Source organism: Pinus tabuliformis, chromosome 4_1, assembly GCF_031772625.1.
Source record: "Pinus tabuliformis cultivar Carrire ecotype Pingquan chromosome 4_1, CPIR1, whole genome shotgun sequence".
NCBI classification, from domain to species: Eukaryota; Viridiplantae; Streptophyta; class Pinopsida; order Pinales; family Pinaceae; genus Pinus; species Pinus tabuliformis.
In genome coordinates, this window is record NC_142303.1 from 333,276,946 (window position 1) to 333,349,034 (window position 72,089).

General features: G+C 37.9%; 1 protein-coding gene across 1 annotated transcript; it reads left to right on the forward strand.

Moving 5' to 3' along the window:
• The first annotated feature begins 2,823 nt into the window (after window positions 1-2,823).
• On the forward strand, window positions 2,824-31,244 carry LOC149175636 (polyadenylate-binding protein, cytoplasmic and nuclear-like). The gene is given in 5 exon segments (XM_089421187.1): window positions 2,824-3,625; window positions 29,696-29,846; window positions 30,063-30,503; window positions 30,505-30,888; window positions 30,890-31,244. Coding segments are annotated over 5 exon segments (2,133 nt in total).
• The last annotated feature ends 40,845 nt before the right edge of the window (window positions 31,245-72,089 follow it).

Sequence of the window (72,089 nt, forward strand, 5' to 3'; positions counted from 1 at the left end):
CAAGTGTTTTCTTGATGTGGTTAGACAACACTTCCTATTGTTTCCTTGGTGTTAATCTTAGTGAATATTCCATCTCTGGTCGAATCAAGGAATAACCTTATTTGGGTTGATTTCTAATCAAAGAATAATGACATTTGATTAGGACAGTAACAATTTTTCTAATTTGTAGATAGATAAATAGTCATTCTCAAGTTTCTAACAAGTATTTAAGTACTTTAAGCAATGAGTTCATGATATTTTCCCTTTTGATCATGAGCCACAATGGAACTTGTTCTTTTACCTCTAACGTGCCCCACAAACATTGTATGTAGGTATTCAACCATAATTTTCTATGTTGTCATATAGTTCTCCAAAATGCTACGCTTATTGAAACTCAAGCCACAACTTTTGTCATCAAACTTATATAATCTAATTCTTATTAGTCATGTATTAGTCTTGGGTTCATGGATTTTTGTATGCACCTCATTGTTGTAGAATGTTCATATCCACAATATTGGGTTTGGCTATGTTTTATTTCGTGAATGGGAGTTATGCTAGGGAATGCAGTTAGGGAAGGAATTTTGAAACTATGGATATGCAATATTTTTTGTAGCATTTGTGGAGATGTGTTGTACATAAAGCATTTTTTGTGCATAAGGATATTGGTTGAAGGGGAATGATGTGTGGTGTAAACAAAGTATTTTTTTGATGTGGTTGGAGAACACTTCCCATTCTTTCCTTGGTGTTAATATTATTGAATATTGCATCTCTGGTTGAATTAAGGAAGGACCTTATTTGGGTTTATTTATCAGAAAACAATAATGGCATTTGATTAGTACAGTAACATGTTTTCTAACTTGTAGATAGGGAAATCATCATTCTCAATTTTCTAACTAGTATTTAAGTACTTTAAGCAATCAGTTCATGACCTTTTCCCTTTTGATCATGGGTCATAATGGAACTTATTCTTTTACCTTTAACATGCCCCAGACTACTTGTATCCTCTCTCCTTCAAATATCAAATACGTGATCTTCGTGGTGACGGGAAAACTTCAACATACATGTTTCTCTACTTAAACCTCTCCCCTCATACAATATTAATGGAAAAGAACATCATACAATCCCTAGGGACATCCCCTTGAGACTAGAAAAGCACTAGTTAAAAAAGAGATACATCCAAAGAGGATTTACTTGTCTGGAGTTGGTCCACAATTCTATTGGTGCAGATTAACAAGCATAGACGCAAAAGAAAATAGAAAATTCATCACAAATGGTGATAGGACAATTCATGTTGATTCTTTAAGAAATAAGATAGAAGGGAAAAAAAATATCTAACTTGTAAATTGATACAATATCAAAATAAATATACCAATGAATAAGCCAATGATGATACCGAAAGAGGGAGAAGGAGGAGATGTTCTACTTTAACCACATTCAATATGGAGTTGACTGGCTACAATGACTCATATTTAGCAGGTTGCATTGATGACAGGTGAGCTTCCTCTCGCTCCTCTAATGAGCCAACTAATGCCCATGAACCATGTAATGTCTTCAAACATGGACTAGTCCTAAAACGTAAATCGCCCACAATGGGCCATTACTGTTTTTTCGTTTTTGGCCAATCGAACGTCCATTTCAATTAGAAATTCACATTTGAAAATGAGGGATCTAAAATCAAGATTGCCTTTTTATCAGAATAGTCAAGAGCAGGTCGACTGACTTTCTAAATCTTGGTTACAACCAAATAAAAGGAACTCACCATTCAAAAACTATAGAATGGCATGTACAATTAACACTAAGAAATGAATTTACATCTCAAGTTCAAAACATGGTGGTTGTTTTTGCTGCTATAAAACCCTCTATAGATGAAGAAATCACTGACATACCTAACTATACCTAATCCAACTGAAAATTCAGGGAAAATGAATGGTTTATTTTTATCAACGGACCTAGAGTAGGGTTACCAGGTATCATGGTCACAGTCGTGGTCGTGGTCATGGGATTCTTCATCGTCGTTACTGAAGACATAAGAGGTGGATGATGAGGAGGAGAGGTATGGTAGATATTTGAATGTCGAAGGAATGGTGTTAAGGTTAGAGATAACAGAGTCTAAGTCACAGTCATCATCCAAGTGTAGGGAGTCCTAAATGCGACACTTGAGAGAACCGAACATCATGTTGGGTTCATGCATCAACAAATGAAGAAAATTGGTTGAGGTTCCACCACTATCATCATCAATTAGGAAATTTTCCACCTTGCCATCACTATCACAGGTGAAGTCCGACAGAATGGCACACATAGTAGTTCGTTCGTTGAGCCTATGGATAGGCATAAATGGAAACAACTTCCCAATTTCCCAGAAGTTAGGAATTAACTTGAATATTGACATATTTATGTGACACATGGCGGGCCCTTTTGCGACAGGAAAAGATATGACATCCACATCTCGTCTACAGTGGCTAACAATTTCTTAGGAAAATTGTCCACCAGAGGCTTCAGATCCATTCCAGCCACAACTGCAGATACAAAGTCCTTTTTTTCATGCACATACACAACATCAAACACTAGAAGAGAATGGTGTGAAACTAGAGCTCTGCCACATTCACTGCATGTGATGAGATGGTTTACCCCTTCCTGGTTGTAGGCCACATGAACTTCCTTGACCATAGTCGCTGCATATGCTTCCAAACTATAAGCAACAAACATATCAGATCAAGAACACTTGGTACCTTCATAATCAATACCAAGCCCTCCTCCAATGTCACTAATATTCATATTGGTTCCCAACTTAACAAAATCACAATATATATACATCACTTTGCTCACACCATCATTAAGAACTAAATGCATGGATCTAAGACATACTATGTTCTCAAAGATTTGATGATACTCGAAAATCAGACGCCGCTTTTCATAATGAAAACAATTTTGGAGTTGGAGTTGGGTTTTGAAGCCAAGGCAGAGGAGAGGCTCTCCAACCTGTTGTGTCTAATGGTTCAAGAACTATTACCTTTCAATTTCAAGTTTCCAGAGACTGGAAATATTTGTATCAACAAAAGGTGGCACATGTTGGAGGTGTTGTACTATTGTATTGTCCCTTGTTCTGACAATAAAGTTCCAATTCAATTTGATGAAGGAAAGGATGCTCCTTATCCAGCGGACATGTCAGCCATTACTCCAACTCTAATTGAGGAAAAATATGATTCACTTGATCTAGCGGATAGTTTAACCATTAAAGAAGCCTTCAGTATGCCCTATCAAACTCTTTCTTCTATGAACATTGGCACTGCTGAATTTCTCACGTTGTTACTTCAGCGAGCGTTGAACTGGAAGCCTTCACAATTTTTGATGAAGTTTCCCTTTCTTCTTATACTGAGTATGTTTAAAAGGCTTGAAAGAGATGCAGTGGGAACTGAGGAAGAATCATCTATTAAGATCATAAAACCCTCTCCACATGAATTGAATATTCCTTCTGTGGCTGATTTACATTTGGCGGGAGTGAAATTCTCTCCTACTGATGGCGATATCAGCACAATAAAATATGATGAGAAAACGACCATACTTTACCTCCCCAGAGTAAATTTAGACAGTAACACAGAGGTTATCCTGAGAAATATGGTGGCATTCAAAGCTTCTGTTGCGCCTGGTGCCTTGAGTTGTTGTAGACAGTCGTAACAATAACAAACTTAATATAATTGCCTATGATGATCCGACGATGAAAATATTTTTAGTTGTCTAAAACATCAAATCAATAGTGCAAGATAGTACAGTGTGAAACATAAGGGAGTTCATTTTAGACAGAAACACCTTATGGCATAAAAATTGCCTTGCAATTTCACATCACAAAAAGTACATCCTAATTGTTAAACTATGAATTCACAAAGTGTGAGACATCAATTGCAATGTCTTGACATCTGACATGATATAAATTAACAAACTCTTTAATATATTAAATTATATCTTTTATTAAATGATATAAACTAACAAACTCTTTAATCTATGTTATTTCACATCCAATGGAGCAACGTACTTCCACGTCGTTCATAAGCTAGTTGTTATTAGGGGCTATGGATTCTACGAGAAAGAGAGCCTTGTATTGAAGGGAAAAACTTTGGAAGACCTGAAGTTGACACTGACATTACAACAATATTCTGAAAGTATAATGAGTAGCAGGTCAAGACACGATGCAGTGTGTGGTTTCCAGGATTCCAAGTAGCCTTGTTTATAACTAGGGGACTGGGTTTGTATGCATTCCATATTCATTGTAAGGGGCAATATTCAATTATTTATATGATAAATTTAGTGTTGATGGATAAGTTTTGTCCATGAATGCGGGGTTTTTGAATATTGGAACACTTCAGGTCTCGGTGTTTCTCATTTTTGGCCCTCTCCTGCACTTTGGTATTTTGGTACATCTAGAATATTGTCCTAGCTAGGGTTATCCACACTTCCTATCCCACATGAGACCATATCATGGTCTACTGGAGGTTTTCCCCCTCATCCTCGCCGAACATGTTTAACATCCTTACATCTGAATATTTTCATGTTGTCATAATTTTCCTCATAGATATCTAAATCCTTTATTGTATCATTTGTAACCAATTGAAAACATTTTTCCAGATACCATATGCCTCTGTGGATTGAAATCCTTAAGATTGTCTTCCCTACATCACAACAAGACCATGGATCGTGTCTAGATACCACTAATTAATCAACACTCTAGCAGAAGTGGATAGACACTTTCACCATTTCCAAACCTTGCAAAAATTTTGGTTTCAGATGTTGTAATCGATGGTGGACGTTCTTGGGATGTTGTTTTTGTTGTTGTTGTTGCACGGGATGATACTTCCTCTTTATTTCATAGATGCACTTTGGGTCCTTCTTTCATAGAATGTAACTAGAGATGAAAGGGTGGCGCACGTTTTCTGGTGGACCATACCAGAATTGAACTCATTTCTCTCTATTTTTTATCATTTCAAATTTTTTGGCATTGCTTTTCTGGGAGGTTGTTGGATGATTTTTTCAAGGCAATATAATTCTGCCACCCTAAGGTAATTACTCCCTGGTGACCCTTTGTCATATCATCCATATTTTCGAACATTCCAGTTGATGAGGGGTTGGTATTATGGGACTTTTCCTTCTATCTACATTAACTTACCAAATTGGGAAATGGATCGGCAGTAGAGTGGCTACGGATATATGTGTCATGGGTGCTACGTGTTGACCATTTTTTCACTTGATGGGACTTGGACCCTTGTGGAATCCTTCCCGAGGTATTTTTTAAACTTGTACTTTTCATCTCTATCAACCATATGTCCCAGCTGGGGATTTCATCTACCTCCTTGTCATACCTACCTCTCACACCTGTACCTTTCTACCTACTCTACCCCTTCACGTTGGATCAGTCACCCTACCCCATTGATTCCACCTAGGGGACTACGGACCTATCATATATTTGCATATCGGACAACTCAGAACATGAGGCATTCATTAGAGCCACTTTGGAGGTTGAATTAGCACATCCAACTGGCCCTTCTCCAACATTATAGATAGCTAAGCGAAATTCCCATCTCGCTCCCCATTTGGTCACCCATATGTCAACAGAGAGACATGCAGCATCATTACTACCGAATACGAAGAATAATCTAATACAGTTGGCTAAGGGGGACCTTCCAATTGCCTCACGTCCTAATATGAGACATCAACACCATGGGATCAGAACATCTCCTCAGACACAATTTCTAAGCTTTGGGTATGATTTCCTCTTGGACCAGGTGATCAGCCTACAGAAAAGAGAACTTGTGGGGCGCTGTTACTACTCGGGTTTACAGGAAGAAGAGATGCGTACATCGATTTCAACACAGTGGAAAGCGCTCCTTGGTTACACTCTTACAGTCAGAAAACTTGTGAACTCTTAGTTCATCGTCCACTTCTTACACTAGGAGGACTTGGAAAAAATCCTCAAATTGTCGTGTGTTCGAGAACGTGGTGTTTTGTCACTTCAACCCTGGTATGTTAGTTTTAACCCTCTTAGGGACACCCCTCACAATAATCTGATTTGGGTGAAGCTTCCTGGACTTCCCATTGAATTATGGACCAAAAGGGTGTTTATAGACATTGGAAATGAAATTGGTAAATTCATATATGTGGATCCAAAGTGCTTAGGGGCTAGGGACAAAATGGTAGTTTAGATTTTGATAGATTGTGGCTTCACTGGGGACCTTCCTACACATATAGATCTGGTTTAGGACAAAATCCATATACATTAGAGACTGGATTTTTGGTGTATACCATTTCGATGTTTAGCTTTCCACCATATAGGTCATCTTATGGCACAATTCTCTCAAAGATATTAGAAAAAAGGCATTGTGGGTGGTGGGGCTCGGGTTTATGACGGCGTTGGACAGTGCCTTATAGAACATCGTGGATGAGGTATTGATGTACAAAGTCGAATATTTCTCACAGATCGACAACAGTTTTCAGGTACCTCTCTGTTGACGGTGTTGGACCCACCAATATGTCAAGGAGATCTCCCCGGTAATAAGTCCCAACTAGACCTCAAATTGTTTGGAGTAGGATTCCCAACAGTGCATAGTAAAGTAGCACCTTCGCTGCGGTAGTGCACAAAGGTAAGTAATATAGCTTTGGCTGGAAGCAAGTGTGTGACCTTGCAGTGAGTCAAGTGAGATTCATGGGGGTTATTCCACACAGAGGGGAAAAGGAAGTGTGTCCCTTAGAAGCCTGTAATAGTACGCAACCTGAAAGGAACACACGAGCAGAAAGACATCACAAGCTAGAAAGTAGAATAGTCCAAAAACCAAAGTGATGGGTTAATCTAACAACACATCTTCAACAAGATTCGTACAATCATATACAAAATAGTTCATACACAAATGCATAAGTTAAATAGCATACATTGCTAAAGCAATGAGAATAGTCCAACTACAATAACAACATATGCATGAAAACATGTTGGCTCAGTTATATTATTATTAAGTGAAAGTTCCATCCATACCTAGACCATTGACAACCACTATCCCCAATAGTGGACCATTACAGTCAACACCACCTACTCCTCCAAAGAAGTATACTTGCTCTACGTTGTGGAGAATCCAAGGCTCATCACAATACTCTCCAAGCCTTCTCTAAGCAATGCGTTGACAAAATATTGGCTTCCAGAACCCTATTCTATGAGTAATGAGGTTCTATTTATAACGAAGGGTGGGGTGACCCTTGACATTCCTCTTTCTGACTCTTCCCTCATGACCCTTCAACTTCTTTACACAACTCATTACATTACATAGTGATTGTTCATGTTCCACTAGTGACACTTGGAATTTCACTTACAACATATTTACAAATAATATACATTTTGTACATGTACCCATGTGAGACAAAATAGGGTAGAGACAACCTAAAATGACAAAAATCTATGACTCTGAAGGTTGGGGAAAGACCAACTCAACAACCTCGACTTGATGCTTCTATTCATGTATTGATGCCAAGCTTGGTACTGCATGATGATGTCCCCAAACTGCTTGGTGGTGTCTTTCTAATAGTGGACTCTTTCCTCCATAGCATCTGGGTATATGGTCTTGGAACTTGTGCCCAACTCATCTTGAAGCATGTGTAACATGGTGTTGACCATAACCGGACCACCAATGTACTTTGAATGTTTTTTGCGCTGATATCCAAGTCATCCATGGTGTCCTCTTTCCTTAGCTGCTCCATGTACCTATCGACCTCCAACTGGACTTGGTTCTTGTGCTTAACTTTGGTGAGGGAACCTGCATCTGTTCACTCTCATCCTCAGTTCTTGGTTGTTCTGGCTTATCAACCTGTATTGGCATTTTTTTCTCTATTATTGCACCTTGACTTTTTTCTTATTCATGTTTTTTCTTCTCAACTATTTTTCTTTCTTAGACTCTTGTTCTTCTTGCTGAGATCTCAGTTCTGCTACCTGCAAGCTCAAATTTTCTCTCTGCCTTCGCTCTGTTGTCTGTGTCCTTTTCTTCCTTTTTCTTCTGCTATCAAAGTTGCCTACATGAAGATTGATCTGCTTTCACTCTGCAGCTTTGTTCTCCCTTTATTATGTCAGCAATTTTCTCCTTCCCTGATCCTGTACTGGATGCTACTTTCGACCATTGTTGTTGGTCTTGTTGCCATGTTAGTGTTGATTCCTTTTCTATAAACAGTTGGGAATCTACATATATTAGCAAGTAAATTGGCCCTTGCTCAACTGCTTCCTGAGTATTTCTTTCAGTGGTCACTCTTGAAACAAATCTCTTTGGTGCCATGGTACAATGACTGCTGGAGAGAAGTGCTTCATGAGTGTGGTACCTGTGGGACAGAAAGGACACTCATGGCAAGAAAACATTAGCTCTTACAAATCTAACTTTACAACATGATCAAGCAGCAACCAAAGCATCTAATGAGAGCAATTGACTGTGGGAACTGCACACTACACAGTCCCAGTAATCAGTGTGTAAGCTTGATGAATGGAACTATGCAATGCACAGTTCAGTATAGGACAGGGCATGGCAGAGACTGTGCATTATGAAGTTTCAATGACCAAGGTGGGAGGCTGGCTCCTGGAACTGCATAGTGCATAGTTCGATCCAACCCACGATAGGCTCTGCGCATTTCTAGAAGCCATGGCAGTGGCCTTGAGCTCCCAAATTGCGCATTCCATGTAGTGAGATGTGAGATCCAGGTAAGAGGAGCCAAGACCTGTTCATAGGGAGTGTGCAAACAAGAAAATCTGAATGATGATGTAAGCATGAGTACATATCTGACTAAGTGTATATGTATGCATGTAAAACAAGTGCAAAAATCAATTAAACAGAAGGAACATAGAGCATTTGAAGGGAGTCGCCGCAACGGCAACCCTTCGTGCAAAAACGGGAAAACTCATGCGACACTTGAGAAAGCAATATATAACTTGAAACAACTCTTCTACAAGCCAAGACAAGTTAAAATTCTAGTGGTCATTAAACAAAGTGAGTGAAACAACACTCTCACAAGCTAAACAAAAAAAAGCGACAGAAAAAGCAACAAAAGGCGATAAAAGAAAAACTCACCCCTAAAAGCGATGACAATGATCTGATGGCTCCTTCATCTCCTAAGGAAGCTAGAGCTTGATGCTCGAATGTATAAGTGACATCTAGAGGTGCCCATTACATAAAGTTGAGAAATATGGAATTCATGACGCGTATGCTTGAGATCAATGAGAACATCGACACTTGGCATAAACTTCTAAAGATGGAAATGTGTCACCTTCGTGAAACTAATAATACATCCCTACTTCATAGGGATGCTTTTCCTCTTAGCTTCTTTCTTTTCGAGAAAACTACCATGCACTGCCTGGAAATATTGTGCATTTCTAGGAAGTACTGGGCAACTCTCTGGTTCATGTACTGAGAAGTTTTTGAGCACAGAAGGTTCTACACAATTTCTAGGCTGAGTGGCTTTGGGATGCCTCTCAAGCTCTACATAACTTCCTAGCTAAAGGAAAGTTGTAAGTTGGCTCTATGCAATTCTGGAGCTGAGTGTCTTAGGTTGTCTCTCATGCTCTACACAGTTTCCCATTTGAAGGCAAGCTGCTAGCTGGGTCTGCGCAATTTTGGAGCTGACGCTCACTGCTGGCTTGAACTGCGCATTTCCTAAGAGCAAGGTTGGTTCCACTCTAGGATTGCACAAATCAGCAAGGCTGGCTTAGAACCAAATTACAACCAAGTCAAGAGATCGGCTTGTGGGTTAGATAGTAAACCAAGTAAGCAAATACAATCCATAAAGCAAAAGATAAATATCAATGAAAACACAAGTACCTTAGTCAATGCGAGATGAGCTGTTGTGATTTAGGAGGGAGGCTCCAAAAATAAGCATAGGAAAAATTTTAGAGAGTGGTTGTCGCCAGTAAAACACTCTCCTTGCACAATCCCCTCATCTCCTAGTTTGATGTCTAAGGAACATCCATCATCCATTTCCCACAATGCTAGACCGTCCTCCCCTCGCACCCCCCCCCCCCCCCAACTTTTTGATTCAACAGACTTAGAAACTATGAATTTGGTTACCTCACCTCCACCGCATGCACATCCCCACATACCCCATCACACTTCCCCTCCTTTGATTCTCAGGAATTTTCCTCCTCCTCTCTCTGCCTCCTTGATGACCCCCATCAATTTGGCTCCTCTACCACATCCTAACCTACTGAAGACTCTTGAGAATCCCTCATGTCCTACAACCTCCCCTCCCCACGGATCCCCACCATCCCCCCAGTCCCTTGTATCATCCCCCATGAACTCGGTGGAAAACGACATAGAATTTCTGCTTGTGAACCCGACATTTGACCTGAAAGCCCTTTCTATACAATGGGAATGTCCTCATACCTCACTGACCATTAGCCCCAAATCGATTCTTAATATCACTGTTAGAAGTTGAGAAAAGAGGGGTAGCAGACATTTTCTAGGGTGGTCCAAATTTAAATCCATCTCTTTCAATGATTCCTCCTCCCTCATTGATATCCCTATTGGTACCTCCTATGCACCTCGAGACCTTAGAGCAATGTTGCCCAACCTCCATGCAACATGACCCTCTACCTTTCCCTCAATATGCGGGGTCTGGGGAACTCACTGGATGACTTAGGGGACTAGATGGTAGACTCTGCATTTTAAATGTAATTTCTCCATATAGGGATCAAGCAACTTTCTAGGACAAATTGGAGTCATCAGATATACTAAAATTTTCATCTCTCATTCTGGCTTGGGGTGGGGTTTTGTTCGAAGGATGGATCCACTTGCGGACAAACTTAAATCGATTTTCAACGATAATGTTCTGATTGACATTCGACCTCATAAAACTGTGCCCACCTAGTACAATGGTAGAGCATGTACACAACATATTTCCAAGAGAATTTATCGATACTTGGTCCATGAAGATATGATTGAGATAATGGGTTTCCAAGAATCTGAGGTCCTAAAATCATTTATATCTTATCACCTGCCCATCACACTTCTATAGAGAAGAGAAGAGACACGACTCGACATGACTTTCAAGTTCAATTGCATTTGGAATTAGGATCCATATTTTAATACCCTGATTTTGGATTTATGGAGACAATATAGGATAGCAGAATATTTCCCCATGTTGGCCATACATGGGAAGCTACATGCCTTAAAATCAGAAATAACAAAATGGGAGCGCAAGAAGAAAATGAACATGATAAAGGATTTAGCTGACATCAAAAAGGAGTTGGAAAAAATTGGTAGGATCTTGGATGTTGGGAATCATTCCCCAAAACTCATAAATAGCATTAAGGAGATGGAGGAAAAGAAGCAAATGATCCTACATATTCAGGAGGTCACACGGCGATTAAAAAGTAGGGAAATATGGCTAAAAGAGGGGGATAGGGAATACTAAATTTTTTCACATGTACGTAAATTATAAGAGGAATGTTAACACCATCTGGAGTACAAAAGATTCAAGTGGTAACATGGTGCATACCTTCTCATAGATTTAGAAGGTGACAATTACTTTTTTTGAAGAGGCATACAAGGCATAGGGGGGATCACGTCCTGAGGACCAGATATGGGAGTCAAAATCCTATCATACCATGTTTGACCAGGCAAAGAATGAGGAATTATACAAGATGGAAAATATGGAGGAGGTACACTTGGTCCTAAAAATATTTGTGAAATATAAATGCCCTGGACGAGATGGATGGATGGTCGAATTCTTCTTGAATTTTCTTGACCTAATTGGCCCAGAATTGGTGCAGATGGTTGAACAATCTAGGATTGGAGGACATATTACGGGAACTATCAACCACACGTTCATAGCTCTTATTCCAAAACATAGTGAAGTGGGATCCTTCACAGAATACAGACCTATATCACTCTGTAATCTGGTTTACAAATTTATTTCTAAGATCATTGCACTTAGAATAAAGTCTACCATGTCCACCTACATTACTCTGGAGCAATATGGTTTTTTACAGGACAGACTGATCCATGATGCGGTTGCCACAACGCAGGAATGCCTACATTCAATTCACACTAATAAATTGGAAGTTATTATCATGAAGGTCGACCTAAAAAAACATATGACTGTGTATACTGGACTTTCCTCTACATCATTCTACATAGGATTGGATTGGAAATGCAAAATATTGAATGAATTATGGCATGTGTTTCATCTGTTCAATACGCAGTCATTATAAATGGTTATCCCACAAATTTTTTGGTGTTGGAAGAGGTCTCTGCCAGGGATGCTCACTATCACCTTTGTTTTTTATTCTAATCATGGATGGCCTCAGCCATAAAATCAAAGTTGTCTGTTTAGAGGACATTTTCCATAGACGCATGGTGGGTCACTACATTCGGGTCTCACACAGTTTTTTCGTGGACAACATTTTGTTATTTGCTATGCTATCCAAGATGAAGTGGGTTACACTCCAACACGTCTTCTATAGGTTTCGCAGTGCATTGGGTCTCATTACTAATACAGATAATTCCTTGTTATTATTTGCGGAGGGGCAACATGAGGACATAAGATATATTGCAGCTCTTTCTGGAGTGGAAACACAACCAATCTGCTCTGGTTTAAAATACTTGGGGTTCAACATTAAGCCAAATGATTATAAAGTCAATGATTGGATGTGGATCACTAACATATTTCACAAAAAGATCACTATGTGGGAACATCAGTGTCTCACTCTCGGTGGCAGAGTCACTCTCACACAGTCGGTCCTACAACAATTTGCAGTATATTGGGCATATCTCTTCTGTCTACCTACCACGATTATAAGGAAAATAAATGGTATTATGGAAAATTTTATATGGGCTGGCTCTGGTAAAATTTTCAAATTCCACCTCATTAAATTAGATAAGCTCACAATACCAAAGAGATTAGGAGGATGGGGAATATTGGAACTAAAGTTCTTTGGTTGGGCTCTCCTAACTAAATATTTATGGAGCGGTTTCTTTGGTAAGTTCTTGTGGGGAGAAATCATTAGATCGAAATACTTAAGTGGCATAAAGGTCAGACACTGGATGAAGGATGACCTAATTGGGAAATCGAAAGGATCCACCATCTGGAAAAAATGTAACAAGATTAAGATTCGGCTCATTAAGCGAGCATGTTGGACCTTTGGCTCAGGGAAGGAGATCATTATTGGTATATATCGTATCTTGGGCGCCAATATTGATTTACATTACTCTAAAAACTTAACTCTCCACTGATTATTTAATCATAATTTTTTTTTTAAATATCCTGTGAACTCTTAAACTCATTACTATATGAAATTTCAGTTGTACCTCAATGAATTTGTACTAGTCCTCTTACATGGAATGATGTACAACATAGGTTTAGGAAGATACTTCATCCACAAAACCCATCATTAATCACAAAACAAGTAGAGGATGAGCCTCCCTCCCATATTGAAGTTAAAAATGATTATGAATAAAAAGAGGGCTCTACACATGCTGAAAATCCCGGAGTAACAAAAGTAACAATATTAACCTATCTCTCTACTCACTAAGAATCTCTAATCCGAAATTAGTCAAATTTTGTCCCTGCTTGAGCCCCTATTTCCATGTGTAATTCCCTAGGAAATATGCTTATATTATTTAGCAATTTCCCCCTATTTTCTTGTGCAATTCCTCTATGTTAATCACCTGACCAATACAATAATTATACACTCAATCTAGTATATAATTAATTGTACACTTCCTTGCAAACTCCACCACAGATGGGAAACTCGTATTCTTTGCATGCATGAGCTAATTATTAGTTTATTGATCAATTAACTAGATGATCTCTTAGTTGGAATGATGTCCCACTAGTAATTGACCACCAACTAACTCTACTAACAATTATAACTAGTTTAACTGATTACAACTGAAATTAACTCAACCTAGGATCCTAAAATATAGGAATCACTACATACAATTGAACTTCATGCATCTAACTCGAATTAAATGACTTAATTGAGTGAAAAGTGCCATGTCACTTTAGTTAGCTACTCCAAGCTATCTACTGATGTGGATTTTCGAATTTCCTCAATTTGACTAAGGCAAAATCAAATTAGGAATTTCTTGTTGCATTTTTAAACACTCCCACACAACAAGAAATGGATTATTAACCACCCCTATCATGCACCTGTGGAATGTAATTCATGCAACGCTTCTCACTCTTACTGCTACTATTGCAACATCTGCAACTGAGAAGCATTAAAAAAACATTGTATCAATCTGTAACTGTCTACTAGGAAAAAAATGTCGTTGTTGAATCTCCTACATAGCCTCCAGCTCTATTGTCAACACTCCTATGAACTCCTCAGTTTCTGAATGACACTGATCCACCTGCTACTAAATTCTTTGGACCTTTGTAGCAAGGTAATGATCCATGAGGAGAATTCCTCAATGGACCCTGCCCAAATTTCTGCAATTCTGGGAATAGGGATTCACATCGCCCCACCTCACACCTGGAGGTACAGTTGCATGCATGGAAAAATATGATCTACTCATACTACTTCTACTACTATATTGTTGCTTCCACACTCTACTGCAACTACTGCAATAATTAGTCTGATCTCCCCAGATCCTGAAGTACTAGCTTCTATAGGGCTACTCCCTCTGAAACTAGACTCCCTTTGAGTATCGATCTCCCTGTGGGAAATATAATTGCTCCTCAATATACCAATATCAATGATCACAACTACTTTTTGTGTCACTAAACATTGGCTCATTGAATTGCCCACTAGAAACCTTCTAGCTCCATTAAGAAGTATGCACATAGGGTCTTCTAGATCTGCCTTGAACTAGGGATACATAACTATGCCTCCTAAAGCTCCACAACTACTTTCATGCGCACTATACTTGAGGTCTTCAATTTGTTGCATACTGCATACAAACGTCACTATTCACAACTATGTATGTGAATAGTAATCAATGGTCTAGATCTACCCTATCTATATGACATATCAACTGCTATTGTCACTCTTCATAGGGCTTTCAGATCTGCCCACATAGAGTCACTCCTTCACTAATCTACGACTTCTACAACGAGCCCTATTATCTCTGATTTGTCAAACACCAAAATAGTGAACTAGGGCAGCAAAACCATCCCGCTTGACTGATCTTCACTGCTTGAAAAGTCAATCCTTAGGGTATCAAAATACAACCCACTTGTTGTGACAAGTTTGTCACTTGTACAAAACACTTAGGGAAACTAGACAACCACTAACATGAATCCAACACATATTACATAGGTTGAATACTTATTCTAATGTGAAGCCTGGCTCTGATACCATGTAGAAATTATGGTGTAGAATTCTAACTTCTCATGAAATTATAAACTAAATCACAAGAAACTGAGTGTACCATCATTCAAAGGCTTGTCATCATCATGTCAAGTTCCACTGGGTCATTTTACACCGTGTTCATGCTTCAGTTGTGCCTAGGCAAGGTTCATTTCCCTCTCCTAGGGTTTTGAAGCTAATTTCTCTTGGATGGTCAAATCATCGGAAAAACTTGTATCCTGATGTTCATACATCTTTCCCTATCCATAATGTACTTTATTAAACACTTCCCATCACCAAAATCCCCCAAATTCCTCATTTTCGCACAAACCCTAGTTTCTTGCTACAACTTGGCAATTTTCTAGGCTAGGCTTGTGTTTTTCCTTTTTGGACTCCTTCCCCTCACTCAATTTCTAAGATTCCACTTTCCCCTACTTTCTAACATCCCTTTCCACTTCCCAACATTTTCTCAAGAATTTAGAAGCCCCCTATCCCCTTCATTTCGCTCCATTTCGACAAATCCCTTGTCCCACACATCGAGATAGGTTTCACTCAAATGATGTTTCTGAGCAATCAAAGATGAATTTGGGAAAACTGAGAGAGCTTTTTCCACAACAGACCAAGGAAGAAAAACCTCCTTCACTTTTTACACAGGTGCCATGGTTTTAGAGAAATGTCAAAAATACAATCGCCTCGGGAGAATTGATGAACCTCTGAAGTGACCTTGGGAAAATCAAGTTTTTGCCTAGCTTGGTTGGTCAAATGACTTTCTTGATGACTCAAATGATAACTAGACACAAATATATTTCCAATGAGCTATCATGAGCTCAATTTGGAGTTGATGAAGGCATTCAAAAGTTGACTGTAACAACACTCTGCCTTTAGGCAGCCTCATTTGGCACATTTTGACCAGTCTTGGGAGATTTAATTTTTGACAAGGAAAATGAATTCCAAATTGAAAAATTCTAGTTAGGTTGGAAATTAGACTCAAATACCTTTCCAACGAGCTATCCTTCACCCAATTTTGACACCGGGAAGGCCTCCAAAAGTCACCTGGAAATGGGCGTGACGCACATACAGAGCGCAACACACTGGGAGAAATTTTCCAGTGTAAATTTACACTGGCGCGGCGCACAGGGCTAAAAGGCCTGTATTTCATTGAAATTTTCCTCAAAATTTCTATGTAGGGTCTAAATCATGGCTTGCTCATCAAATTTTATGGATGATATGGTGGTTCTTGGCTATGTTCAATTGCCACAAAACTCATAAGACCAACCACTCAAAAAACATCAAAACCATGGTGGCTAGGGTTGCATAATAGAGGTATTGAGGCCAAGGTTCTGTTTTCCTACCATTTCTCCCTCTCCTACCATTTTTCCCTATCCTCCCTTTCTCATTTTTCCTATTATCCCTACCCTAAAATACTACCAAACCCTATCCCCTACCCCTCCTCTTATTTGTCAACATAACACCCCAAAACCCTACCTTGTCAAAACCCCAAAACCCTACCCTATCAAATACCCAAACCCCCTACTAATCTCTAAACAAACTTCTCCCCATAACCCCTATTCCCATCACATTAATCCCCTCCTAATACCCCCTTTTTCATTGTTCCCCTTGGTGGCAGATATCACAATAACACCTAGTTTCACACCATCACCAAAAGGGCAGCCCAAGTACAGTACACACAACAGTCATGGCATCACAACATTCATCAGAGTATGAGATGGAGACACAAAGTGACTCATCCTTAGAAGAGCAGGCTCCCAGGAGACATCACAAGAGTGGCAAACATGTTAGGGATGAGATTGCTACTATGCCAGTATACATCACCTATCAGAAAGGCAGTAGACCTTTGTTTGCAGTAGCAAAGCGAGTGTTATCTCCACCCGGGGTGGAAGGGGCCTTGCTTCCGACATCGGCATCACATGAGTAGGACAGAGGTAAGGAGCCAGTGCAGGAGTAAGAGTCATCAGGTGAACGAGAGACCAAATTTGTTCTCCTCAATGATGATGAGACAGATACAGAACCAACAAATATAGACCTTACAGAGATCATCCAGGAGCAGCAATCAGTGATTGAGGCCTTATCCCTTGACTTGGAGAGGGCCAAGTGGAACATGAAGTACCTGGAGTAGAGAAACAAGCAGCTTGAGGACCAGCAGGCGATTATGGAGCTGCAAAACATTCGTGAGCATCGCCAAGCTACTCAAAGGAGAAGAGTTGAGCTCACATCATTGGAGCAAGAAATCAATGAGGATCGGGAGGCCAACCTCGAGAGGGTCAACATGCACTTGGAGAGGCTGCTGGACAAGGCCGATCAAGACCTTGCCTTGCTGAGACACATGGCTTATCATTACAGGACATGAAATATGAGTGCAAAGGCCCGGATAAGGAGTTTGAAGGCGAAATTGAGGAAAGCAACAAGAAAAGCAAAAGAGGCAAAAGAGCAAGATCAGCTTTGAATCTTGGCTGAGGCTTCCTTGGCACATCATAGCACTCCATAGAGAACCTTCAGCCCAAATTTCAAGGAATTTGGGGAATTTTTGGTCACATGACAAATTTTTGGGCAAAACACAGGTTTTTTCTCCTAGTGGCGCGGCGCTAAAAATCTAGAGCTCCAAATGAGGAATGGTTTGCATTTTTGGATTCAGCATGGAAAATCACGACTACTGGTGCCCGGACAAGAAATTTGGGCAAGATATGAGTCTCGTAGAGGTCAATAACACCCAAAAAATGGCCTCTCTGCCCCTTTTTTGACACACAGGAAGCAGTCTTGGGAGAATGAGGATTTGGAGGGGCAAATGAGCACAAAATTAAAAAATTACAGTTGGGTTAGAAAGTAGACAGGACAGGCTTTCCAACAAGCCCACTTGGGCACATTTTGGACACTTGCAAGTGCCCCAAAACAGGCCCCAAAGTAGCGCGGCACACGGAGGAAAAATTGCCAAATTTGCTTCCGTTTTGCGAAATTTCGATTCGCGACTTCTCCAAGTGGGCCCACTCATCTACACTTTGGTTTTTTGGCACCAAAGGTGGCATTTAAAGCATTTTCTTTCTAGATGGACTTCTATCCAAGTGGCGAAGGAAGGCAAACGGTCACCCAAGCCAAATGTCATGTTTGTAGCGCTGCACCTGTAGCTGATGGTTGGCTATTCATCTCCATTTTGTAATGATTCGAGTAACTCCCCAACCCTTCGGCGTTCTATCTCTTCATGGCACATTCTATATATTGTATGTAAGCTATTTGCAAAGGGTTGGTTAGTTTGTAACTTCTGGGAGACTGTGGGAAGGAAACTTTGTTTCTTCACTGTGTATTTTTGACAGAGAATTAATGAAAGGCAGCGGCTCTGTTTCATGAGATTCTTGTGGTTGTGAGTGTAGAAAATGTGTCTCTTGTGTTTTCATATGTATTTCATTATGTTTCATAATTCAATTCATGTTCGTTTCCAGTGAAATTTTCTGAGTGAGATTAGGTAGAATTCAATTTTATTGCTCTGCCTGTGGGAAAATTTCATGTTCAGTGTTCTTCTTCTGTTGAAAAGGATTCATGTTCCTATGCCCTTTTCACACTCCTCAGCAATCTCTCCGTTCCGTGTTATTTCAAACTAAATTGCTACACTTTCCGCCTGCCTTGCCTCATGAAGTAATCTGTGCCTTTGTATTAAATTCTCTGTTCTTTGCTGACCGTTGGTCCCATACCATCCCAGAAGCTCGGTCATTCATAAAAATTGTTTCTTGTATCCATATTCACTTACTAGCCTAAGATCAATATTTCATTGTAAGTTATCTCACACCGTTTTTTGCTTATCTATTCACTGAGCGTGACACGGAGAGAGCCCTCTCCTGTTCGGGTAGGGCTAGCTACCAGACTGAGCGTGGTTTGTGGTTACCCTGAATTTTGGCTTCCTTCAGCTTAGGGAATATTTAGGTGCTAACATAGTTACGACCATACTGGGGAAGAAAATTGTTTGCTTGAAGATTGTTTTGCCCCAGTACATCTATCAAGCTCAGATCTGATGGTTGATGGTGAACAACGATCAGACATAAGAAGACGACCGAAATCATTCACCTGGCGACTCCATTCACTGAAGAATCCAGCAATCGGTGCTTCATGGTGACTCCACTGCAGAGAGGTCAGTAGCTTTGAGATTTTCATGATGGATCGGGTTGCAAGAAGATATGCTCCCATGAGCCGAGATCACATTCCAGGCTTTCCAAATAAGATTCTGAAAGTAGATTGGTCAAGGAATTTGCCTACGTTTAAAGATGATGGTAAGAAGGACGCTGCTTTACATCTAGTTCGATTTCACATACATATTCGCAAGTTGAAGGTTGATTTTCCTGAAGATTGTTTAATGAAGATATTCATGGCCACTCTAGAAGGTGAAGCCCAATCTTGGTATGAAAGTTTGCCACCTGCTTGTATTTACTGTTTAAAGGATTTTCATGCCATGTTCATTGAAAGATATAAAGACTCTTATCCATCATTAAATCTAGTTCATGACTGTTGCAAACATGCTTCTACTTTTATTGAAAGCCTTGAAAAATACTATGAGGATGATAATTTTATGGATGATGAGATCATGGAAGCCCTGGATGAAAACCCCTTTCAGCAGCGTAAAGACGATCATGAAAATTTGCAGCATGATCAAGATTGTAGTTTGGTGGAAGAGGAAAGAATTTTGCATCTTGACAGTCAACAGGAATTACATGAAATGGATCAGCAGTATGAGGAATATTTATATACACCTTCACTTGAAATTAATGAAGACAATCACGGTTTGAGCGAAAGGAAACAAAAGGTCTTATCTCCTTTGTCTGAAGACGAGATAGGTCAACTCTCGCATGGTTATGTTCCAGCTCAAGCTAAAGCGGATTTGCAGTGCACACATGGTCAAGAAAGTGTTGGTGAAACTTCTTCCTCTTTTGAAAAGGATGACAGTCCGGTGAACAGCTTTATAGATTAGCAGGTTGAAGAATTCCATATGGCTAAAAGTGATGAAAGAAAAAGTTTCGTTTCAGATCTGTCCATAGAAGAAGACAACATGCAGGGAAGTCCAGTTCTATTTTTAGAATGTGATAACGTTAAGTCAACCCTTTCAGATCCAGATTTGGATTATGGTGACCAAGAAAACCTTGTACTAAGTCCCATGAAAGAGAACTCTGCTGCTGAAATCATCTGGGATGAAGAAGACAGAGTTTTGGATCCAAATGTTCTCATGTCATCAGAACACAGTCTTCATGAAGAGGTAATCCAGTCAACTCATGAACAACAAGATGAGAATTTTGTTCAAGTAAGTGAAAAAGGTTCCTTGGATGAATCGTAGGTAGATGATAGAAATGTCATGCTTGGGTTTCAAGAATCATTCGAAGTTTCGTTTCTTATGATTGATGAATGCAAAGACAATCTGGCTGTCATATCATATGAAGGTGACCTACAATACATTCAGGTTACCGAAGAGTAGAACATTTAGGATTGTCTTTCAGACTCTTCCTCATATGTTTCATGTTGAAGTGTTCTTTGAAGAGGAAATCCGCTCATCTGCTTGTCCGAATTTTTTTGAGGACCAGGAACATACATTTTCTGAAGTACATTATGAAGGAAGATCAGAATCAAAAGAAAAAGACATCTTGTTTCCTCAGCAGGAGGTAAATCTTCATGTTTTTAAGGATCCAATGGCAAATTTGTTGCAGTCAGTAGTGAAGGTGATTATTTCAGTATTCAGTGATGAAGGGGATCATGGTCAATTATGTTTTTGGATGCCCAGTTACCAGTATCTGTTGTTGACCAGAAGATCTGATCAGGAGAATCAATCAAGGAGGCATCTGCTTGATTGGTTACATTGCAAGACACATTACACATGATTGTACGTATTGCATTAATACACAGGTGGTGGTCATAATGATTTGGAACCCTCAGATCTTGATGGACTGCTGCCATTGAAAAAGTTTTGTGAGTTCTTGTTTTAGTTAAGTCAGTCACGAGTCGTTTCCTTTTGTTAGAGTCAAGTTTTTTCAGTCATGTCAGTTTGCATTGAGTCAGTTTCAGTCAATAAATGAGTCAAAGTCTTGTGTTTTTTGTCGAAATAATGACTCCATAGCCCAATGGATGAAGGCACTATCTAGCTCTTCCAGAGATCTGCTGTTCTTGGCACCTCCAAGGAGCTGGAGCTACCATCCCCCATTAGAGCAAATGTTAGTGTCAGTATTTGCAGCCTTCCTCCAGTGATCAAACATGCTCTTACAAAGTGATTTTAAGGTGTCAAGGTCAAATTTTGTCATTTCAGTGAGTCTTCAAGCAAAATTTGGTCACTAGGCATTAGGTCTAGGGTTTGATTTTACCCTTGTCAAAGTTGTCCAAATGACGTTCCATGTCATCATTCAACTTAGTGTACCATCATTCAAAGGGTTGTCATCATCATGTCAAGTTCCACTGGGCCATTTTACACCGTGTTCATGCTTCAGTTGTGCCTAGGCAACGTTCATTTCCCTCTCCTAGGGTTTTGAAGCTAATTTCTCTTGGATGGTCAAATCATCGGAAAAACTTGTATCTTGATGTTCATATATCTTCCCCTATCCATAATGTACCTTATTAAACACTTCCCATCACTAAAATCCCCCAAATTCCTCATTTTCGCACAAACCCTAGTTTCTTGCTACAACTTGGCAATTTTCTAGGCTAGGCCTGTGTTTTGCATTTTTGGACCCCTTCCCCTCACTCAATTTCTGAGATTCCACTTTCCCCTACTTTCTAACATCCCTCCCACTTCCAAAAATTTTATCAAGAATTTAGAAGCCCCCTATCCCCTTCATTTCACTTCGTTTCGGCAAATCCCTTGTCCCACACATCAGGATAGGTTTCACTCAAATAATGTTTCTGAGCAATCAAAGATGAATTTGGGAAAATTGAGAGTGGTTTTTGTCCACAACAGACCAAGGAAGAAAAACCTCCTTCACGTTTTACACAGGTGTCATGGTTTTAGTGAAATGTCAAAAATATAATCGCCTCGGGAGAATTGATGCACCTCTGAAGTGACCTTGGAAAAATCAAGTTTTCTCCTATCTTGGTTAGTCAAATGACTTTCTTGATGAGTCAAATAATAACTAGACAAAAATCTCTTTCCAATGAGCTATTATGAGCTCAATTTTGAGTTGAGGAAGGCATTCAAAAGTTGGCTGTAACAACACTCTGCCTTTAGGCAGCCTCATTTGTCACATTTTGACCAGTATTGGGAGATTTGACTTTTGATAAGAAAAATTAACTCCAAATTGAAAAATTATAGTAGAGTTGGAAAGTAGACTCAAAGAACTTTCCAACGAGCTATCATGAGCCCAATTTGGACACCGGGAAGGCCTCCAAAAGTCACCTGGAAAAGGGCGTGATGCAAATGGAGGGCGCAGCACACTGGGAGAAATTTTCCAGTGTAAATTTACACTGGCGCGATGCACAGGGCTAAAAGGCCTGAATTTCATCGAAATTTGCCTCCAAATTGCCAGGTAGGGTCTAAATCATGGCTTGCTCATCAAATTTTATGGATGATATGGTGGTTCTTGGCTATGTTCAATTGCCACAAAACTCATAAGACCAACCACTCAAAAAACAACAAAACCATGTGGCTAGGGTTGCATAATAGAGGTATTGAGGCCAAGGTTCTATTTTCCTACCATTTTTCCCTCTCCTACCATTTTTACCTATCCTCCCTTTCTCATTTTTCCTATTATCCCTACCCTAAAATGCTACCAAACCCTATCCCCTATCCCTCCTCTTATTTGTCAACATAACACCCCAAAACCCTACCTTGTCAAAACCCCAAAACCCTACCCTATCAAATGCCCAAAACCCCTACATATCTCTAAACAAACTTCTCCCCATAACCCCTATTCCCATCACATTACTCCCCTCCTAATACCCCCTTTTTCATTGTTCCCCTTGGTGGCAGATATCACAATAACACCTAGTTTCACACCATCACCAAAAGGGCAGCCCAAGTACAATACACACAGCAGTCATGGCATCACAACATTCATTAGAGTATGAGATGGAGACACAAAGTGACTCATCCTCAGAAGAGCAGGCTCCCAGGAGACATCACAAGAGTGGCAAACATGTTAGGGATGAGACCGCTACTATGCCAGTATACATCACCTATCAGAAAGGCAGTAGACCTTTGTTTGCAGCAGCAAAGCGAGTGTTATCTCCACCCGGGGTGGAAGGGGCCTCGCTTCCGACATCGGCATCACATGAGTAGGGCAGAGGTAAGGAGCAAGTGCAGGAGGAAGGGCCATCAGGTGAACGAGAGACCGAATTCGTTCTCCACAATGATGATGAGACAGATACAAAACCAACAAATGCAGAGCTTACAGAGATCATCCAGGAGCAGCAATCAATGATTGAGGCCTTATCCCTTGACTTGGAGAGGTCCAAGTGGAACATGAAGTACCTGGAGCAGAGAAACAAGCAGCTTGAGGACTAGCGGGCGATTATGGAGCTGCAAAACATTCGGGAGCGTCGCCACGCTGCTCAAAGGAGAAGAGCTGAGCTCACATCATTGGAGCAAGAAATCAATGAGGATTGGGAGGCCAACCTCGAGAGGGTTAACATGCACTTGGAGAGGCTGCTAGACAAGGCTGATCAGGACCTTTCCTTGCTGAGACACATGGATTATCATTACAGGACACGAAATATGAGTGCAAAGGCTCGGATAAGTAGTTTGAAGGCGAAATTGAGGAAAGCAACAAGAAAAGCAAAAGAGGCAAAAGAGCAAGATTGGCTTCAAATCTTGGCTGAGGCTTCCTTGGCACATCATAGTACTCCATAGAGAACCTTCAGCCCAAATTTCAACGAATTTGGGGAATTTTTGGTCACATGACAAATTTTTGGGCAAAACACAGGTTTTTTCTCCCACTGGTGCGGCGCTAAAAATATAGAGCTCCAAATGAGGAATGGTTTGCATTTTTGGATTCAGCATGAAAAATCACGACTACTGGTGCTCGGACAAGAAATTTGGGCAAGATTTGAGTCTCCTAGAGGTCAAAAACACCCAAACATTGGCATCTCTGCCCCTTTTTTGACACACAGGAAGCAGTCTTGGGAGAATGAGGATTTGGAGGGGCAAATGAGCACCAAATTCAAAAATTCCAGTTGGGTTAAAAAGTAGACAGGATAGGCTTTCCAACAAGCCCACTTGGGCACATTTTGGACACCTGCAAGTGCCACAAAATAGGCCCCAAAGTAGTGCGGCGCACAGAGGAAAAATTACCAAATTTGCTTCCGTTTCGCGAAATTTCGATTCGCGACTTCTCCAAGTGGGCCCGCTCATCTACACTTCGGTTTTTTGGCACCAAAGGCGGCATTTAAAGCATATTATTTCCAGATGGACTTCTATCCAAGTGGCGAAGGAAGGCAAATGGTCACCCAATCCAATGTCATGTTTGTAGTGCTGCACCTGTAGCTGATGGTTGGCTCTTCATCTCCATTTTGTAATGATTTGAGTAACTCCCCAACCCTTGGGTGTTCTATCTCTTCATGGCACATTCTATATATTGTATGTAAGCTATTCGCAAAGGGTTGGTTAGTTTGTAACTTCTGGGAGACTGTGGGAAAGAAACTTTGTTTCTTCACTGTGTATTTTTGACAGAGAATTAATGAAAGGCAGCGGCTCTATTTCATGAGATTCTTGTGGTTGTGAGTGTAGAAAATGTGTCTCTTATGTTTTCATATGTATTTCGTTATTTTTCATAATTCAATTCATGTTCGTTTCCAATGAAATTTTCTGAGTGAGATTAGGTAGAATTTAATTTTATTGCTCTGCCTATGGGAAAATTTCATGTTCAGTGTTCTTCTTCTGTTGAAAAGGATTCATGTTCCTATGCCCTTTTCACACTCCTCAGCAATCTCTCCGTTCCGTGTTATTTCAAACTAAATTGCTACACTTTCCGCCTGCCTTGCCTCACGAAGTAATCTGTGCCTTTGTATTAAATTCTCTGTTCTTTGCTGACCGTTGGTCCCATACCATCCCAGAAGCTCTGTCATTCATAAAAATTGTTTCTTGTATCCATATTCACTTACTAGCCTAAGATCAATATTTCATTGTAAGTCATCTCACACTGTTTTTTGCTTATCTATTCACTGAGCGTGACTCAGAGAGAGCCCTCTCCTGTTCTGGTATGGCTAGCTACCAGACTGAGTGTGGTTTGTGGTTACCCTGAATTTTGCCTTCCTTCAGCCTAGGGCAGATTTAGGTGCTAACACTTGGAATATTACACATTAACTCTCACATAGATAACAATTGAGGGCCTTTTTGCAAGATAAATAATATATACAATGGAAAGGAGTTTATTTTGAATGAGGTAGGTGAAGATGGCATGGGGAACAAGCTCATAGATGTGGAAACTAACAAACAACAAATTATTGAGGAGTTTGAGAGAGATGTGTGGATTTCTCTTATTTTCCAAGAACTTATGCAACAACAAAGTGTGAAATAAGCAAAGAAGAAAAATGATCCTAACTCAAATGAAAGGCTTAGTTTCCAATTTAAAAAAAAATGGTCTCGATTAAAAGCTATTAAAATTTCCCACAAAATTTGGTTGTACCAAAGATAAGAAGAGAAATGATGAGAGGGTCACTTCTTCTAAAAGAAATTAAGGATACATAGTTCTGGTATAGATGATAGGATATTCTCCTACTTATGTTGTGGTAGATAAAAGTGTGCCATTAATGTGGAAAGTGGTGCAAGGAATTAACAACACTTTACATGTTTCAAGAAATCTAAGCTCATGAAGGCTCCATTTGGATAATGAAATTCAGCTTGGATGGTAATTAACTTGCTAGTATTGGCAAAGACCATGTTATGTTTTTTTTGGCTTAGTGGTTCCTGACCCAAGTTCAAAGTTAGTTTTTCTAAACAAATCCCTACACTACTGGCCCTTTCGGCATCTCCCACAGAGCACGAGCTGAAGCCTCACCCGAAGCAGTATGGGGGTATGTTGGAACCAAGTTTCCGCACCTAGAGATCAGTGTAATGTCATTTTATGCCCTAAATCTACCTTCGCACAGATCAATAAGCCTTTAGGGCTTATCCATATGCTTCCCTTAATTAGTTTATATACCTCCGCGAACGTTTGCAACGGTCTTTCGCGGAGCCTCAATAAGCGAATCGACTACTTATGCACATCAACGACTACTCCTAACCCAGGAGTTACTCAGATCGGCTTAAGTTTTCGATAACTTTAGCATGCAACAAGATAATCTTCTCATAAATAGTTAACATCAATTGCGTTGATACAACAATGCAAATCATGTAAAATCGCACATCAATATAGTATTATTTCATAAACCCATCATTCATCATAGTGTAAAATGCATTCATATAAAACAGAAGTAAGTAGACAAAACACAAGAATTTCTGGAATAATCTCTTTATTAATACTTCAGTTCTGCTTACAGACTCAAGACTTCCTTGCGCACTCAGCTGCGGACTCTACTCTAGGCCTCTGCGCACTCCGCTGCAAAGCCTTTCCTCTACCCTTCTTCCCTAACTCCTTAGACTTCTCCCATAGACAATCTTCATTACTTTTCTTAGACATCCTAAGACACACTTATTTATACAATCCCATGGTGCGCGGGCCATGGATAGATCTTCAAAAGCTGACTCAACTTACATAACAGAAGGGTAAAACCCTTTATGACACTTTAACTATCTACGCGCTCCGCGACCACAACTTGCGGAGACTTTAAATTTTGTACATCAAAACTTGGGCTTTTTGCCCCAAAACCGACCCTAGGGGACCCTATCCCAACAGTCTATGTGGCAGGGGATAGAACTTAATTTTGTTGCATCTGCAAATAAACTAGATGATAGTGTCTCCAATGTTTATGCTACAATCAATGGATCACTATAGTTGCTTTCTTTGCATATTGAAAGCATAGTAGATAAAAAGAAAAGAGGAGAGTTCACCTCTAGTAGAAAGGGGTCAACAATGGACTATGCTTTACTGCAGGAAATTGTATTTTTTCTTTTATTAAAGATAATATTTTGAAAGCAAGTTTTATATAAAAGGAAAATCAAATATATGACCATCTATGTGAATAATTGCAAACAAAATCAAATAAATTCATAGCTTGTCTTCAACACGAAGCTTATGTAAACACACCACACCATAGGATACACTGAACAACTAATCTTAAATAATAATAAAATTATTAGTAAGGCTAACTGTTGACTTCAAACTACATAGTCTTGCAAATGTGGGAATATGATTGTAATATATCAAATAACCTTTCAACTGAAGTTACATAAGCATGGTCCAATGCATCATAAAATATGATCAATAAGAGACTAATGTGAGTTTTGGACCATGATCTAAGGCATGAGGTAAATGACTTTCAAAAGGACATATTGGTTTCTATGTAGATCTCTAATTTCATCTCAGACTTTAGAAATGTACTCGACCATGAACCTACAATTGTATGTAGCTATAGTGTATCACTTATAAAGTCAAGCTTGTTTTTCACCTTAGAGCTTACATCTTGAATATTATATATGCAATAAATAATCATCTTTTTATTGGACTGAATTATAAATTTAGTCACATTCTTATATAGTATGCCTTTAATCCAAGGTTTCAATGATCAATTTAATTATTTTATTGGTTTTTTAGTGGTTTTAGATTAAAAATACGCGTTGATATAGCTCACCAAATTCCTTTAAAGTACCATACATATTTCAAATCACATAATAGTTAAACTTTTATTAATGCTATGTCTGCAAATTTATACACCATATAGCCATGTTCAAATTACATCATACTAATAAGAAAAAAATCATTTATATAAAATATTAATAAAAAGCCAAATTTACTTAACTACTTATTTACTTATTACTAATACAAAGAATTACCATCAATACCATTTTTCTTTTATGTCTTTTCATTTCATATCCTAAATGACATATTAGAAGCTTTACACTTCAACCTGCTTTCTCCCCAATTCATACTCCTCACTCACATGCATGAAGTTTCTCAATAATTCCAATTCCAATTCCATTCCACCTCAATCATGTAGGTTACCCACGGGTAAAGGGAAAAAGTCTCATTTCTCCCCAATTTATACTCAAACTCATACTCGTCACTCAGATGCATGGGTTTTATCAATAATTCTATTCCACCACAAACATGTAGGTTACGCACGTGTAAAGGGAAAAATACTAAAATAACCTTGCAATGAGTTGAAAACGGACCTGATATAAAGTAACAAACTCTGTAATCTATTAAATTATATCTTTTTATTAAATAATATAAAGTAACAAACTCTTTAACCTATATCTTTTATTAAATGATATAAAGTAAGAAACTAGTTAATCTTTGTTATTTCACGTGTCTAACGGAGCAAATTAGAATTCTAGTTTGAATTCGAATTTGATACGGGAAAAAATCGATCTGAAGAAAAAATTCAAGAGTATGCATCATATAGACACTTATTTTTTCAAAATTTTAAAAATTGAAAATAACCATCATTATATTCAAATCCTTAAAGAAACATTATTAAATCTTTTTTAAGCGAAATAGCCATGTTTACTTATCTCCAACAATGACCTCTCTATTGTAAGATGTTACAACTCTTCTTATTTAGAATGATCAGAAACAAATGTGGGACAAATTACAGAAAACATGTAAAATAAAATCTAAGAATGAAAACTCAAAACTAAATCCTATGTAAATGTTTTTAAAAATAGAATTTACTTCTGTTTCAAATTCTGTAATATAGAAATTTATGTTATGATTTTTTCTCTGCGTTTTAGATTTTTTAAAATATAAAATTTACCTTTGTTTCAATTTCTGTAATTTAGAATTTTTTTGTTTTTAACCCTGTTTTATTTGTGGTAAACCAATTTTTTTGTTTTTTACCATGTTTTATTTGTAGAAATTAAATAAAATGGTTGTCATTTTCCGTGATATAAATAGACTATAATTTGCAATCTCTACCCTGTGCTTCAATTAAAGACTATAATTTGCAATTTGTGTCCTGTGCTTCAATTAAAGACTATAATTTGCAATCTCTACCTTGTGCTTCAGTTAAAGACTATATTAATTAATTTAACTTAAAATTAAGTTGTTCAAATTTTTACTTTCATAATGACGTTTTTTTATTGAATTTGAGAAAATACAATTTTTATTCAGTTTTCCAGCGATATGTCGAAAATACAATTTTTATTGGGTTTTCCAACTATATTGCGAAAATAATATAGCTGGAAATACAATTCAAATTTCCAATTCAAATGCCAGCTAGCCGACTCATGAAGAAAAACCCAAGAGTTGGAATAAAGCTCCGTCCACCCCCATTTAAATATGTATATATCACCACTACGATTGAACTGGTGCCGCACTCTCACGATTGAGTTGTATATCACCACTACAGGTTGTGCCAAGGAAGGAGTTGATTACGTTGAAACAGGTTGTGCCAAGGAAGGAGTTGATTACGTTGAAACAGGTTGTGCGAAGGAAGGAGTTGATTACATTGCAAAATCGATAAATCTGCCACCAAGAACCAAAAGATCAAAACATCAGTGGTGGGTTTTGAATATTTTTATCTCGATTGAATCGATTTTCTGCCGTGAGACTCGCAGAAATGGCAGTTGTTAAAGTCCAACCCGTAGAACAACACGCAGTTGTTAATGGCAGTGAAGTTATTAATAATGGGCGAGAGAATCATCAAGTTATTAATAATGGTAGTAACAGTAAGCAAGTTATTACTAATGGGGGCAGCGAGAAAGCGAATGAATCAGTACGGCCCAAATCTCTGTATGTGGGGATCTGGAGCCCAATGTTAGCGACGCCCAGATTCAGCGACTTTTCCAGCAGGTTGGCCCGGTGGTCAGTGTTCGCATCTGTAGAGATGCCATGACCAAGACTTCTCTGGGATATGGCTATGTCAATTACAGCACTGCTGAAGATGCCACAGAGGCTTTACGCAGCTTGAATTTTACACCCCTTAATGGAAAGCCTATTCGGATAATGTACTCACAGCGTGACCCCACTATCCGCAAGTGTGGGTCGGCAAACATATTTATTAAAAATCTTCACAAAGCAGTAGACAATCAAACGCTCTATCACAAATTCTCTGTGTTCGGACCCATTCTTTCTTCCAAAATTGCAGCAGATGCATCAGGGCAATCTAAAGGATATGGATTTGTGCATTTTGAGCAAGACGAAACAGCGCAAGATGCAATTAAATGGTACTTTGATAAATGACAGTCACATTTATGTTGGCGCATTTAGGAAAAAGGAAGAGAGAGAACAAACTAAGTTGGCGAAAAAGAAGGACAGAGAACAAATGAAAAAGGAACCAGAGCCAGAGGAACAAACAAATGGAAAAGGCAAGTTTAAAAATGTTTTTGTGAACAATTTATCAGAGTCCATGAATGATGAAGATTTAAGGAAATACTTTGATGAGTATGGAACAATTATCAGTGCGGTAGTGATGAGAGATGCAGCAGGGAAGTCAAAGTGTTTTGGATTTGTTAATTTTGAGAATGGAGATGATGCCGCAAGCTGCGTTGAGAATTTAAATGGAAAAAAAATTGATGGCAAAAAATGGTACGTCCGAAAAGCGGAAATCTGAATTGAGACAACAATCTGGAACAAATCTTTATTTAAAACATTTGGATGATAGCATAGATGATAACAAGTTGAGAGAATTGTTTTCTATTTATGGCACAATCACTTCATGCAAGATAATGAGGGATTTTCATGGACATAGTAAAGGTTCAAGATTTGTCTCAGTTTCATCTCCTGATCATGCATCCCGAACTTTGGTAGAAATGAATAAGAAAGTTGTCCTGGGCAAGCCTCTTTATGTTGCTTTGGCTCAACAAAAAGACGAGAGGAGAAAAGCTACAATCTCATTTCTCCCAACAAAAAGAGGAGAGAAGAGAAAAACTACAGTCTCATTTCTCCCATTTGCCTAATCCAATTGGCATTGAACCAACAGCTCGTGCCCATGTCCCCATGTGCAATCCCAAAAGTCCTACATCATATCATCCAATTGATATACATCATATCATCCAATTGATATAGTACCAGCTCCCAAAGGCTATACATTATCTCATCCAATTGGCATGGTAACAACTCCTCTACGTCCTATATTATATCATCCACTTGGGATAGTACCACCTCCGGAACGTCCTATATTATCTCATCCAATTGACATGATAGCACCTCATGGACTAAACCAACCAATGTTTGATGTCCCCATGTCCAGTCGTGGAAGTTATGGACATGGCCGACCACCACGTCTAGTTACATTACTACTGTTTAATGTTTAATTATATTTTGATTGTAATATATATAAGTTTGGTCTCATTAATTATGCATTTTTGTCCTAGAAATTGATATGTATACATGATATTAAGTGCGGCCTTGGATTTATTTCTTTGAGTTCAAGTAAAGACTCTTTCTCTTTAGTCTGGCCTCACATGTTTACATGCTTTGGGGATGAGTGGGTTCCAATTTTGACTTCTTGCTTGTGTAGCAATCCATTACTATGAAATATTTTTGGTTTGAATTACATGACCCAAATGTTACCAAACAAGACTGGCAACTGCACTATGGATTAATTGTTAATATGAAACTTATGTGTGTGTGTTTGTGTTTAGACATGACCATTTCAAATTTGAAATTTCAATCCATAAGTTTTTTGTTTGTTCAAAGTTTATGTTTGTTTTTAGGAATGTTTTGTACGAAGAAAGGTATTTTTTTCAAATCTATTATCTTTCCAAAGAAAAAATGTTTTAATTATTTAATTATATAAAATCTTTTAATTATTTGATTACATTTAAATTACCTACTGCTAAATTAATTTATTTTTAATTCTACATGATAAAATGAATTTATTCAAAAAAATCACATGTGTGTTCCTCGAGCTAATCGTGCACATTGGTTTTAGCAAATTTCCACACATAATTTTAGCTTTTAATGGTCTACTGTTTCAACCCATGGTTTTTAGTTTTGGTTCTCAAATTGTCCCTGTATTCTAATACAAGGTTAATTGAACCATGGTTTTATTATATTCTGATATTGTAAAGAACAATATAATTAAAAATCTTCTAGAATTCCCAGTTTCCTAATCTAATTGGCATCGAACCAATAGCTAGTGCCCATGTCCCCATGTGCAATCCCAAAGGTCCTACATCATATCATCCAATTGATATAGTACCAGCTCCCAAAGGCCATACATTATCTCATCCAATTGGCATGGTACCAACTCCTCCACGTCCTATATTATATCATCCACTTGGGATGGTACCACCTCTGGAACGTCCTATATTATCTCATCCAATTGACATGATACCACCTACTTTTTCTCGGGGAAGAAGTTATGGACTAAACCAACCAATGTTTGATGTCCCCATGTCCAATCTTGGAACTTATGGACATGGCCAACCACCACGTCCATCATAGTTACATTACTACTCTCATTTTTTGTTGCTCGGGAAAGTATCCATGTAAATTTGTGTGTTCAACTTTGTTTTCATTAAGAATTTGTTTTCAACAAGTAACTTTTTAAAATTAAAACCAATCATATATTACAACTAAGGTTATAATGTAGTAATCACTATGTATTAAATAATAATATTCATATAATAGTTAGGACAATTATTAGTGTAATAATGATAGAGGTTGATCTTCTCGTTTAGTATTTACATGAAGCCTTCCTTCTTACATCTTCATTCATACTGAGATGTAGCGTCCACATGCAACTATTATATTTGTTGGTGAACCATAAGAAACCATAGGGAGTCTATGCATTCTATAATAGGCATATTATTATGGCATGAGGTAATAATAAAGTTCATTCATTATGCATGAGTTGAATCATAAGGATAGTCTCCATTCATTATTTAATCATCATTTTTTAAATATCCTTGTGAACTCTTAAAATGTTACTATATCAAAGGTTAGTTGTACCTCAATGAAGTTGACTCCAGAGTTAAATGAACATTCAATGATATCTCAAAGTATTATTATCTTTATCAATGTTTGTAGTTGTTATATAGGTCAACAATATATTCATAAATTGACTCAATTTAAATACTGACTCAATTTAAATGTGAAGTTCTCTAATATTATGATTACCAATATTAATCATCATTTTAATGTTATATGTGTATGCATTTTCCTAAATAAATTCTTCATATTTTTAAAATAAAGAAGTCCCTAAGCCTCACATAGCTAAGAGGTTGGGCGATGTGGAAATAACCACTCTTCTAGATAGCCCACAGGGTCTCTAGTTTTGAATGATAATCACTCTTCTAGATAGCCCGTAGGGTCTCCAGTTGTGGGAAGCCCTAATGAGTTATATTGTGGTTTATTATATCCCTCGCCATGGCTCAATTCTATTATTATGCTATTGGATTCTAGGTTGTGCTACTGAAACACAATCCTTGGCTCTCCCTAATTATAATTGGGGTGTCCTATCAGCTGTCCCCCTCAAGCTCTCACTAGGATGTTTTTTCTATCCTTACAAGAATTATCGACTCCAGAAAAAAATGAACCTTCCACATGGATTGGAGTTGTTGCAATGAAGGAAATTTTCATTTGATTAATTGAATAATATGCTTTGCCTAACTATTCCATTCCCCTTTTAGGCTTGAACTTCCTAATGAAGCTTCCCAATATGGTTCCTCTTGCATGAATTAAGATTGCTCATTCTACTGTTCGATTACTTTTGTGGATTTTCTCCTAATACGCTCTAACTTAAGTAGCACCCATAATTTGGTCTTTGTTTTCATTTCTGGACTGTTTCATGGTATTTCCGCACTCAAAATTCTCATCAGGTGCATTCCTCTTGGTACTCATCTTGCTTTAGGGCCAAAGAAGTCTCTCTTTGATCTTGTCCCTTGGGCTATTCCCCTTTCCTCTATGTTCCTTCTAGTTGGCTCTTTGTCACCCTCTTTGCACCCTCCTGAGTTAGATCATCCTCTTTGTTTGTTGTTTTTTATTCATCTTCTTCCCAAATCTTAGCCACCTTCAATGCCTAACTACTTGGATCTGACTCTACTCAATGTCGATTTTTCTCTCTACATTTGTCACTTGTGCTTTTCTTCTCATGATCGTCTGCTCTCCTTTAATTTTAAAAAAAATAAGATATAGAAAATATAATCGAAGTGCATTCTCATCAGGTGCATTCCTCTTGGTAAAATTCTCTTTTTTTATTATTACTATTACTATTTTATGATTTAACTACAATATCGCATCTAACACATTACTACATTACTATAATTCTTAATTAAAATAATATTAAATAAGATGCATAATAAATAGTTGATATCAAACTTAAATTTCAATGATAGAGGTCACCATATTGCATATCAAACCTAAATTTCAATGATAGAGGTCACCCATAGGGAGTCTATGCATTCTATGGCTAGCATATTATTATGGCATGAGGTAATAATAAAGTTCATTCATTATGCATGAGTTGAATCATAAGGATAGTCTTCATTGATTATTTAATCACAAAAAAAAATTATTACTATTTTTTGATTTAATGCTTCACTAGAATATCTCATTAATTATAATTTTTAATTCAAAATAATATTAAATAAGATGCATAATAAATGGTTGATATCAAACTTATTCTAGAAAACTCAAAACATTTGTGTGTTCAAAATAATCTATAAAACTATTAAATTACTAATTATTAGAGATATACTCATTGATATGTTTGTTGATCATGGAAGTTTAGTCACATAGCTAGCCTTGTCCTTCACTTTGAACTTCCTAGAGGACTCCCCTCTTTATGGAGCAAAAGGTGGGGGAAGGATGGGGAGGGGGGGTTCCACCACCTCACACAGCTAAAAGGTTGGGCGATGTGGAAATAACCACTCTTATAGATAGCCCATAGGATCTCCAGTTTTGAATGATAATCACTCTTCTAGATAGCCCGTAGGGTCTCTAGTTGTGGGAACCCCTAATGAGTTATATTGTGGTTTATTATATCCCTTGTCATGGCTCAATACCATTATTATGCTATTGGATTCTAGGTTGTGCTACTGAAACACAATCCTTGGCTCTCCCTAATTATAATTGGGGTGTCCTATCAGCTCTCCCCCTCGAGCTCTCGCTAGGACGTTTTTCCTATCCTAGCAAGAATTAGCGACTCCGAAAGAGAATGAACCTTCAACATGGATTGGAGTTGTTGAAATGAAGGAAATTTCCATTTGATTAACTGAAGAATATGCTTTGCCTAACTATTCCATTCCCCTTGTAGGCTTGACCTTCCTAATGCAGCTTCCCAATATGGTTCCTCTTGCATGAATTAAGATTGCTCATTCTACTGTTTGATTACTTATGTATATTTTCTCCCAATATGCTCTAACTTAAGTAGCACCCATAATCTAGTCTTTGTTTTCATTTTTGGACTCTTTTATGGTATTTCCTCACTCAAAATCCTCATCAAGTGCATTCCTCTTGGTACTCATCTTGCTTTAGGGCCAAAGATGTCTCTCTTTGATCTTGTCCCTTGGGTTATTCCCCTTTCCTCTGTGTTCCTTCTAGTTGGCTCTTTGTCACCCTCTTTGCACCCTCCTGAGTTAGATCATCCTCTTTTTTTGTTGTTTTTTATTCATCTCCTTCCCAAATCTTAGCCACCTTCAATGCCTAACTACTTGGATCTGACTCTACTCAATGTCGATTTTTCTCTCTAAATTTGTCACTTGTGCTTTTCCTCTCATGATCATCTTCTTTCCTTTATTTAATAGGCCCTCCACTATGAAAGAGCCACTCAAGAAAACATGACGCCGGTCTTCTTTCATGGAATGATCTACAACATAGGTCTAGGAAGATACTTCACCCACAAAGCCCACCATTAATCACAAAACAAGTAGAGGATGAGCCTCCCTCACACGTTGAAGTGAAAAATGATTATGAAGAAAAAGAGGGCTCTACAATACTAAAAATCCTAGAGTAACAATTGAAACACACATGGTCATTTCCATCCCACTCACGTGGTCGTTTCCATCCCAACGAACATCCAAGTTGTTATTCCCCATATTCAAAAACACTATCGATAGTGAAAACAACTCCACGAACTAAGTTTGATTTGTTAGGGGAACCATAGAATATATGTTTCAAGATTCCATTACTACAAGAAATAAGAGATGTGTCAAATTATGCTAAAATTGGTTGAGGTTTATGTCATAAAAAACTTGGGAGAATTTATTTTCCATGCATTATAGAAATTATCCATATTCACAATTTTACCAAATCAAGGCTTTATACTCTTTCCTTTCATGTCCTTTCCGAAATGCCATGACTAGATCTCAACCACAATTTTAAATCAATGAAATTATTGTTTCCAATGCATAAATATATTTGACACTATTAGATACCCTTACTAAAACAAAATAGTAATATTTTCTTAATTTTTTTTCAAAAAACATCAATTCGTCTACTGGTCTGCTTGATAGAGTTTCCAATTTTGTTTTCAATCCAATTTTCAGTTTTTTGCTTTCAACCTTCTTTTAGGCATTTTGTCAATACCATTTTATTGATTTTTTTATCTTTCTTCTTTCAAAGAAATCCTTTACTTAGTTATAGGTAGAGCTAACAAGGTAATAGTGGGTGGCATTAAATTTGGTATTCAATTATAGAGATTGATCTTCTAGTTTAGTATTTACATGTGGTCTTCCTTCTTATGTATTCATTCATTCTCATATGTAGTGCCTACATGCAACTATTATAAGGTGTAGAGAGAAAACAAGGTTTGTTGTTGAAACATATGGTTTTATATTTCATATCAAACCTAAATTCTAGTGATAAAGGTCACCCATAGGGAGTCATAGTGGGAATTGAAATTAAATGAGATGGATAAATGTCACCATTTCATATGTTATATTTCGGTAAAATAGAATGATCGTACTTGACCATGGTAGTGCATTCTATGACTAGAATATTATTATGGCGTGAGGTAATAATAGACTTCATTCATTATGCATGAGTTGAATCATATGGATAGTCTCCATTGATTATTTAATCATAAATTATTTTTTCAAAATATCGTTTTAAACTCTTAAAATGTTATTATATCAAAGTTTATTTGTACCTCAATGAAGTTGACTCCATAGTTAAATGAACATTCAATTATCTCTCATTGTATTTTTATCTTTATCAATGTTTGTAGTTGTTATTTAGGTCAACAATATATTTATAAATTGATGAATTAATTTGATTATCCCAAAGAAGAATGGCAAGTTGCAACTTGCAAATCTGTGTAGATTATCGTGAACTGAATAAAGCAACACAAAATGACCATTTTCCTCTACCATTTATTGGTCAGATCTAGCATACACTACCAAGGAAATTGTTTTCCTCTTTCCTTGATGGTTTTAGTAGGTATAATCACTGAAGAAATCTGAATTGAGACAACAATCTGGAACAAATATTTATTTAAAACATTTGGATGATAGCATAGACGATAACAATTTGAGAGAACTGTTTTCTATTTATGGCACAATCACTTCATGCAAGATAATGAGGGATTTTCATGGACATAGTAAAGGTTCAGGATTTGCCTCATTTTCATCACCTGATCATGCATCCCGAGCTTTAGTAGAAATGAATAAGAAAGTTGGATTTCAGAGATCTGTGGCTTGAATCTTTTGAATCTTTGACCGGAGAATCCACAGTTTTAACATTTTTGTACCAACGTTTCAAATCCCAAATGGGATCCATCTTCAGGATATGAGAATGATGATGACAGAAGAGCAACGGAGAAATAATCATAAATAGTGATGAGGAGAAATAAGAAATTTGTCCTGGGAAGGCCTCTTTATGTTGCTTTGGCTCAACAAAAAGACGAGAGAAGAGCAAAGCTACAGTCTCACTTCTCCCAACAAAAAGAGGAGAGAAGAGAAAAACTACACTCTCATTTCTCCCAGTTGCCTAATCCAATTGGCATGGAACCGACAGCTTTTGCCCATGTCCCCATGTGCAATCCCGAATGTCCTATATTATCTCTTTATGTTGCTTTGGCTCAACAAAAAGACGAGAGAGGAGCAAAGCTACAGTCTCATTTCTCCCAACAAAAAGAGGAGAGAAGAGAAAAGCTACAGTCTCATTTCTCCGAGTTGCCTAATCCAATTGACATGGAACCAACAGCTCGTGCCCATGTCCCCATGTGCAATCCCAAAGGTCCTATATCATATCATCCAATTGGTATAGTACCAGCTCCCAAAGGTCATACATTATCTCATCCAATTGGCATGGTACCAGCTCCTCAACCTCCTATATTATATCATCCAATTGGGATGGTACCACCTCCTGAACGTCCTATATTATCTCACCCAATTGACATGATACCACCTACTTTTTCTCGTGGAAGAAGTTATGGACTAAACCAACCAATGTTTGATGTCCCCATGTCCAATCGTGGAAGTTATGGACATGGCCGACCACCACCTCCATCATAGTTACATTACTACTCTTTAGTGTTTAATTATATTTTGATTGTAATATATATATGTTTGGTCTCATTAATTATGCATTTTAGTCTTAGAAATTGATATTTATACATTATATTAAGTTGGCCCTTGGGTTTATTTCTTTGAGTTAAAATAAAGACTCTTAACAATTAAAGTGAAGATTTTTTAGCAGCGATTTTTTTGTTAAATTTTTTTCTTTAGTCTTGCATTACATGTTTACATGCTTTGGGGATGAGTGGGTTCCAATTTTGACTTCTTGCTTGTGTAACAATTACATGTGTGTTCCTAGAGCTAATCATGCACATTGGTTTTAGCAATTTTCCACACATGATTTTAGTTTTTAATGGTCTACTGGTTCAACTCATGGTTTTTTAGTTTTGGTTCTGGAATTGTCCTTGTATTCTAATATAAGGTTAATGGATTTGGATTTATGGATGTGATGATCTATACATATTATATTGGAATATTGGAATGAACAATATAATTAAAAATCTTCTAGAATTCCCATTTTTGGTTCCTAGGGAAAGTATCCATGTAAATTTGTGTGTTCAAATTTATTTTCATTAAGAATTTGCTTTCAACAAGTAACTTTGCAAAATTAAAACCAATAGTATATTACAACTAAGGCTATTACTACTTTAATTGAATACTTATTTTATTGCTACATTTTATTACTTTTTTAATCTAGCTAAAATTGTATTTTATTATTATTATTATTATTACTATTTTCTGATTTAGTGCTTCAATACAATATGTCATTTGAGGCATCAGTACATCTCCCCTATACTAGGTTGCAAAGTGTATCTCCACACCATCATATTTAATGTGATGTTATTGTTATTAATTATAATTTTTAATTCAAAATAATATTAAATAAGATGCATAATAAATAGTTGATATCAAACTTATTCTATAAAACTCAAAACATTTATTTGTTCAAACTAATCTACAAAACTATGAAATTACTAATTATTTGAGATATACTCATTGATATGTTTGTTTATCATGGAAGTTTAGTCACATAGCTAGCCTTTTCCTTCACTTTGAACTTCCTAGAGGACTCCCCTCTTTATGGAGCAAAAGGTGGGGGAAGGAGGGGGAGGGGGGGTTCCACCACCTCACATAGCTAAGAGGTTGGGCAATGTGGAAATAACCGCTCTTCTAGATAGCCCATAGGATCTCCAATTTTGAATGATAATCACTCTTCTAGATAGCCCGTAGGGTCTCCAGTTGTGGGAAGCCCTAATGAGTTATATTGTGGTTTATTATATCCCTCGCCATGGCTCAATTCTATTATTATGCTATTGGATTCTAGGTTGTGCTTCTGAAACACAATCCTTGGCTCTCCCTAATTATAATTGGGGTGTCCTATTAGCTCTCCCCCTCAAGCTCTCACTAGGATGTTTTTTCTATCCTTACAAGAATTATCGACTCCAGAAAAAAAATGAACCTTCCACATGGATTGGAGTTGTTGCAATGAAGGAAATTTACATTTGATTAACTGAAGAATATGCTTTTCCTAACTATTCCATTCCCCTTTTAGGCTTGAACTTCCTAATGCAGCTTCCCAATATGGTTCCTCTTGCATGAATTAAGATTGCTCATTCTACTGTTTGATTACTTATGTATATTTTCTCCCAATATGCTCTAACTTAAGTAGCACCCATAATCTAGTCTTTGTTTTCATTTCTAGACTCTTTTATGGTATTTCCTCACTCAAAATCCTCATCAGGTGCATTCCTCTTGGTACTCATCTTGCTTTAGGGCCAAAGAAGTCTCTCTTTGATCTTGTCCCTTGGGCTATTCCCCTTTCCTCTGTGTTCCTTCTAGTTGGCTCTTTGTCACCCTCTTTGCACCCTCCTGAGTTAGATCACCCTCTTTGTTTGTTGTTTTTTATTCATCTCCTTCCCAAATCTTATCCACCTTCAATGCCTAACTACTTGGATCTGACTCTACTCAATGTTGATTTTTCTCTCTACATTTGTCACTTGTGCTTTTCCTCTCATGATCGTCTGCTCTCCTTTAATTTAAAAAAATTAAGATATAGAAAATCTAATCGAAGTGCATTCCTCTTGGTAAAATTCTATTTTATTATTATTACTATTACTATTTTATGATTTAACTACAATATCGAATCTAACACATTAATACATATACCCTATATTAGGTTGCAAAGTGTCTCTCCACAAATTCATATTTAGTGTGATTTTATTGTCATTAATAATAATTCTTAATTAAAATAATATTAAATAAGATGCATAATAAATAGTTGATATCAAACTTAAATTTCAATGATAGAGGTCACCATATTGCATATCAAACCTAAATTTCAATGATAGAGGTCACCCATAGGGAGTCTATGCATTCTATATTATGGCATGAGGTTATAATAAAGTTCATTCATTATGCATGAGTTGAATCATAAGGATAGTCTTCATTGATTATTTAATCATAAAAAAAAAATTATTACTATTATTACTATTTTCTGATTTAATGCTTCACTACAATATCTCATTAATTATAATTTTTAATTCAAAATAATATTAAATAAGATGCATAATAAATGGTTGATATCAAACTTATTCTAGAAAACTCAAAACATTTGTGTGTTCAAACTAATCTATAAAACTATTAAATTACTAATTATTAGAGATATACTCATTGATATGTTTATTGATCATGGAAGTTTAGTCACATAGCTAGCCTAGTCGTCCCCTTTGAACCTCCTAGAGGACTCCCCTCTTAATGATACATGTTGGTAGCTCATGTAGACAAATACATCTGTTTGGAATGGGGTGTTTATGGAGCAAAAGGTGGGGGGGGGGGGGGGGGGGGGGGGAGGTTTTCCACCACCTCACATAGCTAAGAGGTTCTTTAGTTTTGAATGACAATCGCTCTTCTAGATAGCCCGTTGGGTCTCTAGTTGTGGGAAGCCCTAATGAGTTATATTGTGGTTTATTATATCCCGTGTCGTGGCTCAATTCAATTATTATGCCATTGGATTCTAGGTTTTCTACTGAAACATAATCCTTGGCTCTCCCTAATTACAATTGGGGTCTCCTGTCAGCTCTCCCCCTCGAGCTCTCACTAGGAACATTTTTGCTATCCTGGCAAGAATTAGTGACTGCAAAAAAGAACAAACCTTCCACATGGATTGGATTTGTTGCAATGAAGGAAATTTCCATTTGATTAACTAAAGAATATGTTTTTCCTAACTATTACATTCCCCTTGTAGGCTTGACCTTCCTAATGTAGCTTCCCAATATGGTTCCTCTTGCATTCATTAAGATTTCTCATTCTAGTGTTCGACTACTTCTGTAGATTTTCTCCCAATATGCTCTAACTTAACTATCACCCATAATTTGGTCTTTATTTTCATTTCTGGACTCTTTTATGGTATTTCCTCACTCAAAATTTTCATCAGGTGCATTCCTCTTGGTACTCATCTTACTTTAGGGCCAAAGAAGTCTGTCTTTGATATTGTCCCTTGGGCTATTCTCTAAGACAGAAATCAGATGGCTGCAAAAGACTAAAATTGCGAATAGCAGAAAAATTAACTTTGCACAAAACGAGAATGGATAGGATGAAAATGCAACTAAGCTAACAACAAAATAAAAGGAGTCCTAACCTACTCAGGAGGTAACCACCCTACATGGCTACTGGAAGTATCTTTTGAGGTGTTGGCCATTAACAGGGAGTTTTTCAGTTTCTCCTTGTAAAATTTTCAGTCTATAAGTTCCCTGAACAATTTTTTCTTTAATTTGGAATGGGCCCAACCATAAGTGCTGAAACTTCGTGTGTTCACCTTTCGGCTTACTCAGCTTGCCCCAGTTTAGGACTAGCTCTCTGTTTCCTTGGGGATAATAGTCTGATGCATGCCTTATGTGGATTGGTTTATTGATAGCAAATCCAGTCGATTTTAGAGATGAAAGGGAAGAAGCATTATCAAATATGAGAGCGTAAAGGATGCCGAACCTGTTGATAATAGATTTCTCCATAAAAGATATTACCTCGTCCTCATTAACCTTCCGAAGTGAGATGGCTTTGGTCCATCTGGTGAGGTGGTCGGTTACTGTGAGTATATACTTACGCTCCTTTTCACCAATGAATGTATTTTTGAATGCCTTTTTGTAATGCAGGAATTCAGGGATTTGATTATCACCTTCGAACACCTGCCAATTTGAGATGTTATCAGGTACGGATGGTCTGAAAATTAATTCAACATAAAATTTATTCTTGTTCAATGTAAGATTAGGCAAAAGTTTTGCAGCCATACCAGCCATCCGATCGACATCTTGGTTTTTCCCTCGATGTATGTATGAAATATTAAAAGCATCAAAACTATCAATTAAGCTCCATATCTCATGTTGGTACCTTACCAGGTGTGGCAAATTGTAGCGCATCCTTTTCCTTACCTGGTCCACAATTATCTGCGAGTCACCAAAAACTTTAAGATTTTTCACTTTCATATCAATGGCCCTTTTGAGGCCTTGCAGCACACCTTCGTATTCTGCCGTGTTTTTGGTGCACGTGAACTCCAACCGGCTGGCCATCAGATGTTGGTTCCCTTGCGAGTCAATGAGAACATTTCCAGCGCCTGCGCCTCCAAGGCAGTTAGAGCCATCAAAATAGAGCGTCCAAAAAATAGAATCTAATGTTACATTCAATGAACTGTGCCTTATGAAAATAGTCCTACCATCTACTATAATACAAGATGATTCATCAGTTGGATCATGGGGGAGAGCTTCCAACTGCGTGTTTGTCACAGTTTCTTCAACTGTTTCTGCCTGGAATTCTCTGAAACAGGTTTCGGTGGTATAAAGGTCGAAACTATAATTCCCAAGGATGGAGTTAGTAAACATTACAGGTTCATTGGGGTTGTTTAGTTCTGTTACCACATACTTCATGTATCTTTCTCGATCAACTCTCAGAATATCACCTTTTCCCCTCTGAGGCAACAAGAGATGGGACCAATCAGTTGAGAAATATCCATTCAGATTTGATGACCAATCCCTACTGAGCAACATTCCATAAGCCTCAGGTATGTCGACTACCACTATATCAACGACTTGTGTGTATTGTGGTTTAGCAGCCATCCGAATCAACACATCTTTTAACTCCCCAAGTACTTTCACATTTGTTCTGTCCAATTGCATAATTCGGGTTCCAGTTCTCTCGGGTATTGCATGCAGTCTTTTAGCAATAGCGTAAGGCATAACAGTGGATGAGGCACCGGGATCTACCAAGCAATTGTGTACATTCATGTTGAAGATTTCAAATGTGATAAGGAAAGGTGGAGTCATTGATTTTTATTTCCTCCCTATCATGGCTGCATTGACATCTTGGGGGTTTTGATTCATTTTCGACAGAGTGGCTTCCATAGCTGATGGATTTTGGGCTGTGCTGGGGGTACTAAGAGGTTTGGATGCCGACTTCTTGGTTTGGCTACTCATATTGGTAGGAGGTTTGCAATTCCGCTCATTCATAGCTTTCAGGAGCAGATCCCCTTGCTGTGTTAATTTTAGCAAATCGAAGTATGTTATATTAGCCCTAGATTTCTTAAGATCATCTACAATGTTGTAATCAATGTTATAAATAGGGTAGGGTAGAGTAAACATACTAGTTTTGTTGTTCTTAGGCAGGAGTTTACCATTTTGGGTCATCTTCGTTGCAGCCAAAGACGTATTCTCTTTCTTTGGATAGTTCACGACTGGTGTACTCTTGGAATCGCCACTAGGTTTACCCTTCTCAACAGGGACCTTGGGAGTGGATGCTTTCAAAGGGCGAGTATCTTTCTTTGTCTGGTCTATAGGCTTCATGGTGCCTGCAATTGGCCCTTTGCTTCGTGTGTGGATTTCATTAGCATTTATTTCTGTCGTGCTACCTCCTTCATCGTCATCGTTCTCATTAGTGTAGAAATCCCACAGTACATTGATTTGAGATTCTTCATCCGAGGGTTCTTCTACCTGGTACTCTTCCTCATATTCTTGTTCTAGTTCGAGCTCCACTATAGGTTCTTCTTTGTTAAGGAGCGATCCAATAAGAGCCAGCTCTTCCGTGTTTAAAGTCCCTTCATTGGGTGGAGCAGGCAGTGCAAGTGGACCATGACTACCCTCTGTCTTCTTACGATAGAAAGGTTTGAAGGGTCTTCTGTTGTTATACTCTCCTCCACTCCTACTCGTACTCTCTCCAGGATTCCTTTTCATATCGACAACTGCATTTGTCAGCTTCTTAATGATCCAATGCAAACCTTCTACATCTGTGGTATCCTTTTCCTTGGTTTCAGCCCCTTTGTTATCACTCCCATTACTCTTCTTGGATACTTGAGAGGCTTTCTTTTCTCCGGTTGTAGGGTGGCATGCTGTGAGACTGAGCATTTCATTCTCGACTTTTACTGCTTCACCGATAGCACCTTGTAAGGTCTGTGCGTTACTCCTTTTGACCCACATTGCAGTAGGGACAGGGAGAGCAGCAATGTAGAATTCCATAAGCACCTCTTCTGTAGGTCTGGCGGTGGCCGCGATTATGTTGAACAAGGTGTTGAACCGGATATTAAAATCCTTAACCTTTTCTTTGGTTTCCATTTTCAAACGGGATAGTTCTAGGACTAAGGCATCAGGGGTTTTGTCATCGCCATACTTGTCTAAAAAGGCTTGTTGAAAGGCAGCCCATGAGGTGATCGATCTGGTTCTCAAGCTAAAGTACCACGTGGAAGTTGCACCAGTCAGGGTAAAATGGAATAGGTGACAAACTATATCTTCATCAGCTACCCCCAACATGCGCACGACCAGGAAGAACGAATTAATATGGTTTTTAGTGGTGTCTCCCCGCTCAGGGTTGAATTTAGGTAGTACCTTTCTCCCGAGTAAGTCTTCTGACTGGTTGTTCCTGAGTGACAGGATACTCCCATAGTGTCTCTTCTTCAAAATGAGGCTTTTCCGAATGAGAGGAGGGGTCTTTTCAACCTTCACAATCCATGTATTAATCTTCTTGAATCCATGCATGGCACTTATAGATGAAATCTTGAAAAGCTGTGGACGGCGCGGTTCAGGCCCTCCTTCTAGCGCCAATTTGTTGACATGGTGAATGTTCGCTATACCAACAAGGGGAACTAACCCGATCGCAAGCCCCAATTAGACCTATACTCATTTAGAATGGCTAGTTCCAATGGGTTTTAATGGACCACGTAAACTGTTAAATAAGTTGTTAGATTGCTTTCGGGAGGAAGACTTCAATTAAATCAAAAAAATAAAACAACTAACCTCTATGTATTAAATCCTATCTACACTACTTCTAACTACTCTAATCTAGTTCTAGCTATCCTAATCTATCCTGCAGGAGCATGACGAAAGAGAGGTTAATATGAATCCCAAGTCTAAATGAATCAATTACTGGTTCACATAAGAACAAGGTTGCATCAATTCTAAATTGCAATCCAATCACTCATACAAGAATACACATTCCTTTTATGGAATTAAAGCTTGCAACTGATGTTTAACATAGTTTCAAATCAGGGACTACTCATGAATTAACTATGATGAAGAATCACATTCAAACAACCAAAGCTAATCATAAACTGTAAGTCATCAATGGGCACAAACACAAATCACATTCATATTTATGCTCACAACAACATCCTGATCCTTAACATATAAGGAAGACGAAAATCAATTTGAGAAAAGGCTCCTTCTCTAACCCAAACAATCTTCCTTACTCACAATAAACAAAAGTCGTTTACCCAAACGAAAAAGCCCTCCTCTCATCTACGGAGGTAATATTTATGCCTTCAGGAACTGACCCCCCTATCTCCCTTAACTTTTCCACTCCCCTCTCTTTTCACTACATGGATCAAAAAATGTACAGAGGAGAACGGTCGATGAGATTGTTGACACGTCGAAGCCACCTTTTCTGGAGCGTCCTTCTTCCTGGGGAAATGAATGGATGTCGATGAAACATAGAATGGTTGCGTATCATTTCGTTGCACCTGTGTGGAGTGGCTATTATTACCTGTCATTTCTTGGAGGAAACTGAAGATGTCGTGCCCATCATCCCACATCTAGCATGCTTTGAGGTGTTTCTGGAGGGAGTGACATCTTGATGGATCAGCGTTGTACTTCCCTTTTGACACAGAACATGCCTTCATTATGCATTATGGCAGTTCATACCCCTTTTTGCAGGTTTCGCTTTTGTAGTATCGACACTGGGGGTGCAGAGGTGTCATCTAGACATACAACACCTTTATCTGCTACTGGATCCACTTGAACTCACCTGCAGAAATAATTCATATTAGCCTTATGATTACGAACAAATGATAAAAACACCCAAGAACATCTCTCGCCATCATTGAAAAATGATAAGGCGTAATGAAATTAAAAGAGCGAGTGTGAAAGAAACGGCCCCTGGCTCAGCTGAAGTTGTGCTGCGACGAGTCGCAATTGCACATCCCAATGGGACATCGTATGCAACACCACCCCTATCAAATTTCTTTTGAAAATGCAGACCATGACATCTTACCGAAAACACAAAAATACACGGAAAATACCGCATTTGATCACAAGGCTGGATTTCAAAATTATTGCGCCCAGACGCATAGTTATCGGCGAGTCTGCTTCATCGCTTTGGGCCTTAGGCATAAGCGCTAGACTCTGCCAATAGCAACTTAGCAATGGGGAAGGCGGACCCGATAACATATATATTATGCTCGATAAGATCGGTGGGTCCACCAAATCGCATATCGCAATGTGCACAGGCCCAAGACTCCACCGATTGCGATATGTGACTCGGTCAGACCCGATATATATATATATATATATATATATATATATATATATGTTGTATTTAATAACGTGGTGGGTCCGCCATATCGCATTGCATTTTATAAATGATCCTGGGCTCCGCTGATATGCGATATGTGAGGGAGCTTCGGACCCGAAATGAATGTGTTATGTTTAATGGGATCGGCGGGTCCGCCATATTGCCGTGCACTTTATGTTCAAGCCTTGGGACCCCGCCGATTGCGATATGCAAAATGCTCCGGACCCAAAAATATATGTATTCCGGTCAATAAAGTCGTCGGGTCCAGTGTATTATGGTAAGCATTATGTGTTTAATTTGAATGCGATGAGCAAAAAGGGGAAATTGGGCATGGTCTCGAGGTATTTTCATTATAACGAGTTATAAAGGGAATAAAGATGCGGTGAGAGGTTTTGAGGGGTTGGAAAAGTCCGAATGAGGATATGAATGAAGGGTTAAGAAAGGATTATAGATGAATCATGCAGTAGGGATTTATAAGGGGGGCCTTAACCATTTAAAAATTAAAGATTTGACTTGGCCAGGAGTTTAAATCCCTGGGATAAAACAGATCATTCGGAGGGGTGTAAGATCAACTTCTGGGGGACCCATTCAAAATTGCTTATCAGGGAAAATTTTAATAGGGTGGTGGTTGTGGTCACAACAGATAGTTAAAAAAAAACCATAATCAATTACTATTTACATTTGAATAGGTAATTAACAATGGTGTAGATTAATTTCTCATTGCATTTCTAGCATTTTGGAGTATAAATTTGAAAAAGGATTCTATCCCACTTGCAATTGTAATTGTAATATTCTTATATTTATAATTTGGTAACTTAAAAATTAGTTTTTAATATGATTTATTTTTTCAATGTTATAATTTAAATAATAAATTTATTAAAAATAAGAAAATTTATCAATTTGATTTAATAAATATTATGATTTTTTTATATGAATAAGTGTAACTAAAAAATGTGAATTTGACATTGCTGGAAATGTATATTTTATAAAATTCATTGAAGAGTTAACAAACATGATTCCCTCATACACTGAAGTAATATCCACTTGTGTTTAGGAAAATAAATAAGTGTAGTAATAATTAACGTAGCCGTAATAGTTCAAAGCTATAATTAATATAGTTGTAATGGATGCAATGATCTGTGTGGTTATAAATCTCTCTCAAACTATAAAATGTGATTGCACTCAATTATGTCCTCACTTTGTAGAAGTGCGAAGTATATATAGAAAATTTTAATTCTAACTTAGGTTTGCAATATATAATATTTTTAAATAATAAAAACACAAGGAATTCATAAATTTTAAAACATTAATTGACTAATTTGAATTTGAGTAATCTAGATTTAAAAGTGCTTAGGAAAGTATTTTTAAGATAATAATATTATAAACTTTAGATTAGTTTGTTGTTGTATTTATTTATTTAATATAATTTTATTTATTTTTATTTAAAATTTCTAATTAAAATGATTAAATATATAAATATGTTGTATTTAAAATAAAAAACAATAAACAAATTATCATTCTCAAGAATTTCAAAATTGAAAAAGCAAAGTTAAAATCTTTTACAGAAAGTTATCTATATATTATTATAATTATTTTCTTGGTAAAATAAAATAAAATATGGATTTATAATTAAGGAAAATTAGAGTTTGGAATATATTTGAATATTTATAAAACTATTTTTTGCAATAAATAAATATTATAATTAGCTTATAGACAAGTATTGAGAGGCTCCATTTTTTTTCTTTTTTGACGATAATTATGATAGCTTAAAGACTTGATCAAGCCTTGTTTAACCATGTTAAGGGCTCAATCGATCGATCTATTTAAAATTTGAATTTCAAACACTCGAACAGGCATTTTAGGCGCTTGATCGAGCTGTTAAGGTCCTAAAACACAGAGTTTTAGCTCCTCTTTTGCAAATTTTCTTTGCAACACCATCTTCTACCCTAGGAGACTCCAAGCATAATGTCTTTAAGTGGCAGAGTTGGTCATGTTGGATTCGGGAAGGAATCCTTTATCCAATGCCATATGAGTATGACAATTTTGAATTCATATGATATTTTTATCTAATTTCTTTTAACTCTAACACTTTAATTTTTTTGAACAATTTTAGAGAGGTTGAATAAAAAATCAATATCTGAAAATATACACAATGAAAAAATTTCAAAAAATACCGCTATCTTTGTTTTCGAGTCCTCTTCATGTGTTTGCAAAATGCAATTGAATGATTACTTCACCTACTCGAAAAGTAATTAAAAAATATAATTTGACCATAATTCGAGAGAATGACACGATAGCTCCCATACCTCAAGAGGTCATGGACCATCTACCAGATGTGGCGATGGTGGAACCCTAGACCAGGAGGGTGTCAGTGGGAAGGTTGACGTGCTACAGGGAGTGTTGTACGCTTGACGATAGGCAAAAGTACCCGTCTAGTGCATGGGTCACACCTGTCAACATTGGAGGTGGCCTAGGGAATGATGAGGATGGGTATCAGGGATATATGTTAGGGTTGTATAAAGAGAGGGTTTACACTTTTCTGTTCACAGTCACTCTCGTGATCCTTCCTCAGCTGCACGAGCCCATCGAAATAGTTAAACAACAATTTTTATGGTGGAGGTTTTATCCTACATTCAAGGACAGGAGGAATGATCAACCAACAGGATTGTGTGTATTTGAAGCCTGAACCAGAGGATATCCTGTCGGTTTCAGGGTTGGAGCTTTCACAACATAATTTGGAAAAAGCTATTTCTCCAGGTAGACTGCCAACAAGGAAGTGGAGAGGCTTGGTGGTTGACTGGTGCCAGGATGGCGGGTTTGGGTTGTTGGAAGATGGCATGCACTATGATTGAAAGGAGGGGGCTAAGGGTCCTGACAAGGAATCCCATGAGAGTTAGGATACAAAGACGCTTTTAGTGGGAGGTGCGGCAGATGTGACGATGGAAAATCAGGTAAGCTCAAAAAACCATAGTTATTTTCATGCAGTAGGGTCCTTTACTTGAAGAAGACATGGCCTTTAGGGAAATAAGGGATAAGAGTCTTGCTTGAATCCTGGTAATATTTTATCCACAAGAGGGACTGGATGAGGAAATTAATCTTCAATACCAAGATCATATTTTCACACAGATCATTGATTATGAACAACTTCCCTTTCGCTATCACAGATACCATAAATATGGCCATTTAGCTGGGGACTGTCCCCTAGGAATAAGAGGTGAAGAAGATACAGAGGGGATGTCGGAAATCTTGATCATACTCAGACTGTAGAAGAGGAACTGGTTCAAGCTGAGGATTTGGGGACTTAGCAAAAAGGTGAATAAGTGTTGATAGAATCTCAAGAAGTCTAGGATATGCAGATGGAGAATGATATTTTGCAGGAGCAGGTTGAGCCTCATGAGATAATGTGTGAAGATCTAGAGGTGAGGGGTGATACCATCCCCGAGCTACAGATGGTGGGTATTGTCTCTTCTCCCCTTCCCTCTGTTCATGAATCCTTTCAATCTTTGCTCAAGTTGCTCTCGAGGCCTAGTCCTTCCAGGCCTGTTTCAATTCAAAATATTCCTGTTGATTATGTGTCTAAAGCCCAAGATAGTATCATTACATCAATCCCAGTAATTCAATTGAATCAAAATCTATCGGTTGACCCAAATACCTTGTACTCTTTTGGGAAACCAGTGAAGAAATCCAACTATTACCTTCGCTCTCGAGACAAGAAAGATAATCCCGAGGAAGGAAATCAAACCTTTCTAAGGCTCAACAAGGAGGAATAATTGACATAACACATGAGAAACAATTATCCTTTCATGGGGCGCTAAGAGCAGCGTAGACCCCAACAAAAGTGATCAAATGATTGTGATGTCTTTCAATTACAGAGGGTTTTCTAGTACCTCTAAAAAACTTGAACTAAAAATTATGTTCCTTAATTACTGTCCTGATGTAATTATGCTCCAAGAAACACTCAGAGCTGGAGAAGAAGTGAAACTAGCCCTTAATAAAATGTTACCGAGATGGACTTTTCTGACTGTGGATGCCAAAGGAAGATTTGGGGGTTTGGCAGCAGTGTGAAGCTACTAAAATCTTAGGTGTCGAACTTGGTTGTGGGGGTTAAGGTCTTATCACCAGAGCTATGCTCTTACCTATTACTTTTAAATATATATGAGCCATTCCAAGATAGGGTTTTATTCTGGGATAACCTATTCTCCAAATTATTTACAATAACTCAAACCTAGTAGTGGGAGGGGATTTGAACTTTTCATTGGCTTTGTCAAATATATTGTGTCCTACATCCCAAGCAGACCCCTTGGATGAATACTTTTTTAATAAGAACATATTTGGAAAACTCATTGATATAAACATGCTAAAATCCAGACCTACTTGGAGGAATAAAAGAGTGGAGGAGGCCAATATAACTAAGATATTAGACCGCTTTCTACTAAATCAAGAAATGTCTTCTAGGATTCCTTACTTTAGACATTGGGTGGGTGTAGGAGGGGATTCAAATGACCTACCTATCCTACTGGAAATGAAAGGACCTAATCAAAATTTGGGGTCTCCCTTCAAATTCAACTCAGCTTGGCTCAAAGATACCTCATACAACAATCTAGTTAAAGCTACTTGGAGACCATTAGCCAGTGAACATGGGTATTCGCTAGCCCATTCTTTTATGGAAAATTTAAAGAGAATGGAGAAGAAAATGATAGAATGGGAAAAAGAGAAAAAGAATAGGGAGGAATCTGATTTAAGCAGGATAGGGGAGGAACTAGACCTCTTAGAAAGCCCAGAAATGGATGGATATGAGACAAAAGAAAAGAGGGAGAAGATTAAACAATTGGATATTGAAAGAAGAAAAATCCTAAGTGATATAGAAGAACAATGGAGACTAAAAAGTAGAGCTATTTGGTTAGCAACAGGGGATGAAAAATTGATTTTTTTCAAAATTATGCTAAAGGAAGGAAAAACACAAACATAATTTTGGGGTTGAAAACGCCCAAAGGGGGAATAGAAAACACTTTTTATGACCTAGCCTCACTGAGAAGGAACCACTTTAAAAATTTATTCAAATCTCCTGATGTGGTCTCGATTGCAGAGGTGATCTGGCTTGCCCAACGTTTTCCTCGATATGTGGAGGAGGAGGAAAACGATTTGCTTATGAAACCTCTATCAGAAGGGGAGGTGGAAGGGGTTTTTTAAAGTATGCATAGAAACAAGAGCCCAGGCCCAGATGGGTGGACAATGGAATTTTTCTAGCACTTCTTTAACCTGTTAGGGCATGAACTTATAAGGGTGGTAGAGGAATCTCGGGTAAATGGTGCGGTTTATGAACCTTTCAACTCTACTTTTCTAGACTTAATTCCTAAAATGGAGGACCCCTCATCTTTTGAGGAATTTAGGCCTATATCTTTGTGCAACTTAATCTATCAAATTATAGCCAAAATTATTGTAGTATGTATGAAACCTATCCTACCAAGAAATAGATCTAAGGAACAAGTTGGGTTCCTAGACGGAAGGCAGATTCATGAAGCAATTAGGGTGGCTCAGGAGACACTACATCGTATCAAGAGGAGTAGGAAAAAATGAGTGATTATAAAAATTGACCTATCTAAAGCATATGACAGAATCAGTTGGCTCTATATTCGTATGCTAATGACCCACCTGATATTTAGTATCGATTTGATTAACTAGGTGATGGGATGCATTTCAAATGTCAACTTTGTTATCCTGATCAATGGGTAGCCTCCCCTTTCTTTCATAGCCAAAGAGAATTGAGACAGGGGTGTCCACTATCTCCACTCCTTCTCTTACTTATGGAAGAAGGTCTCAGTCTGCCGATATTGGCTGGGAAGAGAAGAGGAGACCTAAAAGGTATTGAAGTTTCTATAAATTTGTATTTCACTCATTTGTTGTTTTTTTATGATATATTGAGATTCAGTGATGGAAGCATAAGTGATATTCAACATATAACAGAAGCACTCGATATGTTCTTAGTAGTAACAAGAATGTCTATAAATCCTCAAAAATCATCCCTAAGTTTTGAAGGTCTCCCAGGGACTGAAATTACCAGGGTCACCTCGGCCCTCCCATTTGAAGCTAAGCCAATGAAGGATAGCTTTAAGTACCTGGGTTTCCATTTAAAACCAAACTCTTATAGGAAACAAGACTGGTAGTGGCTCCTGACAAAGATCGAAAGGAGTATAAAACACTAGAGCTATAAATGGTTGTCGAGAGAGGGAATATTGATTTTGAGAAAATCGATCCTTATTACAATTCATGTATACTAGATTGCACTGACTTAGATTCAAAAAGGTAGACTCTCATGAATCAGGAAAGTGTGCAGCTGATTTTTGTGGGCTGGAACAAAGGAGGATTCCATGTTGCCATGGGTAGCCTGGGACAAATTTCCTAGACCAAAGGATTGGGGTGGGTTGGGCATAAAAGACTTATGAACTTTCACATCCTCAATAGCAGCAAAATCAGGGTGGAGACTAACAAAAATGGAGAATATGTGGACAACGGTTATCAAAAGGAAATACATAGACCCAATCCCCATGGATGAGTGGCTACGAAGTTCAGACAAAAGACTTCCCATGCTTTAGTGGTATGGAAGGAAACATTGGACTCCTTCAGTATCATTGAAGATGGATTGGCCTGGCACGTTGGGAATGGGGAGAAGCTCAAAATAAGAATAGGCCCATGGGTGGGATGAAATGAGGGTTATGCCCTCTCAAGGGAGGTTATAAACTTATTACATGCCCAAGGTATATATTTTCTACATCAAATCTTAAGAGGATATATATCAACAACTTGGCATCAAGGATGGAAATTAGCGAAGGATATGCAAATGGAACCCCAATGGGAAGAGGAATGGAAGAATTATATAAGAGAAATCTAGAGAACAAGTGTAAGATTAAGGTATAAATCGGATGTGATTGTATGGGTACATGCTCCTACAGGAAAATACTATCCAAAGTTTGGCTACAACTACCTAATGGTTAAAAGGGCATGGGGAGCACAACAATGGTGTTGGAAACCATTATGGAAACTAAAATGTCTTGCAAAATCAAGACTCTTTTTTGGTGCATCCTAAAAAAAAATCCCTACATGGGACAATATTTAGAAGAGGAACAGAATTGGTCCAAGATGGTGCACTCTCTGAAAAAGCGACGAAGAATCAGTCCAACACCTTTTTCGAAAGTGTCATTTCAGTATTAAGATATCGAAAGAAACAGTGAGACTTTTGGGAAAACCCCAAATTTGGAATGGGGAAAATATAAGTGATGCCTCACATAGATGGTGGAAGGACGTCCCAGAGGAAAATATGAAAAATATCCCTTTGATAATCTCGTGGGGCATTTGGTTTGCCAGAAATAAAAGAATTTTTTAGGATATGGTCCCTTCTCATGCTCCTATTGTTGTATAAAGTGCCTCGATCTATGCTTTTTTGCCTCCACCAAACCTTGTTAAGATACCTAGAATGTTAAGATAAGAACATATTAGAGGAGATATTACATGGGCTTATTTTGATGGTGCATCTGATCCATAGGAAAAATGTGGCTCGGGACTTTTCATTTATAAAAACAACCAAAAATTTCAAAAATCTTCGGTGGTACTTGGCTCGGGATCAAATAATTTTTTTGAACTACAATATCTGAAACTCTTACTTTGTTGGCTTATACACATGAGGATGGGATCGATACAAATTTTGGAGATTCACATAATGTTATAAAATGGTTTAATGGAGAACAAAGATGTCAAAATTATATTTTGATTCCATAACTTGAAGGAATTTTACATTTGAAACAACACTCTGACTACATAATTGTCTGTTATATTTACAGGGAATGGAACACTCAGACAGACTTCCTTTCTAGGGAGGTTCTGCAACAGGATATGGGCTCCTGGCACAAAACATAAGTTGATGGAGATAGGATCTGTGTGTTGGATCAATAGCCTTTTATCTCTTGACGGATCGGGTTTCTCATCAAAGAGTTTTTTGTTTCTTTTTTTTTTATGTCAAAGTATTGTTTTGATACTGCTGGTTTATAGATGCCACAAACATTTGATGATGGTCACATGATGTACCTTTTTATAATTTTCAACAATGCTTGTTTTAGCAAAGGGTTGTTTTCCTCATTAATGGTGAGTCCCAACATCTAGTACTGACTCTTTTTGATATTTTGGGTTTGAGTAGTTTCAAAAATTCTACGATCAACCCAAAGATGGCTTACAAGCTTGACTTTATAAGTGATACACTATAGCTACATACAATTGTAGGTTCATGGTCCAGTACATTTCTAAAGTCTGAGATGAAATTAGAGATCTACATAGAAGCCAGTATGTCCTTTTGAAAGTCATTTACCTCATGCCTTAGATCATGGTCCAAAACTCACATTAGTCTCTTATTAATCATATTTTATGATGCATTGGACCATGCTCATGTAACTTTAGTTGAAAGGTTATTTGATATATTACAATCATATTCCCACATTTGCAAGACTATGTAGTTTGAAGTCAACAGTTAGCCTTAACATTTGCAAGACTATGTAGTTTGAAGTCAACAGTTAGCCTTACTAAGAATTTTATTATTATTTAAGATTAGTTGTTCAGTGTATCCTATGGCGTGGTGTGTTTACATAAACTTCGTGTTGAAGACAACCTATGAATTTATTTGATTTATTAGATGATCCAAAAATACAATTTTATCATAGGTTATAAAATTAGAATAAAATAATTATTAATTTAAGATATTAAATTAATAATTATTATTCTAGAATGTTTAATTATTTAATGGAGACTTTTAGAATTAGCATATTGTTGTAACTAGATATGACTCTCCAAATGTGTCGTATCTTAGGCTCTATTTTAGGAGATTAGTTAGCTAGTTGGTTTGAATAGCATTTATTGTAAATGGACACTTGTTATTTAATAAGTGATCCATAATTAGAGGTAGTTAGGACATGGAGCTTATAAATAGCTCATTGCAAGAGTGTTTGTGTTGTTCGGGTGTAAACTCTTGCAAAATCAATTATGTAATTGTTTTTTTTTATTAATAAAATTACGTGTCTGAGGACACTTCTGCCATTATTGTGGTATCAGAGCTCCAGTAATGTTGCAGTGGATGTGAGGAGGAGATTCCAGCTGTACAAATTTTTGGAAAACTCCATTGAATTGTTCAGTGAATGTTGGGTAAGAAATTTGTCAAATTTTTGTTTAAAAGAGAAGAAATTTTATTATTTTATTGATTTTAGATTTTGAAATCTGAAAATCAATTTTTTGAGTTATAATCAAAATCGTTGGGTCTTGAATTTCTATTATTTTCTGGGCTTCAACTTCTGCACCAAGGCTATTAAAGAAATCAGAACCATCAAGGAAGGCGATGATTGTGTTTGAAGCAAATATGCTTAGTCTGAGTCTCAAAGCACCGATGAGATTTCCCCCGCAGGACTGTTAAGATTTCCCCGCATGTTGAAATTTTTATTTTTAAATATAATTGGAATCGTCACGTTGCGCGATCGGCTTGTGACAAAGAAATTGATCTGATTTCGCCGGATTTCAAATGTGTTGAGGCGAATTGGTTCACGATCTTTTGTCATTTGAATTCTAATGGCCTGCTCTTCCAAATAAGTCAATGGCCAATATCAGCAGCGCTTTTCGGTGGAGTACCATACCATTCTGTTATTTACAGCAAAGTTATGAGAATTTGGATCTCCTTTTAGATTGAGAGACGAGTGTAACATAAAACATTCAATCCAAATCACTATATGCGTAAGAAGATCCGAAAATAAGATTAAAAACTTATACTTTCCTAAAGTTGCTGCTCTTATGGATTAGAGTGTATTGGTACCTCAACTTTCAACTGCTCGTTTTGCTCAAGTAGGATGCCATACTTGTTCTTGAAAACCCGATATACTTGATTGAGAATATCGAACTCTCTCTCCAGCTGCTGCGATCTGCACCTGGCCCGCCGATCCATCAGATGGCATTTTGTTACATGTGATTTCTGTTATTGAGGTAAAACCAGCGGTGGAAAAATAACAACAGCGCTGTGCAGGAGATTGACAGGCTGTTTGGGATATTCCTGCTGAGAAAATTGCCCTTTGGTTGATTAATTCAATAATTTTTTTTCTTGTTGAATGCACTATTTAGTTTCTTTCCAGATCCTTCAGTCCGACGCATTTATCAAGAAACCCTTCCAGGTCTCAGAATTCTGTGAGCGATGAGAAATGCATAAGTTCGTTCGATGTGAGAAGCACGTATTTGTCCGCAGTGGCGCGCATTCGTCGCCTGGCTGACAAGAAGTCCAGTGTTGTCATTTATAATAAAAATCTCTGCAACGGGAAGGAGGTTCGGAATTTCAAGGCACTGCAAGAATCAAAACTATTTCAGGCTCTGAAGTATTGTTTGAAGATATGCATTGAAGTTTTGTTTAAAGATCTTATACTTTATATTTTGTAGTCACTTATGAAAGCTAAATCAATTTGTAAAATTGTGGAAATAGGAATTTGGGGATACAACGTATATATTTTTATTGGAATAACAAGGATTTTGTAATATTTGTGGAGGAATAAGTTCATTTGTAATTTTTGGAGTAATAAGGAGATATTTTTTTAATTTGTTTCTTGGGAGATAAACCTGGTTCTGATAAGCCTGGCATTGTAACTCAAAGTAATTTTACTTTGAGGGGGGTAACTTTTTTTACCAGATTGTGCAAAAGCACCATTGTAAAAGTCAAATTTTGAAAGTTTCCTTGTAAAAAATTTGAGATATTGACTAGAGCCAAGTGCAAAGCTCAGTCAATTTTCTCCTGTTTTGACAACTATTCAAGGGTCAAGGCCAAGCCCCGATAGATCGTGTTGTTTTTTGCGTGGTGTGTTGTGTTGACTATCTCTGTTCTGATTCTTGGTGCGACGCTTCAACGCTAAAATGTCTAAGTTGATTAATTTGTTTTCTGATTCCGACAAACTTGAAGGCACCAAATCTTATAAAACATGGCATCGTCTCATCGAAAGCACACTCATTTACAATGAATTATGGCAGGGAATATGTGATGGAGATGTTAAGCCGAATAAACCCACAGATGCAGCTACACTAGCAAAATGGGAAATCAAGAATGCTAAAGCCTTAGCTCTTATTAAATCGTCTGTGAATGATGAAATGTATGTCCATATAGAAAATGCTTTAGATGCATGGACTGCTTTGAAAACTTTTAAAGACCTCTTTGATACTCAGCCTGAATCAAAGAAAGTCGATCTACAATTAAAATTGTTGCAACAAAAATTAACTGAAGGCGGTGATGTTCTTGAATATATCTCAAGACTTAAGAATATCAGGCAAGAAATTATTAATGCTGGTTTTCCCGCAATTGATGATAGCTTTATGGTCACAATTGTAATTGCTGGGCTTCCTTCTTCCTATACGCATTTTTTGGAGACTCTACAAGTAACTGGGAAATTAGAGAAATTAAAGTTTGATGAACTCTGTGAAATGTTAACTCAACATGATAAAACTTTTGGGAAGAAGAAGAAAGTTGGTGAAGATGTTTTTCTCACAGAGGCCAGCGCTAGTAAGTCATCAGCCGATAGTTCTTGAGGCAAAGGCAGATGGAATCAGAATCAAGCAGCACATAATCGAGGTCGAAGCCAAAGCAGAGATAACAATTTTAACAGAGGAGGAAGAAATAATTTTCAAGGTAGAGGAAACAACCAAGGAAGAGGCAATTTTCAAGGACAAGGATATAATAATCAAGGTAGAGGACAATCTCAAAATAGAGGTCAAAGCAGAGGCAGAGGACAATCTTCAGGAAGAGGAAGAGATTTTAGTCAAATTATGTGTCGAAGATGTAACAAAGTTGGCCATTATGCTGAAGATTGTCGAACATCACTTAATAAAATTCCCAAGTTTCAGCAGCATTCAACACAATTTGCAAATGATCAAGATGAAGATAACTCAGAATATGTTTTTACTTCCTCACCAGCATCACAAATTTCATCCCATCTTAGAAGTGACTATGAAGATGCCTGGATCTTGGATTTTGGGGCAACTCAGCACATGACTTGTCGACGTGATTTTTTCTGGAATTTTCAAGATTGCCAACTTAATTCCATTTTTCTTGCTGATGATACAAAACATACTCCTTATAGAAAAGGAGTAGTAAAAGTTTTTCTCCCTGGTATTGGAGAAAAAATGATTTCCAATGTATGGTATGTACCCAGTTTCAAGAAAAATTTTCTCTCTTTAGTCACGATTCGACAAGGGACATCAGGTGATTATGGAAGATGGTTTAGTGAAGATTAATTCAGTGAAACAGAACTTGAAAACAATCATGATAGGTTATGAAGATGGAAAACTGTTACAGATGAAAGGGACAATTATTCCAAGGCATTCTGATTTTGCAGGGACAGTGACTACAGGTATTTCACCTATAAGACTATGGCATGTAAGATATGGACATTTGAATTTTGAGAGTATTTCTCAATTGCAGAAACAAGGAATGGTTAAAGGACTTCCCACATTCAAAAGGGAAAATGCAAAATGTGAAGCTTGCATTTATGGCAAACAAAATCGAGAAAGTTTTCCAACAAGTTCATGGCGTGCAAACAGGCGGCTACAACTAGTTCACAGTGATGTTTGTGGTCCACTACAAACTTCATTTGGTGGTTGCAAATATTTCTTACTATTCATTGATGATTTCAGCAGAATGACTTGGGTTTACTTCTTGAAGAACAAGTCAGAAGCATTTGATAAGTTTAAAATTTTTCGCCAACTTGTTGAAAATGAAGTCAAAGAAAAGATAGGTACTCTCAGGATAGATAATGGGGTAGAATTCACTTCAAATGAATTCAAAACTTATTGCAGTGAAAATGGCATCAGACGACATCTAATGTTTACACTCCACAACAAAATGGAGTAGTCGAAAGAATGAATCACACTTTGTTAGGCATGGCGAGATCCATGTTAACTTTCAAAAGGTTAAGTCCAACATATTGGGCAGAAGCAATCCATACAGCTGTCTACTTAAGAAACAGATCTCCAACTACTTCTTTAGACGGAATCACACCTTATGAAGCTTGGTTTGGTTTCAAACCTCGAGTTAAACATCTTAGAGTTTTTGGGTCAGTGTGTTATGCCTTAGTTTTGAAAGAAAAACGAATTAAGCTTGACTCAAGAAGTTTAAAATGAACAATGATTGGCTATTCTGATGAGAAGAAAGGGTATCGTCTTTTGACCAATGGAAAATTCATTGTGAGCAGGGATGTCATTTTTGATGAAACAGAGAGTAAGAGTGCTGAAGAAATTGAAAATCTTCTTCACAAGTTAGAAACTAAAGGAAGTAAAAGAAATGGAAAAATGCAAAGTCAACCAACTTCACCAAATTGGTATGAACTTGATTTTCCTTCCTCTGAAGATGAGTCATCCAGTCCATCTACATCAACAACATCATCTGGGTCTTCTAGCAGTTCATCCGCATCTCCAAGAAACATCAGTTCTTCTGACAGTGATTCTCCACATTCTTCACCTGAACAACGAACATCAGTTTATATTAATCCTCTTTACAATGATGGGGAATTTATAGAAGCACAAACAAGTGAGCACCAACTTCTGAAATGGTCAGTTCAACTTTTGAAAGATGTAAAGCCTGATGAACAGAATAAAACTGGCACCAGAAGGGAACATAGAAGTGAAGGCAATTTTGCCTTGATAGCAAATGATTTTACTGAACCTTCCACATACAAAGAAGTAATAAAACATAAAGAATGGCAACAGGCTATGGTTGAAGAATATCAAGCAGTAATTGATAACAACACTTGGAAACTTGTTGATTGTCCAGCAAATGTTAAACCCATAGGATGTAAATGGGTTTACAGAATTAAGTATAATCAAAAGGGAGAACTTGAAAAGTATAAAGCACGACTTGTCGCAAAAGGTTTTGCGCAGCAGGAAGGCATTGATTATGAGGAAACTTTTGCTCCTACAGCTAAATGGAACACCATCCAATTAACACTTGCATTGGCCGCTCAAAAAGGATGGAAAGTTCATCAAATGGATGTGAAAAGTGCTTTTCTCAACGGGGATTTACAGGAGGAAGTGTATATGACCCAACCACCAGGTTTTGAAATTGAAGGACAAGAACATAAAGTTTGCAAATTGATTAAGGCTTTATATGGATTAAAACAAGCTCCCCGAGCTTGGTATGCAAAGATGGATGACTACCTTAAGAAAGTTGGTTTTCAACGAAGTGAATCTGATGATACTTTGTATGTGCGACAACAGGGAAAATATCTGGTCATTCTTGTTATGTATGTAGATGATTTGATCATCACTGGGAACCATGATGATCATATTGCACAGGTGAAAAAGGAGTTACATGCAGGTTTTAAGATGACAGATTTGGGATTACTTCACTACTATCTTGGAGTTGAAGTCTTCCAACGTCCACATCATATTTTCATTTCTCAGAGTAAGTATGCAGCAGAGGTTCTTCAGCGATTTGGCATGCAAGATTGCAAGCCCGTTCTCACCCCCATGGAGCAAAACTTGAAACTTTCAAAATTTGAAGGGGGGGAAAAGGTGGACAGTACAACTTACAGACAGTTGATTGGCAGCTCGATTTATTTGAAAAATACTCGTCCTGATCTATCTTATGCAGTCAGTATTCTTTCACGTTTTATGCAAGAACCACGAGACAACCATTGGAATGCAGCCAAAAGAGTTCTTCGATATATCCAAGGAACAAAAGATTTTGGTCTTCTTTACACAAAGACTAAAAATTTTGTACTTGGTGGATATTCTGATGCCGACTTTGCTGGGAGTATTGATGATCGAGCATCAACATCAGGTTATTTAATGAATATGGGGTCAGCAGCAGTATCTTGGAGTTGTAAGAAACAAGCTACAATGGCCAATTCTTCAGCAGAAGCAGAGTACAGTGAAATTGTTTGGTTGCACCGAATTTTGGAGGACTTGGGCATTTCTCAGGCAGAAGCTACATTGTTATTCATTGACAGACAGTCAGCCATCAAACTTGCCAAGAACCCAGTTTTTCATTCAAAGACAAAGAATGTGGACACCAAGTATCATCATATCAGATCTCTCATTGCCAAAGATGTCCTCAAGCCAGTTTATTGTCCTTCCGAAGATCAGATCTCCGACATTTTCACGAAACCGCTTGGCCGAATAAAATTTACTAAGTTCAGGGATGAACTTGGTATCTGTTGTAATGTATCTTTGGATCATAGGGGGGAATGTTAGATGATCCAAAAATACAATTTTATCATAGGTTATAAAATTAGAATAAAATAATTATTAATTTAAGATATTAAATTAATAATTATTATTCTAGAATGTTTAATTATTTAATGGAGACTTTTAGAATTAGCATATTGTTGTAACTAGATATGACTCTCCAAATGTGTCGTATCTTAGGCTCTATTTTAGGAGATTAGTTAGCTAGTTGGTTTGAATAGCATTTATTGTAAATGGACACTTGTTATTTAATAAGTGATCCATAATTAGAGGTAGTTAGGACATGGAGCTTATAAATAGCTCATTGCAAGAGTGTTTGTGTTGTTCGGGTGTAAACTCTTGCAAAATCAATTATGTAATTGTTTTTTTTTATTAATAAAATTAAGTGTCTCAGGACACTTCTGCCATTATTATTCACATAGATGGTCATATATTTGATTTTCCTTTTATATAAAACTTGCTTTCAAAATATTATCTTTAATAAAAGAAAAAATGCAGTTTCTTGCATTAAAGCATAGTCCATTGTTGACCCCTTTCTACTACAGGTGAACTCTCCTCTTTTCTTTTTATCTACTATGCTTTGAATATGCAAAGAAATCAACTATAGTGATCCATTGATTGTAGCATAAACATTGGAGACACTATCATCTAGTTTATTTGCAGATGCAACAAATTTAAGTTCTATCCCCTGCCACATAGACTGTTGGGATAGGGTCCCCTAGGGTCAGTTTTGGGGCAAAAAGCTCAAGTTTTGATGTACAAAATTTAAGGTCTCAACAAGTTATGGTCGCGAAACGCGTAGATAGTTAAAGTGTTATAAAGGGTTTTACCCTTCTATTATGTAAGTTGAGTCGGCTTTTGAAGATATACCCATGGCCCGCAGACCATGGGATTGTATAAATAAGTGTGTCTTAGGATGTCTAAGAAAAGTAATGAAGATTGTCTATGGGAGAAGTCTAAGGAGTTAGCGAAGAAGAGTAGAGGAAAGGCTTTGCAGCGGAGTGTGCAGAGGCCTAGAGTAGAGTCCGCAGTTGAGTGCGCAAGGAAGTCTTGAGTCTGTAAGCAGAACTGAAGTAGTAATAAAGAGATTATTACATAAATTCTTCTGTTTTGTCTACTTCTATTTTATATGAATGAATTTTACACTATGATGAATGATGGATTTATGAAATAATACTGTATTGATGTGCGATTTAACATGATTTGCATTGTTGTATCAACGCAATTGATGTTAACTATTTATGCGAAGATTATCTTGTTGCATGCTAAAGTTATCAAAAACTTAAGCCGATTTGAGTAACTACTGGGTTAGGAGTAGTCCTTGATGTGCATAAGTAGTCGATTCGCCTATTGAGGCTCCGCGAAAGACAGCTGCAAATGTTCGCGAAGGTATATAAGCTAATTAAGGGAAGCATATCGATAAGCCCTAAAGGCTTATCGATCTGCGCGAAGGCAGATTTAGGGCATAAAATGACATTACACTGATCTCTGGGTGCGGAAACTTGGTTCCAGCATCCCCCCATACTGCTTCAGGTGAGGCTTCAGCTCGTGCTCTGCGGGAGATGCCGAAAGGGCCAGTAGTGTAGGGATTTGTTTAGAAAATCTGACTTTGAACCTGGGTCAGGAACCACTAAGCCAAAACAAACATAACATGGTCTTTGCCAATACTAGAAAGTTAATTACCATCCAAGTTGAATTTCATTGTCCAAATGGAGCCTTCATGAGCTTAGATTTCTTGAAACATGTAAAGTGTTGTTAATTCCTTGCACCACTTTCCACATTAATGGCACACTTTTATCTACCACAACATAAATAGGAGAATATCCTATCATCTATACCAAAACTATGTATCCTTGATTTGTTTTAGAAGAAGCGACCCTCTCATCATTTCTCTTCTTATCTTTGGTACAACCAAATTTTGTGGGAAACTTTAATTGCTTTTAATCGAGACCATTTTTTTTAAATTGGAAACTAAGCCTTTCATTTGAGTTAGGATCATTTTTCTTCTTTTCTTATTTCACACTTTATTGTTGCATAAGTTCTTGGAAAATAAGAGAAATCCACACATCTCTCTCAAACTCCTCAATAATTTGTTGTTTGTTAGTTTCCACATCTATGAGCTTGTTCCCCTTGCCATCTTCACCTACCTCTTTCAAAATAAACACATTTCCATTGTATATATTATTTATCTTGCAAAAAGGCCCTCAATTGTTATCTATGTGAGACTTAATGTGTAATATTCCAAGTGTTAGCACCTAAATCTGCCCTAGGCTGAAGGAAGGCAAAATTCAGGGTAACCACAAACCATACTCAGTCTGGTAGCTAGCCCTACCAGAACAGGAGAGGGCTCTCTCCGGGTCACGCTCAGTGAATAGATAAGCAAAAAACGGTCTGAGCTGACTTACAATGAAATATTGATCTTAGGCTAGTAAGTGAATATGGATACAAGAAACAATTTTTATGAGTGACCGAGCTTCTGGGATGGTATGGGACCAACGGTCAGCAAAGAACAAAGAATTTAATACAAAGGCACAGATTACTTCGTGAGGCAAGGTAGGTGGAAAGTGTAGCAATTTAGTTTGAAATAATGCGGAACGAAGAGATTGCTAAGGAGTGTGAAAAGGGCATAGGAACATGAATCCTTTTCAACAGAAGAAGAACACTGAACATGAAATTTTCCCATAGGCAAAGCAATAAAATTGAATTCTACCTAATCTCACTCAGAAAATTTCATTGGAAACGAACATGAATTGAATTATGAAACATAACGAAATACATATGAAAACATAAGAGACACATTTTCTACACTCACAACCACAAGAATCTCATGAAACAGAGCCGCTGCCTTTCATTAATTCTCTGTCAAAAATACATAGTGAAGAAACAAAGTTTCTTTCCCACAGTCTCCCAGAAGTTACAAACTAACCAACCCTTTGCAAATAGCTTACATACAATATATAGAATGTGCCATGAAGAGATAGAACGCCCAAGGGTTGGGGAGTTACTCGAATCATTACAAAATGGAGATGAAGAGCCAACCATCAGTTACAGGTGCAGCGCTACAAACATGACATTTGGATTGGGTGACCGTTTGCCTTCCTTCGCCACTTGGATAGAAGTCCATCTGGAAAGAAAATGCTTTAAATGCCGCCTTTGGTGCCAAAAAACCGAAGTGTAGATGAGCGGGCCCACTTGGAGAAGTCGTGAATCGAAATTTCGCGAAACGGAAGCAAATTTGGCAATTTTTCCTTTGTCCGCCGCACTACTTTGGGGCCTATTTTGGGGCACTTGCAGGTGTCAAAAATGTGCCCAAGTGGGCTTGTTGGAAAGCCTGTCCTGTCTACTTTCTAACCCAACTAGAATTTTTGAATTTGGTGCTCATTTGCACCTCCAAATCTTTATTCTCCCAAGACTGCTTCCTATGTGTCAAAAAAGGGGCAGAGAGGCCATTTTTTGGGTGTTTTTGACCTCTAGGAGACTCAGATCTTGCCCAAATTTCTTGTCCGGGCACCAGTAGTCGTGATTTTTTATGCTGAATCCAAAAATGCAAACCATTCCTCATTTGGAGCTCTAGATTTTTAGCGTCGCGCCAGTGGGAGAAAAAACCTGTGTTTTGCCCAAAAATTTGTCATGTGACAAAAAATTCCCAAAATTCCTTGAAATTTGGGCTGGAGGTTCTCTATGGAGTGCTATGATGTTCCAAGGAAGCCTCAGCCAAGATTCAAAGCCGATCTTGCTCTTTTGCCTCTTTTGCTTTTCTTGTTGGTTTCCTCAATTTCGCCTTCAAACTCCTTATCCGGGCCTTTGCACTCATATTTCGTGTCCTGTAATGATAAGTCATGTGTCTCAGCAAGGAAAGGTCCTGATCAGCCTTGTCCAGAAGCCTCTCCAAGTGCATGTTAACCCTCTCGAGGTTGCCCTCTCAATCCTCATTGATTTCTTGCTCCAATGATGTGAGCTCAACTCTTCTCCTTTGAGCAGCGTGGCGTTGCTCCCGAATGTTTTGCAGCTCCATAATCGCCCGCTGGTCCTCAAGCTGCTTGTTTCTCTGCTCTAGGTACTTCATGTTCCACTTGGACCTCTCCAAGTCAAGGGATAAGGCCTCAATCACTGATTGCTGCTCCTAGATGATCCCTGTAAGATCTGCATTTGTTGGTTCGTTATCTGTCTCATCATCATTGAGGAGAACGAATTCGGTCTCTCATTCACCTGATGGCCCTTCCTCCTGCACTGGCTCCTTACCTCTGCCCTGCTCATGTGATGCCGATGTCAGAAGCGAGTCCCCTTCCACCCCGGGTGGAGATAACACTCGCTTTGCTGTTGCAAACAAAGGTCTACTGCTTTTCTGATAGGTGATGTATACTGGCATAGTAGCGGTCTCATCCCTAACATGTTTGCAACTCTTGTGATGTCTCCTGGGAGCCTGCTCTTCTAAGGATGAGTCACTTTGTGTCTCCATCTCATACTCTGATGAATGCTGTGATGCCATGACTGTTGTGTGTACTGTACTTGGGCTGCCCTTTTGGTGATGGTGTGAAACTAGGTGTTATTGTGATATCTGCCACCAAGGGGAACAATGAAAAAGGGGGTATTAGGAGGGGAGTAATGTGATGGGAATATGGGTTATGGGGAGAAGTTTGTTTAGGGATATGTAGGGGATTTGGGTATTTGATAGGGTAGGGTTTTGGGGTTTTGACAATGTAGGGTTTTGGGGTGTTATGTTGACAAATAAGAGGAGGGATAGGGTATAGGGGTTGGTAGTATTTTAGGGTAGGGATAATAGGAAAAATGAGAAAGGGAGGATAGTGAAAAATGGTAGGAGAGGGAAAAATGGTAGGAAAACAGAAACTTGGCTTCAATACCTCTATTATGCAACCCTAGCCACCATGGTTTTGATGTTTTTTGAGTGGTTGGTCTTATGAGTTTTGTGGCAATTGAACATAGCCAAGAACCACCATATCATCCATAAAATTTGATGAGCAAGACATGATTTAGACCCTACCTAGGAATTTGGAGGAAAATTTCAATGAAATTTAGGCCTTTTAGCCCTGTGCGTTGCGCCAGTGTAAATTTACACTGGAAAATTTCTCCCAGTGCGCTGCGCTCTCTATTTGCGTCACGCCCTTTTCTAGGTGACTTTTGGAGGCCTTCCCGGTGTCCAAATTGGGTGCAGGATAGCTCGTTGGAAAGGTCTTTGAGTCTACTTTCCAACCCTACTATAATTGTTCAATTTGGAGTTCAGTTTCCCTGTCAAAAGTCAAATCTCCCAAGACTGGTCAAAATGTGCCAAATGAGGCTGCCTAAAGGCAGAGTGATGTTACAGCCAACTTTTGAATGCCTTCCTCAACTCAAAATTGAGCTCATAATAGCTCATTGGAAAGAGATTTGTGTCTAGTTATTATTTGACTCATCAAGAAAGCCATTTGACCAACCAAGCTAGGCAAAAACTTGATTTTCCCAAGGTCACTTCAGAGGTGCATCAATTCTCCCGAGGCGATTGTATTTTGACATTTATCTAAAACCATGACACATGTGTAAAAAGTGAAGGATGTTTTTCTTCCTTGGTCTGTTGTGGACAAAAACCACTCTCAATTTTCCCAAATTCATCTTTGATTGCTCAGAAACATCATTTGAGTGAAACCTATCCCGATGTGTGGGACAAGGGATTTGCCGAAATGAATCGAAATGAAGGGGATAGGGGGCTTCTAAATTCTTGAGAAAATTTTGGGAAGTGGGGAGGGATGTTAGAAAGTAGGGGAAAGTGGAATCTCAGAAATTGAGTGAGGGGAAGGAGTCCAAAAAGGCAAAACACTGGCCTAGCTTAGAAAATTGCCAAGTTGTAGCAAGAAACTAGGGTTTGTGCGAAAATGAGGAATTTGGGGGATTTTAGTGATGGGAAGTGTTTAATAAGGTACATTATGGATAGGGGAAGATGTATGAACATTAGGGTACAAGTTTTTCCGATGATTTGACCATCTAAGAGAAATTAGCTTCAAAACCCTAAGAGAGGGAAATGAACCTTGCCTATGCACAACTGAAGCATGAACACGGTGTAAAATGACCCAGTGGAACTTGACATGATGATGAAAACCCTTTGAATGATGGTACACTCAGTTGAATGGTGACATGGAACGTCATTTGGACAACTTTGACAAGGTTAAAATCAAACCCTAGACCTAATGCCTAGTGACCAAATTTTGCTTGAAGACTCACTGAAATGACAAAATTTGACCTTGACACCTTAAAATCACTTTGTAAGAGCATGTTTGATCACTGGAGGAAGGCTACAAAGACTGACACTAACATTGGCTCCAATGGGGGATGGTAGCTCTAGCTCCTTGGAGGTGCCAAGAACAACAGATCTCTGGAAGAGCTAGACAGTGCCTTCGTCCATTGGGCTATGGAGTCATTATTTCGACAAACAACACAAGACTTCGACTCATTTATTGACTGAAACTGACTCAATGTAAACTGACATGACTAAAAAAACTTGACTCTAACAAAAGGAAACGACTCATGACTGACTTAACTAAAACAAGAACTCACAAAACTTTTTCAATGGCAGCAGTCCATCAAGATCTGAGGGTTCCAAATCATTATGACCGCCACCTGTGTATTAATGCCATACGTACAATCATGTGTAATGTGTCTTCCAATGTAACCAATCAAGTAGATGCCTCCTTGATTGATTCTCCTAATCAGATCTTCTGGTCAACAACAGATACTGGTAACTGGGCATCCAAAAACATAATTGACCATGATCCCCTTCATCACTGAATACTGAAATAATCACCTTCACTGCTGACTGCAACAAATTTGCCATTGGATCCTTAAAAACATGAAGATTTACCTGCTGCTGAGGAAACAAGATGTCTTTTTCTTTTGATTCTGATCTTCCTTCATAATGTACTTCAGAAAAAGTATGTTCCCGGTCCTCAAAAAATTCCGGACAAGCAGATGAGCGGATTTCCTCTTCAAGGAACACTTCAAAACATGAAACATATGAGGAAGAGTCTGAAAGACAAACCTGAATGTTCTGCTCTTCGGTAGCCTGAATGTATTGTAGGTCACCTTCATATGATATGACAGCCAGATTGTCTTTGCATTCATCAATCATGAGAAAAGAAACTTCAAATGATTCTTGAAACCCAAGCATGACATTTCTATCATCTACCAACGATTCATCCAAGGAACCTTTTTCACTTACTTGAACAAAATTCTCATCTTGCTGTTCATGAGCTGACTGGATTACCTCTTCATGAAGACTGTGTTTTGATGACATGAGAACATTTGGATCCAAAACTCTGTCTTCTTCATCCCAGATGATTTCAGCAGCAGAGTTCTCTTTCATGGGACTTAGTACAAGGTTTTCTTGGTCACCATAATCCAAATCTGGATCTGAAAGGGTTGACTTAACGTTATCACATTCTGAAAGTAGAACTAGACTTCCCTGCATGCTGTCTTCTTCTATGGACAGATCTGAAATGAAACTTTTTCTTTCATCACTTTCAGCCATATGGAATTCTTCAACCTGCTGATCTATAAAGTTGTTCACCGAACTGTCATCCTTTTCAAAAGAGGAAGAAGTTTCACCAACACTTTCTTGACCATGTGTGCACTGCAAATCCACTTTAGCTTGAGCTGGAACATAACCATGCAAGAGTTGACCTATCTCGTCTTCAGACAAAGGAGATAAGACCTTTTGTTTCCTTTCGCTCAAACCGTGATTGTCTTCATTAATTTCAAGTGAAGGTGTATATAAATATTCCTCATACTGCTGATCGATTTCATGTAATTCTTGTTGACTGTCAAGATGCAAAATTCTTTCCTCTTCCACCAAACTACAATCTAGTCATGCTGCAAATTTTCATGATCGTCTTTACGCTGCTGAAAGGGATTTTCATCCAGGGCTTCCATGATCTCATCATCCATAAAATTATCATCCTCATAGTATTTTTCAAGGCTTTCAATAAAAGTAGAAGCATGTTTGCAACAGTCATGAACTAGATTTAATGATGGATAAGAGTCTTTATATCTTTCAATGAACATGGCATGAAAATCCTTTAAACAGTAAATACAAGCAGGCGGCAAACTTTCATACCAAGATTGGGCTTCACCTTCTAGAGTGGCCATGAATATCTTCATTAAGCAATCTTCAGGAAAATCAACCTTCAACTTGCGAATATGCATGTGAAATCGAACTAGATGTAAAGCAGCGTCCTTCTTACCATCATCTTTAAATGTAGGCAAATTCCTTGACCAATCTACTTTCGGAATCTTATTTGGAAAGCCTGGAATGTGATCTCGTCTCATGGGAGCGTATCTTCTTGCAACCCGATCCATCTAGAAAATCTCTAAGCTACTGACCTCTCTGCAGTGGAGTCACCATGAAGCACCGATTGTTGGATTCTTCAGTGAATGGAGTCGCCAGGTGAATGATTTCAGTCGTCTTCTTATGTCTGATCGTTGTTCACCATCAACCATCAGATCTGAGCTTGATAGATGTACTGGGGCAAAAAAATCTTCAAGCAAACTATTTTCTTCCCCAGTATGGTCGCCACTATGTTAGCACCTAAATCTGCCCTAGGCTGAAGGAAGGAAACATTCAGGGTAACCACAAACCACGCTCAGTTTGGTAGCTGGCCCTACCAGAACAGGAGAGGGCTCTCTCCGCGTCACACTCAGTGAATAGATAAGCAAAAAATGGTGTGAGATGACTTACAATGAAATATTGATCTTAGGCTAGTAAGTGAATATGGATACAAGAAACAATTTTTATGAATGACCGAGCTTCTGGGATGGTATGGGACCAATGGTCAGCGAAGAATAGAGAATTTAATACAAAGGCACAGATTACTTCGTGAGACAAGGCAGGTGGAAAGTGTAGCAATTTAGTTTGAAATAACGTGGAACGGAGAGATTGCTGAGGAGTGTGAAAAGGGCATAGGAACATGAATCCTTTTCAATAGAAGAAGAACACTGAACATGAAATTTTCCCACAGGCAGAGCAATAAAATTGAATTCTACCTAATCTCACTCAGAAAATTTCACTGGGAATGAACATGAATTGAATTATGAAACATAACAAAATACATATGAAAACATAAGAGACACAATTTCTACACTCACAACCACAAGAATCTCATGAAATAGAGCCGCTGCCTTTCATTAGTTCTCTGTCAAAAATACACAGTGAAGAAACAAATTTTCTTTCCCACAGTCTCCCAAAAGTTACAAACTAACCAACCCTTTGAAAATAGCTTACATACAATATAT